The 72,089-nt window shown below is 42.4% G+C and overlaps 1 protein-coding gene across 2 annotated transcripts; it reads right to left on the bottom strand.

Annotated features, from left to right (window-relative positions):
* Nucleotides 1-9,460: 9,460 nt before the first annotated feature.
* Nucleotides 9,461-45,374, bottom strand: ECHDC1 (ethylmalonyl-CoA decarboxylase 1). Of its 2 annotated transcripts, none has more exons than XM_073337247.1 (6): nucleotides 45,293-45,374; nucleotides 36,345-36,566; nucleotides 30,100-30,242; nucleotides 25,910-25,962; nucleotides 20,888-20,968; nucleotides 9,461-10,578 (listed from the first exon to the last, which is right to left on the bottom strand). In XM_073337247.1, the coding sequence occupies exons 2-6, from the start codon at nucleotides 36,562-36,564 to the stop codon at nucleotides 10,173-10,175; spliced, it is 903 nt and encodes a 300-aa protein (XP_073193348.1). In that variant the 5' UTR covers nucleotides 36,565-36,566; nucleotides 45,293-45,374; the 3' UTR covers nucleotides 9,461-10,172. The 2 variants fall into 2 exon arrangements, with proteins under 2 accessions (XP_073193348.1, XP_073193349.1); XM_073337248.1 differs by lacking the exon at nucleotides 45,293-45,374 and adding an exon at nucleotides 44,995-45,286.
* Nucleotides 45,375-72,089: the final 26,715 nt, after the last annotated feature.

Raw genomic sequence — 72,089 nt, forward strand, 5'->3', positions numbered from 1 at the left:
CAGAAGCCATGCGTTCTGATTTCAAGTCTGCTCAGTTCATTTTGCTGTTGTGGTGGGGAAATAAAGTATTGCAGGAGAAAACTGCAGGTGATCTATACCTGTTACATCCAGTAGCGGAGTAAGTATGTTTATCTGTCAAACTGGACAGTCTCTACGTAAAAGAATAAATGGACACAAATCAGATATCAAGAATTATAACGTTCATAAACCAGTCGGAGAACACTTCAATCTCTCTGGTCACGCGATTAAAGACATGAAAGTTGCAATATTACAACAAAAAAACTTCAAATCCAGACTCCAGCGAGAAACTGTTGAATTGGAATTCATTTGCAAATTGGATACAATTAACTTAGGCTTGAAGAGAGACTGGGAGTGGCTAAGTTATTATGCAAGGTAGCCTATTTCCCCTTGTTTTTTCCTACACCCCCCCTGCCCCCCCCACGTTCTTGTTAAACCCTGGATTTGTGCTGGAAATGGCCCATCTTGATTATCATACACATTGTAAGGAGAGTGATCACTTTAGATAAGCTGTTACCAGCAGGAGAGTGGGGTTGGGGGAGGTATTTTTTCATGCTTTGTGTGTATAAAAAGATCTTCCACACTTTCCACAGTATGCATCCGATGAAGTGAGCTGTAGCTCACGAAAGCTTATGCTCAAATAAATTGGTTAGTCTCTAAGGTGCCACAACTACTCCTTTTCTTTTTATGTTTATCTGGATGTATTTCATCTTAGACAAGCAGCTAGTTTAAATGTTTGGCTCTGGTTATGGGAAAGTTAAGGTTTGCAAATATTATGGAATACATTTCCACTTGTTTATATACCATTAGAAATCTAATTTCATGCTCTCAAAGGGTGGGACATGCTTCTCCTGAGGTTGTCGTAGGTCTGGTCTACACTACAGAGTTAGGTCGACGCAAGGCAGCTGACATCAACCTAACTATGGATGTATTTACACTTAAATTTCGCTTCCGCTGACATAACTGCCCCTTACGTCAACTTAATAACTCCTCCTCCACAAGCAGCTTGGAGTCAAGGTCAATGTAGTTGTGTTGACACAGTGTCAGTGTAGAAACTGTGTTGCTTATGTTGACTGTTACTGTCTTTCAGGAGCTGTCCCGCAGTGCCCCACACTGATAGTACAATCCATACAAGCACTCCTAGGGAGGACATGCACCGCTGACACAAGGAGCAAAGTGTAGACACATACATGCGATGTACTGTAACTACTCTGGCGGCTTTACACCAGTGTAAGTTAGGTTGACATAATTTTGTAGTGTAGACATGGCCTTAGTGGGAGATGTGGCTCTACTGCTGGCCTCAGTGTCAAAAGACAGGATAAGCCTTTCCCCCCCATGGCTTCAGAAAAGCTTACAATAATTTGAGCTGACTTGAGGTCATAAATACTGCATTTGCTTTTAATTTTCCAAATTCATTAAGAAACCACTTCAGTTAATTCGGTCCAGATTTTGGTCAGAGGGAAAGGATGTGGCCATATTTGCAATAAAAATGTACAGACTAAGACATTACAAGAAAGCATCTATTCACATGTGTCAGCTTCTTAATGTAAGTCATTGGAAAACAAACCGCACACTTCACAAACAGTTATGATAGAAATGATACCTGAATTGTACAGAAATTGGATACAATACTCAAATCCTCAGTTAAAAGGTGTTGTTTTTTTTCTCTAGGACTTCAGTTCTTTGAATGTAATGAGGTCCATTCTGATTTAGAATTGTTCTGTAAGATTGAAGCCCACATACTCAAATCCTCCTGTTTTTCTGTAAGCCATAATTGAAGTGCACACTTGTGAGGAAAAGAGCTCCAAAGACCATGCAGGTCTCTGTTGCATTGTCTGGCTTCTGTTTAGGAAACAGGGAGAACATGAAACAAAGGAGAATTTGACCTCCCATAGAAACTAATTTGCCTTCCATTTTTCTCCATACCAAAAATTGATGGATATGATTAAAATTACTATCTGAGCACACCAGTGAGTTGTTTCCAGAGACTGACAGAAGAGGAAGGAATTGCAAAAGGACACCTTTTGGCAGAGTGGACTGGGGAAGATGTGTATTTCCCCGCCCCCTAATTTGGGCCCCACAAAACAAGGTTCCTTGATTCTATTCTTTTAAGGGATATAGACTCCAAAGTTTCATCAGAGGAGACAGTAGGGAGGTTTCATTTTTTCGCTGGCTTATCAACTGATCCATTTTCAATTAAGGTTGATGAAGAGGGTGCTCTGTGACTCTTGGGCCAACTTCCAATCCCTTGTCCAATCATGCCTCCAGGCAGAGTCCCTCTGGATAGTGTCCATTGACACCTTAGACACCTTTGAGGAGTGATAGGCACTATCCAGAATGTTCTCTGCTCAGTGTCCCCTTCTGGATCCCTGATTTTTAACTGGTGACTCCTGTTTTCTGTTTACTTACTTGTCCCAAGAACTCATTTGTGATCTGGGCTCAGTGGGTCCTCCCCTGCAGTTGAGGGGGTGGATTTCCCGGCTACCACAACAAGTACACCTTTTGGGAAGGCTATTTTTCCTGCCAATTTTTGCTAAGCTGCAGCCACAATGCATCACTCTTTTCTCTAGCTGAGTGAATTAAGAGATTTTCACCTTGTAAGAAAAGATTGGAAAGATGCACATATGGCAATTTAGAGAAAAAGGGACTACAACTTATGTATGACATTGCTACCCTTAAATTTTATGTGGCAAAGTAAATCAGAAGGGAAGCTTGGGCTATGGGAAAGACTTGTGATACCTAAGATGATGGCTGTTACAATTCAGGACACCTGCACCTGTATTTCCTCTCAGTGGTCCCTTGGGGGCACGCACTCTAGGTTCCGGGCTCCCATCACCTCTCTTGGGCAGAGACCTGTGTCTCTCCCTTCTGACCAGGAATTGTCCAGGCTGCATAGTTCTTAGCCTATATTGTGATATTCCCAGCAAGCCACACAGCCTAATGAGACCACCAGCTGCACTTTGCTTTCTCGCCAGAGGCTATGAACAGCATACTGACCCACAGTTGTAAGTTATCACATAGCTCTTTATAAGAAAGCACATTTATTCTTAAGGTGAAAGCATTCTAGAAACATTAAAAAACCATAAAAGAACCCACATGCATGCTAAAAAGCTTACCAGAGGCCACCCCAACTTCACTCTCGGACTCTGATATGCGTCAGTCCTTCAAAACCCACAATCGTGTTTCCAGTGTGGTTACAAATTCATAACAATCTCAGGTTCAGAACCACCTGACGGCAGTAATCACTTTTGCAAGCCTACCCAGTGAAGCATCAAGCACTTAATTGCCCGTTTCTGCTGGCTGGTTATATACATCCCAATGGAAGAGGGGGAGGAATACCAAAATATAGATTGACAAAGGGCCTTAGGTGTTTCAATGTCTGATTGCTAGGTCACCAGTGCATCCTCGGGGATCCAGGCTCCTCATACTGTGCATGGGGAGAGTTAGGTGTCCAAGGAAGGGCTCCTCAGAAGCCGAGTGGGGCACTTCCTAAGCGAGTCAGGTATGAAATACAGAGCAAAGAGCTCTTAGGGCCAAGAATCTCAAAGGTATATAGGCACCGGACTGACAGGCCAGAGATAGGACCCTTCAGCTCCCTGGGATTCTCAGCAAGAACCTGCTCCTAGAGTTAGGCACTTAAGCCAGGTCAGCGACTTAGATAGCCTGTGCCTTTTCTTAGGAAAAACAAAAGAGAGCCCTCCTACACCCTATTAATAGGGTACTACACACCTGGCAGGGGAACAACCTGGCTTCAAATCACTGCTCTATCTGGAGGGGAACACAAGTCTCCCAAATCCCTGCAGCGTGCCCTCACCACCAAGCTATTGGCTAGGTTAGAGTTGGGCTTTCTCAAGCTTATCTGTTAGTGCTAGTCCATTGTTTATAAATAACTATTAATTGGCGCAAGGATGTGCACCTGAGTACCCTAACCAGTAGGCTAGAAAGGCTCTCTCTGGCTTTAGTGTAACAATTTCAACAGGAAAGCATGAAAGGGACCCATCCCCACCCCGTGATTAGGGCATTCACTGCTGAGAGGGGAGACCTGTGTTCAAGTCACTGTTTCAAAACAGGGGAGAACTCAAACCTGAGTCTCTAACCAGTGGGTAGTGTGGGACACAGCCACCGACCCCAGGGCACCCTTTGTGTGAGGTCCCATAGGTGCACTGTGAGACCTCGTTCAGGGACAGGCAGGGAAAGCCCTAGCCTGAGAAACTTGCTAGGGATCGGAGTAGCTGGTTAGGAGTGGGGCAGCAACAGCCCTTGAGTGGCTTTGTGCCTGTGTACTGGCAGAAAGGTAGGCCCCTGTTGGGTTAGACAGCAGCTGAACAGCGGCTTTGAAAATGTCAGTGGCACCTAAATGTTGGGCCTTAGGCATCTAAGTAGCTTTGTGAATCAACTCAAAGTGAATTTTACAGTCTGCCATAAGTACAAGGAACATGAAGGTGCCTATTGGCGCTTTTCATATAGCAAAGCAATACAGCTTCCCATGAGTAAGGCCCAGAGACACAAAGCGACTTAGGTTTGACACTCAGCATTGCAATGCCTGACATTTAGGCACTTAGCAAAAAAAAAATCACTGGACTCCACAAAGCCTTAGTAGGTGCCCAGGCTTCTGAGACAATGAATGGGGAGAGATATGTGAGCCACAAAAATCACTTTCCTACCTAAACTAGCCAAGAACTGATAATGATACCAGAGGTATTTCCTAAGCACCACTCCCATCTGGATGATAGAGAGAAGGGATTTGAAAAGGCATCTCCCACCTCCCAGAAGAGCGTGCTAACCCAGTGAGCTATGGGATAGTCTGATTGGGGTGAGCCTCTCTTGATATGTCCTCTTGACAATGTTCTACTTTGAATAAATGATTCATCATTGGAGCAGGGGCCTGGACCCTCAGTCTTCCATCTCCCTAACCACAAGGTTATAGAGGCATTCTCACTCTTCTCTGGCCTCTCTCTCAATGACCCTTTTATTTATCCTAAGTGTATCAGCTTCAACAGTAGACCTTGCGGCAGCACACCGCCCTCCCCCCATCAGACTGTCCCATAGCCCCCTGGTTATGGCAATCCCCTGAAATGTAAGATTTGAACAGGGTGTGATACTTTCTCAGGGTGCATAGGACTGTTTCATCTTGTTACCCCCCGCTGCAACAGGGAGTCTGCTGTAGCTAGATGAAAGCTCCCTGACACTAACAGACATTCAGCCACTCAGACACTCTCTTCTGAGTATATGCCAGTCCTAAAATTGCCTAGCAGGTTAACACTAGGTGATCCCTGTCCTTGAGCTCCACTGAAGCCTACCCCACTGCTGCAACATCCAGCTTTTAAGCACCGGGCAGTTACCATGTTTGCTGTACCTAAGGGAACAGTATACACATAGCTAGCTAGGGTTGCCAACCCTCCCAGATTGGCCAGGAGTTTCCCTGAATTGATCTTGATCTCCTGGAGGCTACTGAAGCCAATCCGAGAGATTTTAGGCCACTAAAAGTCCAGTGGCGCAGCAGAGCTAAGGCAGGCTCCCTACCTGCCCTAACTCTGCGCAGCTCCCAGAAGCGGCCAGCATGTCTGGCAGTGGCTTCTAGGCACAGGGGCATCCAGGGAGTCTTGGTGCACTGCTCCCACCCCAAGCGCCGACTCCGCAGCTCCCATTGGCTGGGATCTGCGGCCAATGGAAGCTGCGGGGGTGGTGCTTGCAGTCAGGGACAATGAGTGGAGCCACCTGGACACCCTTGAGTTTAGGAGCCAGACCTGCTGGCTGCTTCCTTGGAGCCACCCAAGGTAAGCACCATGGGCCCAGCCAGAGCCCGCACCTCTCACCCCCTCCTGCACACACCCCAACACCCTGCCCCCCCCCACACTCCAAACCCCCATCCCAAGACTGAGGCCCCCCGCAACCAAACTCCCTCCCAGAGCCTGCACCCTCTCCTGCTCCCCAACCTCCTGCCCCAGCACTGAGCCCCCCTGAACCCAAATTCCCTCCCAGAGCCCACATCCCAACCCCCTGCTCCAGCCTGGAGCCCCTTCCCACACTCTGAACCCCTCAACCCCACCTCCGAGCCCAGCTCAACCCACTGCTGCAGCCCAGTGAAAGTGAATGAGGGTGGGCGAAAGCGAGCAATGGAGGAAGGAGGGATGGAGCGAGTGGGGAGGGGCCTCATAAAATATCAGGGTTGGAAGGGACCTCAGGAGGTCATCTAGTCCAACCCCCTGCTCAAAGCAGGACCTAATCCCTAGCTAAATCATCCCAGCCAGGGCTTTGTCAAGCCTGACCTTAGAAACCTCTAAGGAAGGAGATTCCACCACCTTCCTAGGTAACCCATTCCAGTGCTTCACCACCCTCCTAGTGAAAAAGTTTTTCCTAATATCCAACCTAAACCTCCCCCACTGCAACTTGAGACCATTACTCCTTGTTCTGTCATCTGCTAAAACTGAGAACAGTCTAGATCCATCCTCTTTGGAACCCCCTTTCAGGTTAAAAGCTGAAAGCAGCTATCAAATCCCTCCTCATTCTTCTCTTTCGCAGACTAAATAATCCCAGTTCCCTCAGCCTCTCCTCATAAATCATGTGCTCCAGCCCCCTAATAATTTTTGTTGCTCTCTGTTGGACTCTTTCCAATTTTTCCACATCCTTCTTGTAGTGTGGGGCCCAAAACCCGACACAGTATTCCAGATGAGGCCTCAGCAATGCTGAATAGAGGGGAATGATCACATCCCTCAATCTGCTGGCAATGCTCCTACTTATACAGCCCAAAATGCCGTTAGCCTTCTTGACCACAAGGACTGAGAGGTCAGCTGTGGAGTGATCGTTCTGTGATAAGTTTTCACCCATGGGTGATATGGTGTTTTTGTCTGTTGTCATTTTACTGTGTGAGTTCATTCGAGAGCTTAGTGATTGTCTAATTTCACCCACATAGTTATTGAGGCATTCAGTGCAGTGGGTGTAGTGCACCACATGTTGTGATAAGCATATCTAGGATATATGGATCTGGTTGGGAGATATTGATTGCCATAGCAGTGGCGATATGTCTACAGATTTTGCATCAGTTGTTATGGCAGGGTCTGGTGCCACTTTGAGTTGGTGTGTCCTGGTCTCTGGGGAGTTTGCTGTAGCTGATGAGCTTGATGAGGTGAGGGAGTTGTTTGAAGGCCAGAAGAAAGAGTTTGGGAAAGATTTCTTTCAGAATGTGGTCCGCATTGAGTTTGGGTTGTAGTTCTTTAATAATATGCCCTGCAGGTTCCAGCGTGGGGTGGCAGGTGACAATTTGGGGTGTGTGGTCAGAAGTTTCCTTCCCCTCACATTGAAGCAGGTTCTTTTACGATATTTGGGTGTCTCATTCCATGATAAGATCTACTTCTCTGGTGATGTGTCCTTGTTCAGCGAAGGTGGTTTTTAAGTATGTGTATCCTGGACTTTCTCCTTGGAGCATATTCTGTAGTACCTGAGTATCTGGCTGTAGACCACAGATTTCTTGGTTTGTTTGGGGTGGTTACGGGCTCTGTGGTGATCTCTGGGTTTCTTGTATATAGTTTTCTGCAGGGATCTATTGTTGCTAATAAAATATGGGATCCTGGGATTCCATGTTTGTTTTTCAATTGCATCTGTATCTTATTTGCATCACTTCCGCATGAACTGTAACTGGTGGCCCTGCAACAACCTGAAAGTCAACAAGTCTGAAAATCAAAATAATTCTTTTTTTTTTTTTGTAAACCTAAATCAAAGAATGCCTGTCTGAAGGTCTAGGCAGTTTCACATTTATTTACTAATGCAAACCGCACATCAAAAATAAATCTAGTTGTCAGTCCTCACAGTAACAAGAATGAATTAACCATCCAACTATAAACAGAAAAGACTGAAAATACCCCAACCATCTGACATCCCATTGTTTCAAAAGCTTTAGTAGGGAGCAGGAAGAGATGTGATTTTCCAGCACGCTCTGCAGGTCAACACATTCATGCTATTTTCTATACCAATACACAGTGAATTACCCAACAGCCCCTCATGGATAATGCCATGCCAACAGTCACATCACACTTAAAATGAAGTGGGGCTTCAGCATCTGTGCTGATCCCTCTCCTCACCTTTTCACTTCTGTCTAGTTTAGGTGGCTCCCTGCTCAGCTTACTGGCTTTTGTGAATTCCTTTCTTAGACTGCTAACTCCCCCAGTACAATGCATGAGGAGCCTGGGCTCCTAACTTGGGGTGGGAGTTCCACTGGGCAGCAGGCCACCGAAAGTTAGGCACTGCAATACTCAGCACGGCAGTGCCTAAATTCCTCTGAGGATCTAGCTCATTGGGTCTTCAGGTCTTTCATCCTCACCATTACGCAAAAGCACCAATTTGGAGTAACCCAGTCTTGCAAACTGGGAAAAAGATATAATGTGGAAGAACTGTCTGAACAAGGGCATCATTTCCCACTTTGTCAAGGATGTGGGCTTTGCCTCTTTTCTAACACTAAAGCAAAGCTATAACCTGACACCCTCAGCAGAGCGGCAGTATTTACAACAAAAACACTTGCTAACTACAGATTGGTCCAGATGCCCTAGGACTGTCAGAAGAATTGGGAATCTTGGAAATGTTTCATAAACTCCCCAGGCCCATGTCCACTATGTCTACTTTACTAATTAAGAGGAACTCGACTGGTTTGGGGTTATTTGTGAAAGAGTGAGAAGGTGGTTATCACAGGCCTTAAAATGATCCTAGTGGCAAGGCATATTACAGAATGTTTGCAAGATGCGGGCCTTGTCCTCTGATGTTGTTAGTGCTGTAAATAAGGAGAAAGGAACCTTGGTGCACATGCTATGGGACTGTCCAATAATCAGGGAAAAGAGGTGGACACAAGAGTGACAACAGTGCTTGGCTTCAGCAACCAAACCTCAGCTGAAAGTTATATCCTAGGTTATGTACCTGCTGTGCTGGGTTGAACTCCACCACAAACACTTTGGTTCTTGAGGACCGCAATGATTACGAAGCAGATGGTTTTATAAATATGTAGTAGGCTTATACCCAGATTAGAGCAGTGGTATTTTGACCTGGCTGAGTAGTGAAAGAAAGACTATAGGTGTATAAGAATAAGAAAGCTTACAGATGTAGAGAGTAATTATGTGAATTTGAAATTTGTCCCCCATTTCTAGATACATTTGGATAAAGAATACCGAGATAGCTCAAATAATATCAGACTTCCTTTCCACCTGACATCTCCACTGTTCCCCTCCCATTTCCCACCTCCCCATTCCTCCCTATTTATGTACATCTTTTATTATTATTATTATAACCTCCACCATAACATCTTACATCTGTGTAACATTGTCTGATTTTGTATTGCAGCTTTGACAAGTTGTGAAGTTGTGTAACTGCATAATTCTATTGGCAATCCCATGAAATGTGCAGTATTGGGTGATATAAATAAACTGTAAGTCATTTACTATTCTGTATTTTTTATTATTTGTTTCTTTACGAAAATTAATGAAAAATTAATCACAAAAAAGTTACGTACAGGGGCAAGTTAACAAACAATTTCCAAAAGCAAATGCTAGAATTCCAAAGAAAGGCAACAGAAAGCAAAAATTGCTGTCTTATTTGAAGTTATTTGTGCTAGTGGAGTCCTTCATCTCTAAAAACCATCACTACAATTAGCGTCCTGGTTTGCGTTCTCAGCAGAGAGGCCAAGAATTGATTGAAGACGGAAAACAAACTACCCTGTCACCTTAGTGGTTGTCCCACCAAAACTGATTTGAGGCACATTGGCAGCAAGTTCTGGGGAAGTGTACTTTCCTGCCTGGGATGCACTTGTTCAGTTGATGAATAGGCTTTATTTCTAGTACAGTCAACCCAGCACCTTCACAAACGAATAATTCAAAATACAGCAAGAATATAGACTTCCACTTCATTCCGAGAGGGTAACAGTTCAATTCCCAGCACAGAATTTACCTTTAATTTCACTAATCTCCATTCTACCTGTGATTGGAACAGCAAAGGATCCACTGGGGATTTCTCTCTGTGGTAGTACACCAAATATGGTTCCATGATATGCAAGCTAGGAATGTGAGTGCAAGTTTAAATGAACAAATTCTTAAATGGTTCAAATAAACACCTGCTTTAGTGGAGGCTTTGTTTGCAAAAGATCAAAAACATTTTCCTTATGCATTGACAGTTAATCATTTGCGTTTTGTGCTTTGAGCCAAGGCCTGCAAATTGGCAGGCCCACCCCAAACGGTTCCAAAAATGTCCTTCTCCGCCCACAAGGCAGCTTCTAGTTGTAGCTCTCTTCCTGCTGTGACCACCTTTTTCACAGCCTGAATCACTTCGGCCGGAGCCTTTGTATATTGATTTAGCCATGCTTGGGCTTCTTCTAAAGATCTGGTTTCATCTGAAGAAGGCAAAGTTTCCTCAGCCAGCCCGAGATGCACTGCTCTCTCAGGATCCACTTTGAGAGCGCCACTTAGCAGCTTCAGGGCAACGCCACTGCCAACGATTTGTACTAGCCTGGCCGCTCCACCCCAGCCTGGTACTAAACCCATTTGCTTGTGGACAAATCTAATCTCGCTTCCTGGAGTCATTAACCTATCAATGAGAAAAAAATATTCAGTATTAACCTCTACACGTGATGTATATGACCCACATTAGAGTTGAGCAATGTTTACTATTTTTTACCCCAAAAGTAAAGTGCAACTGGATAGTGTGCTTATCACATATATTGTCCAGCTGCTTAAGCATCTTGTACCTGGAATCTCCTAATGCCAGACAGGAACCTATCTAAGCACCATGGGCTTGAGCTCCCACTGACTTCAGCTCGAGTTGTGAGGGCTCAGTAGGGCTGTCCTTAGACATACACGGCTGCGTAGGGCACCCGAAAATTTGGGGTGCACCTGGATCTTAGTGTCCACCCTCCTGCCTCTTCCTATCCCTGTTCTGACCCTTCCTGCAGGCTCCCACCACAGCTGGCTGCTGCAGCCTGGTAAGTCTTCCTCTGGAGGGGATCTAGTAACTTAAAAGTAAAAATGATTACTTTATGAAGGCTTAAGAGTACATTTAAAATATAAAAATCAGCTTAGAAATACTGATTAAGAAAATGTAAAACAAAGAAGAGCTGCATGATGTATTCTATAATATGTAATTGCTGACTTGCCCTTACTACAAAGTTTTTGCAAATAAATCTCTGACAAACTTCAGGATATATCAAAAAACCTGTGACTGACATTTTTTATTCCCAAATTTAGTGCTTTTAATTAGATACTTTCTGCATGTCCAGTCTTCACCATCTGGCATGCAATAGAAAGCATGCTCCATTTTCTTTACAAAGAAATTGCAGAAAAGCGTTTTTTTCAAATGTCATTTGCTTCATTTGGGTTCAGGGATTTGGCTGGAAGGGGAATGATCAGGGAGGGGGAGGGAAGAGAGGAGGGAGACAGTGGGGAGAGGGCAGGGCCAGAGTATGGGTGGGGCCACAGGCAGAAGAGGTGGGTTGGGGAGATAGCCTCCCCAAGCGGCAGCTTCACCCACCGCCCATGAGAGCAGGTAAGAGTGGGTCGGTTCCCACACACCCAGCATGCACTGAAATCTCCTTAGGCAGGGGCCGTATTCACAGATCCAAATGTGCTGGCGCAGTGCATTCTGTGTGAGGGAGAGGGTATGTGGGGAACTGTGACTCTCTGCCGCCATGAAACGGGCCAGATGGCTTGGTATCCTTTGCTGCCTCGTCCCTTCCCCTCCCCCTGGCTGTGAGCCCGGGCTGCCGTCAGTCATAGGGGCACCATTTTAATAATACTGCGTAGGGCCCCATAAATCCTAAGGACGGAACTGGCGCTCAGCACCTCTGAAAGTTGGAAATCAGACCCTATATCCTTCGGCTGCTATCACACAGCCCTGGTAAAACTCCCTTTGCTGGATACTAGCAAGACTATTGTGTTCCGGTCCCCACCATACTCGGCCCGTGTGCCCTTATGCTTCCCATGATCTGACTAGGCTGCACGACTGTCTCTTTTCTTGGCCTCTATGGCACACTTCCTAGTTACAGGCTCACTGTTACCCTTTCATAGAAATGGGACCACATGGCCCAATTACCCAAGGCCAGTGCTGATTCCCCAGACTCCCCAGTAGCTTGAGTTCGCCCTTTCCCAGAGCTCCAACCTCATGGGCACTCTGGGTTTATAGGTCACCTCTTCAGGGACACATGATAGCATTCTTCAGACTTAGTTGAGGGTCCTCAAAGGAGCAGCATCCCCACTCCTGTTCAAAGCTTCTCCTCTCTTCCCCTGCTCTGCAACCTGTTCCCTTCCTCCTCCGCTGGCCCCAGAGATAAAAAGACCGCATGCTGCTCTCTTCCTCTGTCCTGCCCAAGTGTCTGTGAGCCCCTCTGAGAATCTCAGGGCACGTCTATACTACAAATTTACATCAGCACAGATGCACTCGTACAGCTGTGCCGCGTCTGATGAAGCCACTCTAAACAGATGGGAGACAGCTCTCCCACAGAGGCACCGACTTTCTAATGTGCCAGGGGGTGCTCCCCTGGCTCCGCCCCAGGCTCTGCCTCAGTTCTGTGGCTTTTAAGAACCAGGGTTAACACCTGAATTCTTTGTTCTCTCATTTAGGGATTTCCCCCTTTCCAAATTTCAGCTTTGTGTAGAAACCTGGTTGGTCTAGTTTCCCTATGCTTCAGTCATCCCATTGTCCCAAGGTGCTTTCACTTGAATTGGAGCCATTGTTCCTGGTCTGGGAGATACCTGAGACAACCCTGACAGCAGGTCATAACCACAAAGGTTAATCCAATTTGGAAGTGGATTAAGCTAAAGCAAAAAGTTGCTTAATGATGAGGAATAAATGTGGCTACATGGAAAGCTCGTGTGGAATAGCTATTTCACTACAATTCCCTGTGAGGTTATGCCCTTATTGGAGTCAACATATCTTCCTTGCTGCAGGGGCACATGTCACACGTACAGGAGGGAAGAGGGCTGGAGTTGAAAACTTTCATACAAAGTCAGCCCTTTCCTCTACAGCGATGGCATTCCTCTTGCTGCTCTGAGCATTGGCCAATTGGATTGGGATTATTCAAGAGCTGTATGAGGTGTTTCTTTTGCCACAGACTGAGTATTTTTTCTGGAGTATTCCCAGCCCCTGCCCATCCAAAATGGGAGTAGTCCAGCTAAGGACTAAATCTGACTCCCCTGCGTCACAGCAAGATACTCTGAGGGCTGGTAATGCTTCCCTTGTCATATAGCTGGCCCAGGGAATGCTATACTCAGATTACTGGGGCCGTTTACTTACAAAAACAATTTAAAAACCCTCTGTGGTTACATTACCTAGAATGTTTTATATGAGATTTTACCTCAGGACAAGAAATTTATAATGCAGTGATTTTTGGAGTCTTTGATCAATTTTGACGTAGCGGTGTGCAGCGGGAAGCATGTCATACAGTAGAAATATGAAGTACTACACTAAAATAATTCATCTAGTCAGCAAAGCATTTGATCAGCAGCTTGCAACCCTCACTTTGATTTTAATGACAGAGGTCGAGATGCTGTTAGAATTCAATCCTCCAGGGTAAGAGTCTCCTCTAAAAAGCAAATTGGGACAAATTATCCTTTTACACCTGCATGTTGTTGTATTCCTTCAGTCTCTGTCTGCCCTACCTACACTTTCAATTCATTATCCTGGTATTCTGTAAAGAGATTATCCAATCATCCACAGATTTTTCTGAAATTTGACCATATAACCCTACACTCAATCTATCAAAATTGACCCTTCTTCTCACAACAGATAACCGCATGAGATTCATCCTAAAGAAAGTGAGTCACAATTTCACCTGCTTTTCAGTTTTAACTGAATAATTAGTTAGGTTTCTAAAGGGATACAGAAACCTTGATTATACATTCAAATTATACATTATACATTCAAATCAATCAACAGCTTCCAGTTATTAACATTTAGCAGGTTTTCAAACTATAGCAATACTATGGATGTCTGACAGACATGACTTCCCTGCTCTTTCCCACAAATGCTCAACTATATGAGTAAACCCCCTCCCTTTTCTGGACAGCCCTTTGTGTTTTTGCTCTGTGCAGAGAAGAAATAAGAAAATTATGCATTACAACTACTGCTGCTTCACCATTGGGGACGACAGGAAGCAAAGCAGGTCCATTTTACTTGTAACACCAAGTGAGAATTCTACTGTGAAAATATTGTAATGTTGATATACAAAAGGTTTCTCCTACAGAGTTTTGCTGATTATCTAAGGGGAAGGCTGGTATTATTAAACAAACAAAGCAAAACCAGTTTTGCTCTTCTTGAAAATCTTCTGGTCACAAATATTCATTTGGCTGAAAATGATAATGGTAACCACTCAAAATCAAACTATGCCAAAAGTTTAATTTACAGAGATATATATTTTTAAACGCTTTCAGCAAACCTCCCCCTCACGGAGGGATATTTTTAGCTGCAAGTTCCTCAAGCAGTTCTACAATCCCAAATTCTGGATCAATGAACAGAAGGTTCTGCAAAGTCAGGTTCTCTCCTGCTTGCAATACACAACTCACAAAGGTGAGCAGCTGAAATCTAGAGTCTTGAAAGAAAGGGACAGGTCTCAGCTACTATTTTAATAAACCAACAGGACAGTGCAGTCCTCATAAATTCTTTCAAGTGATTAAAATAATAGCCTCATTAGCAAGAGTTAAATAAGTTAAAATGATATCCAAGAACCCCCTCTCCCCCCAAAAAAAATGAAAAAAAGAAAAAAAAAAGAAAAAGAAAAAAGTTCTACCTGACAGTCCCTAGTACAGAATGTTTTGGGCACTTCTTCTAAACATCTGGGTCAAAGTAATAGGCTTACTGCCAATATGAGAAATCACATTCATGTTACACTTTAAGTTAAGTGTTCTTACAACTCCTTTCCCATGACCCTACAATGTTTCCAGTTGTTGAATTAATCCATAATATATTTTCTTTAAAGTCCCAAACAACATTTCAAGTTTAAAGTTTAACTTGAAATAATTTATATGAAATAAGCAATGGACTTGTTTCTCTCCCCGATCCCCCAGTAGGATCCTAATATGGAATGTGCAGATTAATAAGAATCAGGGACAAAATTTCCAGTGGCTCTTATTTAATGCCAAACTTAACAAAAGATGCCCAGTTTTCAGAGGTGAGCAAACAGAGTCCAAGTCCATGATGAGGCAGTTACAGACAAGATCATAGCTTAACAATAAGGATTATTTAGAAGATGATTCTCATAGAAGTTGATTGTATTTGGGGTGATGTGGTCACATTTCTTTGAACACGTGAGAAGGCAGTCAGCTGCATTCAGCACCTTCTGATGTCTGGAGAATTGGGGTTTGTGGGACAATAGAGAAGGGAGTTGCAGTAGCTGAAGTAGGAAGAGCTGAAGGCCTGGATGGAGGATTTCAGCGAAAGTGGAACTGAGGCAATGGTGTACACAACCAATATGGCAACTGCACTCATAGGCAGATTTTCAGACAAAGAAGATTATAGGAGGAGTCGGAGTTATGGATTTGTAGTCATTACAGCTGATTCATGCTGCCAAGTAGATCTCATTAGCTCCAACCTTGACTCTCTTTCTGAGGGAAAAGGAACTAGTACTAAGGTAAAGTCCTAGGAACAACCAAGCTTGGAAAGAAAATTTAGAATGAAGTTTATGTTTTGCTGTTATTTAAATCTTGATTAAAACCAAACTCTGAGAACTGAATATATTGGAATTCTAGACAATGTGTGTATAAATTGTTCCAAGCAAAATGGGCATTTAACCTGTTTACAACAAAATTAAATGAATACTGGTAGTTCAGGGAGAAAAAAATCCCATCCTTAACACTGCTGTGATTATTTAAGCAGCAGTCAAATGTACCAGACCAAGGAAAATAACAACATTTTCAGGGAAATGCTTCCTGGAACTCCGAAGAATCTGAAACTTCTAAAGCTATAAACTGGCTCTTTGATAATTTGTCAGAAAATTGTACTAAGAAACCTCCCAGGGTTTTTAACAAATGTGCTGTGATGCATGGATGTTCAGTGAAATTTTAAAATTGTGCACTGACTTTTTAGGAATATGTACATGGTTAAAATAAATCAGCTGACCTATGGAATATTAAACAAACAGCTAAAGTTACCAGAACCCATGCCTAGATTTAACCAACATTCCTTTTCCTGAAAACGTCCACTTTCGTGACTTTTTGGATATTTTTGGCCCCCAACCCTCCCCCAGGAAACGTACTGCATCTGGTTAAAAGTACTTTATCAGATTGGACTTCCAAAGAAGAGCTCATGAATATGCGAATGCCCTTTGTTAAATTCATGTCATGTTCTGCCTTGTGAAAAGAGCTACTATTTCAAATAAAAAGCATCTTGTTTACCTAAACACTGATTCTGATAGAAATACAAGCTGAAATCCTTACACAAAGCAAAAAGTTTTCAAAGAAGCTAATTTAGTGTGTTCTAACATTATGAAACCTACTCTTGGAAAAGCTTGCTTCAGAATACTAATGTCTTTATAGCTTTCTTGGGAGCAAAGAATTATGTTTTATGATTCACATTTTATACCATAAACAATAATACATTAAGCTACATATTTCACAAGAAATACAGAAATAAAAAACACCATATACATGGAACTTGGCTGATTTAACATTGTTAATAAGATATTAGCATTATATGTTTCCTGCTATGGGACAGATTCTACCACTATCTCTCTCACAGAAGAGAAGGATCACTCAGCAAGTAAGTCCCTCTTTAAATCAATGGTAACATTTATGAGGCAAGGTACTGCTCACCCAAAGTAATGATACGACAACTGGGTTCCTTGTAATTTTAATTGTGCAATATGAATGTTACATTTAACAATTGTTTTAATTGTTTAATTTCCTTTATTTCTTTTATAAAATGAATAGAATTGAGTGGTGCTTAGTTGATCCCAATTAGATTTTTACACCAAATTCAGGTCAATGTTATGAGGACGGGCAATTTCCCTCCTTTACTGTTGCTGTCATCTGGCTGAAGACAGTTTCTCTGAGGCTGGATTAACAGGGCACTGGCACATCTATCCACATTGTGACTGTATGATCTTTGGGGGCGTGTGTGTTAGGGAAGGAGATAAGACAGAGGGCAAAATTTTCAAAAATGCCTAAGCCCTGGTCTACACTGGAGGTGGAGGGGTCGACCTAAGATACGCAACTTCAGCTATGCAAATAGCGTAGCTGAAGTCGGCGTAGCTTAGGTTGACTTACCTGGCCGTGAGGACGGCGGCAAGTCGACCGCTGCCACTCCCCCGTCAACTCCGCTTCCGCCTCTCGCGAGCTGGAGTTCAGGAGTCGACGGGGAGCGCATTCGGGAATCAATTTATCGCGTCTAGTTGAGACGCGATAAATCGATCCCCGATAGATCGACCACTACCCGCCGATCCAGCGGGTAGTGAAGACCTGCTCTAAGTGACATAGGAACCCATTTTCAAAAGTGATTTAGGGCTAGATTTCCAAAGGTGTCTGGGTGCCTAAGGATGCAGATAGGTGGCAACTGGGATTTCCAAAAGTTCTTCAGCAGGTTAGACTCCTAACTCCCATTGAAGTCAATGAAAGACAGGCACTATGGTGCTTACAAATTGCTACTCGCTGTTGCTGCCTAAGGCAGCAGTTATGTTCCTTGAGACTACAAATTTGTGCAAATCATCATGTCTTTACTATTAGTTGTCCCTCACCTACCTCCATTTTGTCTGTTTATTCATCTGATGCATCGTGTCAATCATAGATCGTTAGCTTTCAAGGGCCCCAATCTTGTAAAGATTTATGTTGTGATTTACTTTATGAATAGGGCTTAAAAGAAGCATGTGCTTAAGTCTCTGCAGTCCTGGGGCAGGGAATTGTCTTCATTTTGCATATTTTTTGTAAAATGCATTGATCGGGGCTTTTAGGTGATTCGACAATAGATAATCATTCATGTTTTTCAATGAGTGCTACAATCTCATGTAAAATTGCAAATGCACAGTGACTCACGCAGGGTTTGGGAACAGCAACTTCCAGACCTGTCAAGTTGGCTGGGGAAAATGTGCAATAATGTCACAAAAAGTCAAGCTTCATTAGACTAAACTAAAAATCTTTGATGCCCAATGAGCACATGCATGCGCACACACACACATACACATATATATTTGAGGTAATTCAGTTTAAAACAGTAGTGAGGGGACACTAGAATTTTGTTTCTTATTACAGAGATAAAAGTATTTATTTTCCTCAGTTTCCATCACATAAAAAAGATGAAGGGATTTTGTTCAAACTTCAGAAACCAACTTCAAGCCTGGTCTACAAACTATTTTTATTTGAATTAACTATGTTGGTTAGGGGTATGATTTTTTTTTTTTAATTGAAACAGTTTTACCTGTACCAGCCCTAGTGTGGACATTGTTATACCACCATAATGGTGCCTTATACTGGCATAGCTTCTTCCTCTTCTCTGCTGGAATAGGATATAGCAGTGTAAGCACCTTTATAATGCTATAACTGCATCCACACTCGGGGGTTGTCCCACATTAACTATACGGGTATACTTAAAGTGGTACAACTTGTGTGTGTACACAAGGCCTCTGGATAGATAACATACAGAGAAAAATTTAGTTGAGTAGTGAATATTTCAGTAATTTTGAAAATGGAAACAGTTTTGCAACTTCCAATTTTAGCTTGTACAATTGCCAAGATCTATAACTTAAAAAAAAAAAAAGGAAGGAACAGATAGTTTACTTGAGAAAACGAATAAACCTCTTTGTTTTCAATGTCCTTAACCTCCTCTTTGACCCAGGTGTTGCCACGGACTTCAGTGAAGCCATTATTTCACCCCCAATATCACAGAATCATGGAAACATAGAAAAATACGGCTGGAAGGGACCTGAGAAGTCATCTGCAGTAGATTCTGTTTCTCTCTCGAACCCCCTATCCCAATCAAGATCTTGCCTTTGTTATTCATTAAAATCCCACCTAGTGCTTCTGCATAGCTGTTATTTAGTTGTACTGGATTGGGGTGTTGGAAAGTGATGGAAGATGGATCCACAGCTACAGCTATTAGGAAAATTATGGCAGAATATGAAAGGAATTCCAGCTGCCCACTTCCTACAAACTACTTGACAGTGATTATAATTGTACAGTGTATCAAAACTGCATTGCTGCAGTAAGACTAGAGAATATTAAATTGTTTTTAGAAAGCCAAAAGATGCATTCTGTACTACCAGATGGGACTTACTTATATTACATATTGTTCAGAGTGTCAAATTAAGGTTAAGGATATTTAAAGCAGGTACATTTATAGATCCATTGATATAAGGAAAAAACTTATCTTAGGTCCTCTTAAGTGTATGCTCCTGTCAATGCTTTATATGTCAAATATTTAGAACTGGGGTCTCATTTTTCTAAGAGCTCTATAGATACTTATAAAGACATGGTTTAGTCTAGTTTCAAGTGGCTTAAGTGAAATGGCTTCCACCTTTTCCTCTGGGAGGCTATTCTAAATTCTCATAGAACTGATTGCCAGGAGGTACTTTCTGATATCCAGCATATATTTTCCTTTGCTCATTTTTATACCATTACCTTTGCTTATAAGTGCCTCTCTGGACTGTCCTAAGCCCCTCCATTTAGGCATTTATGTTTTTCCTCCTTTAGATGCACATGGATAATTCCCACTGATTTCAGAGGGAGCCACCTGTGTTATCCCTTTGCTCCTTGTGCCAGCAAACTGTTTTCACATCCCTGTTAAACATCATTTAACTTAATGACAAATATACAGTTATTTTAGTCTCTTGGTCCCTACTCTGCCTTCAGCCTCTTAATAATTAAAGCCCTGTTCCTTCAGACCGCTTCATGCTGACAAACCCCTGCGCAGCTTGCAGGACTGGAGCCTCGTTTGCTATCCCCTGAATTCCAACTATTGGCATCTTTCCAATATTGATGCACCAAAAACTGTACGCAGTTCCCCAGTACTACAGTCCAGGAAACAAGTGCTTAAAAAACGATCCTTGATGTAACCTTTCATATAACGTTAAAAAGAAATGGGGACTTAGCAAATTTTTTTTACTTATGGCAACGGATTCCTCAGCTTGGGTACATTTTAAGGGTACAAAAATTCAGCTGCTAGGTAGGGACGTAAGGTGATATGCAATGTATCATACTTACATATCAGAGAGGGGAAGTTTGAACTAACCCTTCTGTAATGTAGAGAATTAATAGTTAAAGTCACTGCAGAGGCGTATCTGAGGGTATTCACTGAGTAACAGACATAAACCAGAGCCCAGAGTGCAGATGAGAGAGGTCACGTGGCAGAAGAAGCACTAAAGGCTGAGCTCTTTTTACCCTAAAATGAAGACCTGTTTAGTTTATTTGTGTTGTAGTCTGAATAACACTGAGGTAGCATCCTGTTCACAGATATCTGATCCCATCAAGTGAATGAAGAGGTGCTCCCTTGTTTGCCCAGTGTGGGGTGCTTGGCTTGGCTTCACTGGTGGTTATGTTCTTTCCCCCCCATCAGGAGCTGCAGTCTGGAACTACTAGGTAAAGTATCTCTCCTGTTTCTAATGTCAGGAAACCCAAACCTCTCTTCCACACATGGTATAGTTACACAGCAAGTGCGCAAAATTACAAATGTCCTGGGGTTCACGGATATGAGTCCTGGTGCATTCTAGGAATCCATATGCAGATGTCATGGATTTATTAATTCCTCAGATTTCTACAATAACTGGTGGTTTTAGCGTATTAGTAGAAAGCCATTTCCCTACAGGTTGTAAGACAGTGATCAGCAGTGGAATAGAATACCTTAAACATGACATGTCCCACAGAGACAACCATTCAGTCATTGTCACCTGTCTGGAGTCTATTCAACAAGATTTTAATCCTACCTGAAATCACATGCTGTGGTAAATTCTGCTCCACCTCCCAGAGCTTTTCCTTGAACTACTGCAACACTAATCAGAGGCAGCCTACACAAGAGAGAAAGACAGAGAGGATTTTTGTACCCAGAGTGTATATTTTTAATACCAATGTACAAATAATGAATGGACTCAAGCATTAAATTTCTGCAGTAAATGCTCAGTAAACAGAAGTCATATCATTCAAATGCCTTCGATCTCTTAATCTGTGCATGTAAACAGAACAAAACTGATCCCTGCAATATTTATACCATTCTGGAACACCAAGAGAACAAAGCATCTAACGGAATAACTGATTTTTTAGACAAAAGAAATGCAGTAGATCTAATCTACCTGGATTTCAGTAAGGCATTTGATACAGTGCCACATGGGAAATTATTAGTGTATTATTGGAGATGATGATGATTAATATGAGAACTGAAAGGTGGATAAGGAACTGGTTAAAGGGGAGACTACAACGGGTCATACTGAAAGGTGAACTGTCAAGCTGGAGGGAGTTTACTGGAGTGGAGTTCCTCCAGGATTGGTCTTGGGACCAATCTTATTTAACATTTTCACTCACCACCTTGGTGCAAAAAGTAGGAGTGTGCTGATAAAATCTACGGATGACACAACGTTGGGAGGTATTGCCAATAGTGAGGAGGACTGGAATATCATACAAGAAGAACTGGATGACCTTGTAAACTGGAGTAATAGAAATGGGATGATATTTAATATTTTATGCATTTAGGAACTAACAACAAGAATTTTTACTATAACCTGGGATGTATCAGTTGGAAGTGATAGAGGAGGAAAAAGACCTGCATGTATTGGTCGATCACAGGATGACTATGAGCTTGCAATGCAATGTGGACATGAAAAAGGATAAAGCAATCCTAGGATGCATCAGGTGAGGTATTTCCAGTAGAGACAGGAAAGTGTTAGTAGCATTATACAAGGCACTGGTAATACCTCAGCTGGAATACAGTGTGCAATTCTGGTCTCCTGTGTTTAAGAAAGTTGAATTCAAACTGGAACATCTGCAGAGAAAGGCTACAAGGGTGATCAGAAGAATGAAAAACCTATCTTACAAGAGGAGACTCAAGGAGCTTGGCTTGTTTACCATACCCAAAAGAAGGCTTAGGGAAGATATGACTGAACTATATAAATACATCAGAGGGATAAATACCAGGGAGGGAGAGAAGTTATTTAAATTAAGCGCCAGTGTTGACACAAGAACATATGGATATAAATTGGCCATCAACAAGTTTAGGCTTGAAATTAGATGAAGATTTCTAACCATCAGAGGGGTGAAGTTCTGGAACAGCCTTCCAAGGGAAGCAGTGCGGACAAAAAACCCAACTTGTTTTACAACTGAGCTTGGTAAGTTTATGGAGGGGATGGTATGATGAGATTTGCCTTCAGTGGCACAGGGCCTTCTACAACTGCTAGTAGCAAATATCCCCAGTGGCTGGTGATAGGACACTAGATAGGGAGGGCTCTGAGTTACTACAGAGAATACTTTCCCAGGTGTCTGGTTGGTGTGTCTTGCTGACATGCTCAGGGTCCAACTGATAGTCATATTTGGGGTTGGGAAGGAATTTTCCCTCAGGTCAGATTGGCAGAGATCTTGGGGGGATTTCGCCTTCCTCTGCAGCCTGGGGCATGGGTCATTTGCTGGCTTAAACTAAATACTCTGGAATCTGAAGTCTTTAAATCATGATTTGAGGACTTCAGTAACTCAGCCATAGGTTGTGGGTCTATTACAGGAGTGGGTGGGTGAGGTTCTGTGGCTTAGAATGTGCAGGAGGTCAAACTAGATGTTCATGACGGTCCCTTCTGGCTTTAAAGTCTATGAGTGTCACCTTCACTAGTGAAACAATCCACTGTGCTACTGTGAAACGTATCTGCTAATGAATGATACAAAATATTGTTAATTATTTATCTAGCCACGTAAGTGCGTATAGTGCCCTAGAGACAAATAAAAGACCTTCCAGTACCCCAATGCGCGTAAGTGGGGACCTAACATGCTCACAGATAGTTACAAGCATTGGAAGTGGTGGTAAGAGAAACAGAGGACGTGGGTTACAACAGAAAGGTCATTTTGGTTTTGTTGGAAAATAACACGCGCATCTGTCAAGGCTGATGCCCCACTCTGGCACTTCGAATGCAGAAGGTGGGGGCCCGCAAGGACTCTAAAAATTAATACTGGCCACTCCAGGCTTGTATTAAACTTCCAAGGTTACAGCTTTTCTTTGACCTTGAATTGGTAAATGCTGCCACGACCCAAGTGCAAAACCCCTTTGAGAACCTAGGAAGGCACACTTGGGAATTCCTTCCTGTGGGGTACCCTCAAGCCCTTTCCTGCCCCCCCTCCAGGGAAAAGCTGAGAAGAAAAACAAAGGAAATCAGCTGTTGCCACCAGCTAATAAAACAACATGTGCATAAACCTCTTAGGACACAAAAATCCAATTCTGTTCTTAAAAAAGGTAAACTTTATTAATAAAAAAAGAAGAAAATACATCTCGGACTTAGGCTTTTGCTAGATTAAAAAAAAACTAGAATAATTAAGCATCAAGAATATCTCTCTTGAGGTCCAGCTTAAAGGTTACAAGCAAAACAAAAGCACTTGGGGTTAGCACAGAGGAATCCACAAGCCATAAAGAAATAAAAGGGATAAACTTAATCGTGTCTTCCTAGACATTTCCTGATCTACTTACATATCTGGGGTTTCAGATGAGTAGTTTCTAGGTATGATACTAATAATTTTTCATACCTGGCCCAAGCTTTTCACAGCATAACTGCTCCCTGTCTGCCTCTCCCCAAGAACAACGACAGACAGACAAAAGGGGAGTCTTGTTTCAATTTTAAAAAGTTCTAGCCTTCCCACTGGCTCTTTTGGCCAGGTGCCCACTCGCTTCCTTTTATTTATGCATAGCAGTGAGACTTTTTAACCCTTTACAGGTAGAGCACTTAGAGAATAGCTACTAAGAGGGATTTTATAGCTACTAGCTGGCTGGGTGTTCATAAAAGGGAACTACCCCTCCCCCCCTTTCATTTATCACAACATCTTGAGGATTTCGGTTGAGAGTGCTTTACATGAAGGCTGGGATGACTTTTTTAAAATACTGAATTTGATGCACTTCCCTTTTCCACCTGAAGAAGCCTGGTCTATGGGGCCTCTGTGGCAAAAAGTCTGCCATTAAGAAATGGTGGTGGGGTCAGCAACAGTAGATTACTGGATGACTTCAGATCAGAGTATAGAAAGTGGGCAGGGCTGGATGAGGTGGAGTGTGGCTAGGAACCTAAAGAATGCTGTGATTCAGAATGGTTTCTAGGCAGCCTCTGCCTGCACGTCTCCTATAGAGTCTCATTTATAAATGAAACTGCCCTTCACTGGCAGAACTCCTGAAGGGCAGAAGCAGTTTGCAGCCTTTGTGACTGCTGTATCTGCCTGTACCCGCTGGGGGGAGTCTCGTCCCACTGTTACTTCAAGGTCAGTAATACTTTCATTAATCACACTAACCAACTTGAGGTCTACCAGGAAATTGAAGCAATTGGTCAATGCCAGTTTACATTTCTACACAGTAGGTTGTCTCTAATTGCCAGACTAAACGTAATTCAGTGAGTTAATGGACAGTTTATTGTGAGGTTAAACAAGAAACCTAGATGCAAAAATAAACTTCAGAATTCTCCATCATGGGTAGACAGGGAATAAAACCACAGGAGCAGGAACAATTTTCAGCCCCCAACTGTGCCTAAGAAACATCCCTTAGAGAAGCATTAATGCCTGTATGTCTCGTATTCACAGAGACGAGGCACCAGGAGCTTATTGGAGAAGAAGGATGGTCTTGTAGTTAATGCACTCAGATGGAAATCAGAAAATATGGGGTCAATTCCTAGGTCTACCACAAACTTCCTGTGAGATTTTAGGTAAATCACTTAATCTCTCTGTGCTTCAGTTAAATAATATCTTTATGCCACCATTTGTCTGTCCTGTCTATTCTGATGGTATTAGAATATGCAACATGCATAGAATCATAGAATATCAGGGTTGGAAGGGACCTCAGGAGGTCATCTAGTCCAACCCCCTGCTCAAAGCAGGGCCGATCCCCAATTAAATCATCCCAGCCAGGGCTTTGTTAAGCCTGACCTTAAAAACGTCTAAGGAAGGAGATTCCACCACCTCCCTAGGTAACGCATTCCAGTGTTTCACCACCCTCCTAGTGAAAAAGTTTTTCCTTATGGAGTCCCAGTTCTGCCTGAGACCTCTAAGCAGTGCTGTGATACAAATAACAGGTCTACGATCTCCTGGGGAAGGTTAGCGAAAGATGGGGAGCATGGCCGTTAACCCATCTCAATGCTCTCTCATATATCGTCTGGAAATATAGAACCCTTTTATCTTCCAAGTGCCCCCAACAGACATCTTGAAAAATGTGAATGACAAATAAAGGACAGAAACAATCCACAGCACAGACTCATTAGAAATACTATTTCTTGATTTCTAAAGGTATGCTACAAACAAAAGAGAACAAAAACCAAGTATGAAAAACTATCAGTGGTAAAAGTGAACTACTATACCCCTCATCTGCACGTGTTCCTTCCATAAAGTGGCTGACCTAAAAAAATAAAATAATGCACCTATATAGGCTGTGTAAGTTTTGCCTTCCCACTTTTGAAAGCTCACCAGCCTCCACTGAGTTAACTATAGAAAATGTGAAGACCCAGATTTTCAAAGTGACTTCAGCCTGCTCTCCGAATATAGGTCTGCAATTTTATCTGTGCAAATTTTTGCAAAACCTAAAACTCAGAGTTGTACGTGCAAATCAGATGTAGAGACACACATGTCACTACCCAATTTGTACACACAAATATGAGATTTTAGGCTCCAAAAGCTTGCACTATTATAAACTGTATATGTAAATTTAGAGACCACTTCTGAAAATGTAGCCAGAAATTCATTGCAGTCCTTGCATGATTTCTTCATGGAGAAGAAGAAAGAGAAAATATTACCTCTTGAGTCTGGTTAAGGTGCTTTGCATAAACATGCACATGTTCATTCCATCCTATAAAGAATTAAAAAAAAAAAAAAAAAGATTAAAACCACCCTAAAATACAGTAAAGGTATAGAAAATTCTTTTGCTCTCTTAAGGCCCTGATTCTGATCTCAAACTCGTTTATTCTTGTGTAACTCCACTGATATCAATGGAGTTGCTATTGATTTATATTGATGTGAGATTAAAATTAAGACCAGTGTTGAGAAGAGACTGCCAAAGTTAGTAGACTCAAAATATTTATCACAGTTGTAACAAAATATTTGTTAGTAGTTAGCTGACAAAATATTTGTCAAAGATAGTAGACTCAAAATATTTAGAGCTAGTCAAACAATGCCAAATTATCCTTCACAGGACATTTTTGATTTTATTTATTTTATGAAAAAAACAAAACAAACCCCAAGAAATTTTCAATTTTCAATTCAATGTTGAGTGTAAATTTTCAGTTCTCAGTATAAATTTTTGCTTTTCAAAAAACCAGAAAATTTAGACCAAGATGAAAATTTTCCATTGAAAATTTTATTTTTGTCAAAAAATGTTTCAATTAAAAAATTCTGACAACATCTACTAGTCTCCCCTTTTATTTCAGCTTGCAAAGTCTATTCACTGAATTGCACATATGTATTTCTAGAACAAATGTTTCAATTCTGCTTAAGAGAGAGTGAGCATGCTAGTTATTCCTGTAGCTGTGTGGATGAGACAGAACAAATCTGTGGATAAGGGAAACAGATTTTTGCTTCAGTCTTCCAAGTAAAACAAATTTTAATGTGATGAATAAACAACTCCATTTCACTTACATATGTATTTTTTGCAGACTAAGTTTTAGTGCTAGTTAAAGGTGCTGTGTTGACTGAAGTTTTCTACTCAGAGCAAGTATAGCACACGCAGGTCAAGCTTATTTCATACTGCCCTGCCAACATGTCTTAAGTAGTTACTAGAATGACCACCTGCTAGGTGCGAGAACATTTCAGCTACTCTGCCATTTATTTCTGGGCTTCTGAGAGCACAACATGACACCATTGCTCTGTATGAACTGCACGTGAATTAAACAACTGGCAGTTTAATATATGAGAGCAGATCTTTAGCTAGTGTAAACTGTCATGGCTCCATTTAAGTCCATTTAGTGTAAACTGTCATGGCTCCATTTAAGTCCATTTATGTGGCTCTGTCCCATAACAACTCAAAGGTTGCTTGGAAATGGCATTTCACAGTACATATGACTGTATTTTAAAATATCAGATTTTTATCCATTATTACAGGTCTGATCTCACACCTATTGAAGTCAATAGCAGCTCTCCCATTCCCATCTGGTGCAGGAGTAAGCCCCTATTTGATCATGTCTAGTATTATTGTGCAAGAAGAAAAAATTCAATATGATTGCAGATATTGATGTTACGACAATGTTCAGGCTCAGACCAGAGTGCTGCATTTTATATGCTATAATCAACAGGATGCAGCCAAACAAATTGTCCCTGACGAATTTGTTTATACTTTATCACACCACAGTGGAGTCCTTGCATTCAAACTGGCACTTTTGTACACTTTTAATTTCATGCTGAAAGTCAAAACGGAAACTAAAGATTAATCGGGTAGAACATTTTGATAAGCATGTCTGTTATTCAGTAGACAAAAACAAATCTCTTCCTACTAGAGCTTTTCAGAATAACTATCAGGCGGTAGAAAGATTTGTCCATTTCACATGGAAAGACTATGAGAAGAACTCTCAGAAACCTTAACTCAGCTCTGACCAATTATATTTACAGACTTTTCTGATAAGACAGAAAGAAAAGAAGAAGTAGGTTACCAGACACAGAACTTGATCAGAATAAGAAACATGTTCTTTGGAGACTACTGGAACAATCACACTTTTAGCTAAAAGAAAGGGAGTACTTGTGGCACCTTAGAGACTAACCAATTTATTTGAGCATAAGCTTTTGTGAGCTACAGCTCACTACTATCCTCAGAGTAAGAAGAAAACGAATCAAAGTGAACAAAGTAAATAAAAATATAGGAATGAACTATCTGTTGGTACAAAGACAAGTAAGTTTGTTGGGGGAAGGAAAACCCCATTCACAGAGAAAATAGAATATGAAACCATATTGATGGTCTTAGAACATCACTGCTCCTGTAAGAGTCAAATAGCCTAGGTTACGCTCTCAGCTAAAGCAAGCTCCCCACAGACCACTGGTAGTCTACAAATCGCAGCTCAGGAATCACTGCCTTACAGCTTCTAGAGAGGGATCAAGAAAAGGTGCGAGTTTCCTCTATTCCTCTCACCTGTCCCCTCTAGACCAGTGGTTCCCAAACTTGTTCCGCTGCTTGTGCGGAGAAAGCCCCTGGAGGGCCGCGCCAGTTTGTTTATCTGCCATGTCCGCAGGTTCAGCTGATTGTGGCTCCCAGTGGCCGCAATTCGCTGCTCCAGGCCAATGGGAGCTGCTGGAAGCGGTGGCCAGTACATCCCTCAGCCTGCGCCACTTCCAGCAGCTCCCATTGGCCTGGAGCAGCGAACCGCGGCCACTGGGAGGCGCAATCGGCCAAACCTGCAGACGCGGCAGGTAAACAAAGCGGCCCGGCCTGCCAGGGGCTTTCCCTGCACAAGCGGCGGAACAAGTTTGGGAACCACTGTACTACAGCTTCCCCTCTGTTTCAGTTAGCTGTATCTCTGTGGTTTTCTGCAGAGTAAGGGTATTGCTGTTCTTAAGCTAGGGTCTGCTCCTGCAGGCAAAGTCACAGAAAAACAAGGTTTTTTTAAACGTGCCATTCCTGCTCATTTGTTTTCTGTAATTTGGTCAACAAGCCAATGACACCCATGCAGAAAGCACTTTGTCCCAGGAAAGAACAAGGGCTGCCTCCTAGCCAGCGTTACCTCTGTGCTATCATTTTTTATGTTCAGATTAGAAGAGATTAAATAGGCAGGGAGGAGGAGCCACTAGAGGGCATGAAAATCCTTCAATTTTCTGGGCCATCTTTCTGCCTCTGTACCAGAGGAAAAATGCAAGATTTGTGCTGGATCTACAAAAATCACAGAAAACAAATCAGAAAATTACTCAAATAAAAAATTGTTTTTCAATAATTGCATTAAAAAAAAAAGAAATGCCATGGAGAAAAGCCACCTTGCAAAAATGCAATGAAAAAAGTACTGGACCAGACACAAAAGCTATTCCCCCATCTTCACCATGCGGATGATCAAAAACCTAATGTTCCACCCTTCATTAATGAGTAGAGTTCTGCAAGATTGGATTAAAAGCAAATGTTATTCCTCATGCTATACAGTTTTAGCGTTTTCAGAGATATTCAATCCCAGTGGATGGATGTTTCAGGGATCGGCAATTTTAAACAATCTCTCACATCTGAAAAATTGGTTTGAATACAGCCATGGTCATTAAGCCAAAAGTGTATTTGAAGTGTTCTCAGGCCAGTTCTTGTGGCTTTTGTGGTTTTATTTTAGTTCTTGTATGTGATTTGGCTTCTTGGAGAGAAAGTACTTTCTTTGAACAAGATCGTATCAATACCTATCCATTCCATTCCTCTCAGTAAGTCTACTGAGGACCATTTTACATCAGCCTTCCCTCCTGTTGCAGTGGATCCAGTTTGTATAAACAGAATGCTGAATGTCAAAGAAACTTTATATGGAAATAGACACTTCAAGAATTATTAAATATGGAATGAAAGAGAAAGCTTAATCTGCAAACTACAAGAACAAGTTGGCACACATTTGGTTTGCAAAGACCTTTCAGCTACTTTTTACTTATTATAACAACCCTCGTGTGACATAAATGGAGATTTCTATGTATAATCGCAGTACGAGCACTGTGGAACATCCTTGCTTGAAAAAAAGAGTTCCTCAGAACATCAAAGATTGCACCTTCTACCAAAAATAAAATGTATATTAATCACTTGGCCACTAATGTGCTGATACTACCGCTGATCACGCTAATATTTTATCATTGTTTCTTTGCTTACCCACTTGTCTGTATCCATCTGTTGTGTCATCATATACTTAAATTATAAGCTCTTTGTGCCAGGGACCATTTTGTTGTTCTGTGTTTGTACAGTGCCTAGAACAATGAGGTGCTCTTCTATGAAAGAGGCTCCCACGTGCTATGGTAACACAAAGAAAATAATAGTAATACATAATAATAAACTTGCCTCTGAGCTGGACATTGCTCTGACAGCATTCAAATCAGATCCTGAGCAAAAGGTATTTTCTGCACCATGGATGATAAGACCTTTCCCATCCTTCCAATTTTCGAGTTCAGTTACCCTCTCCTGGAGTTCTAGCATCATAGTGCCTGTCATTAGGGGAGAAAAGCACAACTGTGTCAATAGGGACACAATCAGAGTGTAATCTTACTGTACTGCTTGATATTTCAATTGTGCACCACCAAGAATACCTTATACCAACAGAGAATTAGTAAATGATTGCTGGAAACATTTAAAGTAAAACAACACCTTGAGATATTGGGTCAACGTCTGGCATAGAACGTCAGAGACCTTAAGCACATGCTTAACTTTGAGTGGTGACTTGTAAGGCACTTCTATGAGATTAATATTAAGCATATGTTATAAATGACATCAAAGTACTACTCACTTCCCTAGAGAAGTAATGATATGCATAGCATTTTTGGTGGACAATTCAGTTTCTGACGTCCTGAGGAATTTTTAGTGAAGAAAGGATATTCCACAATGCTCATGCTGCATTTATAGAAAGAATAACTTGACTTCAGTGGAACTACTCAGGCTTAAAGTTAAGCTTTTAAGTGCTTTCCTGGACCAGAACCATAGTCAACAGATGAAAGAAGAAACACACAGTCAAAGTCAAGGAGATCATCAGGAAGGAAGCTAGTGATGGTGAACATGGACCCTCTCCTCCTCCCTAAAGAAATTAAAATGGGGGTACAAAAAGATCAGCACATATACACAACAAATATATGTTAACTGGTAAACGAACATCCAGAGGCCAGGTATAAGCAGAATTCATTGTTAATAACTCAAGTCTTGCCTTGGTGAACAGTTAGTGTGCAGTAAGTTGAGGTGTAAATCTACAGAGCACTAGCGTGTTGCACACTAACTGTGCATCTGGTCCCTGCTACTGTGCACTAAAGTCACCTGGTGAACACTGGCTTACTCCTGTTTTGCAGCAGAGTAGATCAATGTGCTAACTTTAAAAAAAAATTCAAATATGATACCATTTTTGGAGTCTAGACAGTTAAAAACTATCTCACTACCCTTACAGCTTGGCTCCTTTCCCTTTCAAATTTGGTCAAATTAGAATTCAACAAGATGTCTGGGCTGCTGAAATTGGTTTCATTAGGCTTAAGCTGATATTATGAACATTTGTTTCCAAAGACCATTTCAAACAGGAGGCTATCAGAATCTAACTAGAAAAAAAAATAGCAAGACTATATCCATATTGCCCATCAGCTATTTGCCAACATATTCTTGCTCAGCTTTCTGTTCCATGAGTTGTTCAAGCACAGAATAAACATTGTTCCTAAGAGACAAAACTTGCTGTATAAAGTAAATGTTTGGCAAACAGTTTTTATGCTACAGTTTGTTAGTGATATTTTTAAGCTTTCTAACAAAAGTATGCATTTTATATATATTACATACACACGTATGACTATTTAGAGAAGCCAGGTATCCAAGGATAGGCTCTTTCCGACAAGACCTTTCTGGGGCAAGGACTATAATTTACTATGTTTGTAGGCTGCTTAGCACAATGAGCACTGGTTTCTTGATGACTCTGCACTACCATAATATAAATAATTACAGACACACAAGAAAGGAATGAAATTTGGAAAAAATATGTGAGCATGTAATCAAAGACTGTATCATAATCCATACACAGAAGGGGGCCAAATTAAGGTTGCATAGACAAGCATAATTCTGGCATTTCCTAACTTTTCAGTGCTTGATTTCGCAACCTTAACAACATAGATGTGTACGTGTAATTTCCTAAGGTTTTAAAAAAGCAAACTGAAAAAAAAAACCCAGAAATTGTATCATGCTGGCATCATATTACCATTGATGTCAGTTATCAGTGGGGTTGGAACCTTTAGATCCATGACAGAGCTTCTGCTCTGTCCTCTCTAAGCAGCTCCTGTTCCAGCCTTCTCTCTTCTCCATCTCGGACTCCTCACTCTGGTCCGATTCTCCTCACCTAGGTAGGCCCATTTCCATTTGTCAGGCTTCTATTCCCAGTCCATTTGTCCAGCCATTCCCAATTCCCTCCACCATCCAGCCCGTCCCAGTCTCCCCCCAGCTCCTCAACTGATTTCAGTCTCCCCTCCCACATCTATCAGCTCCCAAACCCTATTTCCCTCCCTGGCTCCCAAGTCCTAGTCTCCTAGCCCAGCCAGTCCAAGCCTCCCACAACACCAACTCCAAGTCCTAGTTTTCCACACCCTTTCTCACCCCCAGCATCCAGTTCCAGTTTCCCTCCACAGCTCCTGTTCTTTGTCCCCGATTCCAAATCATGCAGCTTCTTCCCCCAAGCTGCCAAGGCAGAGCAGGGTCTCACAGAGTACCTGAGAGAAAGGCTCCCTTGCCCTCAGTTCAGATGCCCAGACCTGGCATGGCCTGCTACCCAGAGCTGAAATTGCATGGAAACTTCTGCTCATCTCAAGGCTGAAGCATGCCAAGAGTAGACAGAATCCTTGGGGAATTTAGCTGCTAAAATCAAAGAAATCCCTACTGAGCATGTGCAAACTGCATTTTTTTTTTTAAGGCTTATAACTCAGCCATATTTGGGTGGATTTTAATGTGGACACCAAAAGGCATATCCTGACACAAAGGCCGTCCTCCTCTATATTTCAAGTCCCTATTCAAAAGCATGGGGGCACGAGAGCTTTTCAAATAAAAAGTAAAAAAATTTTAATGTGCACAAAACAATATTTTTCCCTAGCTTCATTCTCTGAAACGGATGAATTGTTTTGACTGAAATTTTCAAAAATAAAATAAATAATAATAATAATTCAGCCTGAGGCTGACAAGCAAAATTACAAGCAACCAAAAACAGTCTAATAATGTGGAGTGTTGGACCAACTTAATAATAGTTAGAACAACCAGTCCTGCCTATTGTAATACATTGTAGTGATCAGCAAATAGCTAGTGAATTAAAGAGCTGCAATAACATATTCCACTCAGCTGAAGGCGAAGGACTGAATTAACACAGAGAATGAATTAACTGTCATCTCATCTCCTAGAGGGTCTTCCTTGAGGTGAGGATTTGGAGGCACACTGGTGGGGAAGCTTTCTAGCTGTGCCTGTTTCATGGATGAATACAAATTTCCAAGGCTGTCAGTCTAGAACCTTTCATGCATATTAAATTGGCTAAAAATAAACATAATGTGCCTACATTGATATATTACATAAAAAAATTAAGAGAACCAAACGTTAGGAAATGCCAGATTTGCGGGTATCCATACAACCTTAATTCAGCCCCCTTGTACGTCCTGGATGTACTGAATGAGGCAGGGATCCTGTGAAAAACACAGCATATGATTGTGTAATTAAAGTCTGTACTGTGATGTATATGCATAAGGGGGCTGAACTGTAAGGCTTAGCAAGTCTCAAAGCTAGGGCAACAGAGCTGTCGGCAGCAAACACCTCCACACTGCCACCCAGCAGCAGCAGTCACTGCTCGCTGCACTATCTATGACTATCTACATACACAAACCACAGGAAGTCCTGCCTCAAGGGGTCCGACAGGCAGTAGCTTCATGTCTCCGGATTGACTCCCCGCCTTATATAAACCCAGATGGTGTTCCAGGAAGTGTCCAGGCAACAGGGCAGATCTTCTGTAGCTGCCATGACCTTAACTTCTGCTTTCTGCTCTTAACTCCTGGTTTTGACCTTGGCTTAATTTGGACTTCACTTCCTGACCTAGACCCTGACACCTGACTTGGACTCTAACCTTTGATATCAACCTCGGCCTGGGACTTGACTTCTAACTCCTTCACCACTCTCAGGCTCGGGTTTGACACTGCTCTGACCATTAGCCCTGAAAGCCTTTGTCAGGATCCTGACATGAATTAAGGTTGCACAGACAACCTTAAAACTGGCATTTCATAACTTTCTCCTAATTTTCTAGTTCTATCACCTACTCCTGCTACTAGGGATCCTTCAGCAGCTCCCAGGCATTCCCAGGATTATGGCTGTTGTTACTGCTTCTGCAGTGATGTGGGCTGCCTTTAGAACGTTCATGTGATCATTATTATTTTTTTGGCATATTTTCCCCGGGGAATGCAAATGAGAGAAGAGATATGGTAAGTCTGTAAGGATTTATATCCTCATTTTAAAATGGGGAATTCAGACACAGAGGGTTAATGACGTGCCCATTGGACACACAGCAAGTCCATGACAGGGATTACAATAAAGTCCACAAGTCTTTAACCCAGTTCCCTGTATCATCCACTAGAGCAGCATCACTAGAATGTCCTGTTCTTAAATACGCTTAAATTGACACAGTAAATAGACATACAGCCCTGTTCATATGATGTCAGACATACTATGGGTATAATACCGTATATGTTGTAGGTACTGACTGATGTAGGCTGGAGATACTGAGAACCATAGGCTTTAGTCTGAAAACTCCCTTTATTAACTAATCTAAGAATAAAGAATATAATCTGCAATTAATTTGCCCAACTGGAAAGTTCCTCATGGGAGAATCCAGAATTCTACGATAAGAGTAGGGGCAGACAGACCATAAGGATATATGAAAACAACTCTTAGGATGTTTCTAACTGGGCTGAGAATGTTCATCCTTTAGTAAATAAGTTGGTATGTTACGTGTAAAACTGATGGAAGAAGAAAGGGTGGACAGGTTGGTATATGAGGTTGGAAAAGGCCAAACTATAAAGTGCTGGGTGATGGAGAGTAGAAAGCAAGTTGGAGAAACTACGTTCAAGTCCTCCTTGCACCTCAATTTCCCAATCTACAAAATGGGCATCATGATATCTGCCAACATTTGTCAAGTGTTTTGAGTTGAAAGACATAATTATTTTTATTTGCTTCTGTCAAGGTTCCTCCCCCACTCTGAACTCTAGGGTACAGATGTGGGGACCTGCATGAAAAACCTCCGAAGCTTATCTTTACCAGCTTAGGTCAAAACTTCCCCAAGGTACAAAATATTCCACCCTTTGTCCTTGGATTGGCCGCTACCACCACTAAACTAACACTGGTTACTGGGGAAGAGCTGTTTGGACACGTCTTTCCCCCCAAAATACTTCCCAAAACCTTGCACCCCACTTCCTGGACAAGGTTTGGTAAAAAGCCTCACCAATTTGCCTAGGTGACTACAGACCCAGACCCTTGGATCTTAAGAACAATGAACAATCCTCCCAACACTTGCACCCCCCCTTTCCTGGGAAATGTTGGATAAAAAGCCTCACCAATTTGCATAGGTGACCACAGACCCAAACCCTTGGATCTGAGAACAATGAAAAAGCATTCAGTTTTCTTACAAGAAGACTTTTAATAAAAATAGAAGTAAATAGAAATAAAGAAATCCCCCCTGTAAAATCAGGATGGTAGATACCTTACAGGGTAATTAGATTCAAAACATAGAGAACCCCTCTAGGCAAAACCTTAAGTTACAAAAAAGATACACAGACAGAAATAGTTATTCTATTCAGCACAGTTCTTTTCTCAGCCATTTAAAGAAATCATAATCTAACACATACCTAGCTAGATTACTTACTAAAAGTTCTAAGACTTCAATACTGGTCTATCCCCGCAAAGACAGAATATAGACAGACACACAGACCCTTTGTTTCTCTCCCTCCTCCCAGCTTTTGAAAGTATCTTGTCTCCTCATTGGTCATTTTGGTCAGGTGCCAGCGAGGTTACCTTTAGCTTCTTAACCCTTTACAGGTGAGAGGAGCTTTCCCCTGGCCAGGAGGGATTTCAAAGGGGTTTACCCTTCCCTTTATATTTATGACAGCTTCTAGAACAGCTGGGATGGATGGAAGGAACAAAATATAAAGAGAAAGAGCAGGAAGGAAGGATTGAGCTGACTGAAAAAAGGGCAAGCATGTTCTGACAGATGGCTTTGTCCAGTATCTAAAGTTTCTTGTGTTTTTATGTTTATTACGGAGTTATCATGCAGAACAGTAATCAGTTAATGCATCTCTTATCAAAAGACATGACCTCTTATTTCTAACTGTGACATAGTTATGGGCATAATTTTTCAGAGTCATATAGTTAAAGACCCAAAGGGACCACTAGACCATTTAGTCTGACCTCCTGTATATCACAAGCTACCAAGTCCCCCCAGCACCTGCATACTAAATCCAACAACAGAAACGAGATCAAAGTAAATGAGACAAGCAAAACTCTAGGGTAACTGTAAACAAAAACAAAAAAAAATCCTCATACATTGTCAGTACCTGTGAATGCATTCATTTGCTTTGGGTTGTTCAAGGTCAGGACTCTAATGCCATGGTCTTCCTTAGAAAGGTTGATGGATCCACCACCAAACTGCTGAAGTTTTTTCTTTATCGCTTCTTCTTCAAAGCCATGGACACCATTATAAAGTGACACACCTCTTTGCAGGAACAGTCTACTCTTTGTAGTTTGGAGTAAACTTTTCCAAAGAGAGACTGCCATTTCTGGAAGGAAACACACAGCAGAAAATGATCACACCTCAGCTATTTTCTCCCTTTCAGATCCAATCCAGTTCTTCAATAGAGAAATGGGATCTTGTAAGATTAACCTTTCAAGTCAAACAGTCACAGAAAAGCCACAGACCTGAAGCTGGATACTTAGGAGATTTGCAAAAGCACTCAGGTTTCATCTAATTCAGCTCCCACTGACTCAATGGGTTTTACCACAGATTTCAATGGGAGAAAAGTTAGGCCTACGCTGAGCATGTTTGGAAATTCCACCCTTAAAGTAATTTAAGAACCCTTAGATGAGACTGGAATGACCTGCTCAATAAACATAGTTAATTATTGAGGTTTTCTAGCTGTTTATTCTACACCAGTCTGAGGAAAAGGACTTCTCTTTCAGAACAACTAATAACCATATATACGTAATTATAGTGGCCGATATAATTATAGTGGCATACAAAAGTATCAGTATTGTTATGGATATATCAGGTCTTTCTATGATGAACCCTTCGTTTTACAGGTTTCCTATTGGTTGCAAGAGTCTTCTCCAGTTAATCTTGGTATACAGATTTTAGAGTGGTAGCCGTGTTAGCCTGTATCAGCAAAAAGAACGAGGAGTACTTGTGGCACCTTAGAGACTAACAAATTTATTTGAGCATAAGCTTCCGTGGGCTAAAGCCCACTTCATCAGATGCATGCAGTGAAAAATACAGTAGGAAGATAGATAGATATATACACACACACACACACACACACACACAGAGAACATGAAAAAATGAGAGGTGCCATACCAACTCTAACGAGACTAATCGATTAATGTGGGCTATTATCAGCAGGAGGAAAAAAAAACTTTTGTAGTGATAATCAGGATGGCCCATTTCAAACAGTTGACAAGAAGCTGTGAGTAACAGTAGAGGGGAAATTAGCATGGGGAAATAGTTTTTAGTTTGTTTCAGAGTAGCAGCTGTGTTAGTCTGTATCTGCAAAAAGAAAAGGAGTACTTGTGGCACCTTAGAGACGAACAAATTTATTTGAGCATAAGGTTTTGTGAGCTACAGCTCACTTCATCGGATGCATGATGAAGTGAGCTGTAGCTCATGAAAGCTTGTGCTCAAATAAATTCGTTAGTCTCTAAGGTGCCATAAAGACTCCTTTTCTTTTTAGTTTGTGTAACGACTCATCCATCGTTTGTGTAAACGACTCATCTTTATTCAAGCCTAATTTAATGGTGGCCAGTTTGCAAATTAATTCCAGTTCTGCAGTTTTTCATTGGAGTCTGTTTTTGAAGTTTTTTTGTTGAAGGATTGTGACTTTTAGGTCTGTAACTGAGTGTCCAAGGAGGTTGAAGTGTTCTCCGACTGGTTTTTGAGTGTTATAATTCTTGACATCTGATTTGTGTCCATTTATTCTTTTGTGTAGAGACTGTCCAGTTTGGCCAATGTACATGGCAGAGGGGCATTGCTGTCACATGATGGCATATATCACATTGGTAGATGTGCAGGTGAACAAGCCTCTGATAGTGTGGCTTTTGTGATTATGATGGTGTCCCTTGAATAGACATGTGAACAGAGTTGGCAATGGGCTTTGTTGCAAGGATAGGTTCCTGGGTCAGTGTTTTTGTTGTGTGGTTGCTGGTGAGTATTTGCTTCAGTTTGGGGGGGCTGTCTGTAAGCGAGGACTGGCTTCCTATCGTATTTTCCACTGCATGCATTTGATGAAGAGGGCTTTGGCCCACGAAAGATTATGCTCAAATAAATGTGTGAGTCTCTAAGGTGCAACAAGTATTCCTCGTTCTTTTGGTACATAGAGTGTCTCTTCCTGGGAGCTATACTTTGTTGTGTTCGTGTATGTGAAAAACAACCAGATAGTTACAACTGTAACTTTACAGCAACCCTGTATTTTTACTGACCAAGATCTAAATCTAAAAATTACAGAAAGTTCCTCCCCATGGAAAGAAGTTTCTAACAGGGTGTAATTGTCCACAAATGATTTCACAAGGACCTGGGGGGAAAGATCTGTGTTAGCTGGAGGCAGCTAACCTGAGGAAAAAGTCTGTTGGATACTGTCGAATGAGGTCAAGAAAACTGTTCCCAGGAGATCTATGGAAAGGGTTTGAGTATGATTATTGCTTTATAACTTCCTAGCTCAGTCCTGCCTTTGCCCAAGAAAACTCTGGAGTGTCCCGTTGCCACACAGAAGACATAACACATGTTTATACCATTTTCCTGCAAGTGCTTTTAAAACCACAGATGCCTGTTAGACAAGAACCAGTATAAAGGGAACAAGGAGAGGACCATAAGAGACTAAGGCTATGGCTACACTAGAGAGCTTACAGCAGCATAGGTGCACCAGTGCAGCTGCGCTGCTGTAATCTCTCACGTAGCTGCTTTAATGTGACGGGAGAGAGCTCTCCTCTTGACTTAATTAATCCAACCGCAACAGCAGTAGCTATGTGGGCGGGAGAAGCTCCCGCCGAGATAACGCTGTCCACATCGGCACTTAGGTTGATGTAACTTATGTCGCTCAGAGGGGTGGCTTCTTCACAGCCCTGAGCGACATAAGTGCTAGTGTAGACATAGCCTAAGAAAGACCATTGAGAGACGTGCTGCAATGTTTCTGTTCTCAGAATAGGACAAAAAGCCAAAGGAACTTTTTGTCAATCCTAAGGGTTCTTTCTGGGAAAGCAGCTCTGATCTGAACCCAAACCAAAGTTTATTCATAATAAAGAGAATTTTTAATAGCTGGCTTTTAAGTCGTGTATAGAGTGAATGGACATGTGTTTGTTAAAAATACAGCAAATTAATAATTATATATGCACATACTTTTCAGAACCTAAATAAAAAGAGTGAAGGGTGAACAATGCTGCTACTGACATGTTTGTCTTTCATAGCTTCACAGCTTCCAATGTCAGAAGTGACCATTGAGATCTCAACCAGTGGCTCTCAACCTTTTTGGGCTCATCTGTAAATGTTTATGACCTGTTGTGACCCAGTAAATAGTCTGGGGGAGGAGGCCCTGGGGCAGTTTCAGTCAGGTCCAGCATCTGGGGGGCGGGGTCCTGCCCAGCACTCACCCCACAGTGATGGTTCCTACAGCACCTGTGCTGTGCGTATGGCTGGGCTTGGCTCTCCATTCAAGGCATTGCAACCTCCAGGGTTGCAGCGCCACTCAGGTTTGGCCCCACTCTCCCTCACGGGACTAAATTTGTGAGAGTGGAATTGTGACCTGGCTAATGGGGTTGCACTGCCCCTCACTCAAATTTGGCCTATCCGGACTCCCGTCATCATGATGGCTGGGCCAGGCCTGAGTAGCAGTGGGACCACAGAGATTGCAGTGCCTGGAGTAGGGAGGCGAGCCCAGCCCGCCCTGTAGGGCAGGAGGCACGAGAGCTGCTACGCAGTGCTGTAACTAGGCATTTTAGTGCCCACGGTGAGCAAGCATATTTGTGCCCCCTACTAGCACCCTGCAAGGGACTATTTTTTTAATCCTGCTCCATCCCCACAGTACTCACTCCCACCTGCACCCTCGTTGTTTGTTGAATTTTTATCTCGCTCCCGCTATTATGACAGTGGGATAAAAATTCAACAAACAATGCAGGAGCGGGTGGGCATTGCATGGGTGGGGCAGGAGTGGGATTAAAACATTAGTCCACCTGCGCCACAAACAACATGAACGCCCCAGCCAGCAGCCACCTCGCTCCGGCCACCCAGCTGTGAAGGCAACACTACCACTGCCAGCAGTAGTGCAGAAGTACGGGTGGCAATATCATACCCGCTGCAGGGCTCTACCCCCATTGCATTTTTTTTTTGGCATTCCTTCTCACTCCCTCAGCTTTGCGCCCTGGGTGGCTGCCCCACTTGCCCTACCCTGCTGTCATGCGACCCTTTGAAACATTTTGGCGGCCCAATTTTGGGTCCCGACACGTGGGTTGAGAAACCCTGATCTAGTCTAACCTCCTGTATAACACGGGTCATAGAACGTCCCCAAAATCATTCCTAGAGCAGATCTTTTAGAAAAACATCCCATCTTGATTTAAAAATTGCCATTGATGGAGAATCCATCACCACCGTTGGTAAATTGTTCCAATGATTAATTGGAATCACCATTATAAATTTACACTTTGTTTCCTGTCTGAATTTGTGTAGCTTCAACTTCCAGCCACTGGATTGTATTATACCTTTCTCTGCTAGAGTGAAGAGTTCATTATTATATATTTGTTCCCCATGTAGATATTTATAGACTGTAATCAAGTCACCCCTTAACGGTCTCTTTTTTAAGCTAGATTGATCTTCTTAAGTTTATCAATATAAGGCATTTTTAAAAATCCTTTAATCATTCTTGTGCCTCTTCCCTGAACCCTCTCCAGTAGATCAACATCCTTTTTGAATTGGGAACACCAGAACTGTACACTGTATTTCAGCAGATGTCATACCAATGCCAAATGCATAGGCAAAATAACCTCTCTACCCCTACTCGAGAATATCCTGTTTCCTGCATCCCAGGATCGCATTAGCTCTTTTAGCAACAAGGTCACATTGGGATCTTCTGTTCAGCTGATTATCCATCATGACCCCCAAATTTTTTCCAGAGTCACTGCTTCCCAGGACAGAGCCCCCAATCCTGTAAATATGGCCTGCATTCTTTGTTCCTAGATATGTACATCTACACATAGCTGTTTTAAAAAGCATATTGTTTGCCTGGGACCAGTTTACTAAGAAATCCAGATTGCCCTGTATCAGTGACCTATCCACTTCATCATTTACCACTCCCCCAATTTGTGTGTCATCTGCAATCTATATCAATGAAGATTTTACGTTTTACAGCCAGCAATGTCACCCTTTACTGAGTGGCCAACACCAGTTCACCTGTGAGCTCTCGGTCCATTTCTGACTTTTCATGGTATATTGAAAATAGCTTTGTTGTAAGACTTCTGAGGCCATAAACCTTGTGTTTGCTTCTTCTACCCTAAATAAATAAAAAAAGGTTTGTGTGTGTGTGTGTGTACGCATGTATATATATTCTACAATGACACACACACAGCAGCAGGGAAAGGGTTCATTTTACAGGGATAGCTATGGAAAACTTCTCCTAAAATACCTCCAGAGACAGAATTACTTGCTAAGTATAAGGTGTTATCTTCATCCATGACAGACTATTTCCATCTCACATTAGAATATAACAGAGAGAGACGGTTTAAAAAAAAAAAAAGCTACCCAGTTGGTGATGAGTTAATTTGTACTTCTTGTTCTGAGATCAATCTTTTATACTGTTCATAACTCCAACTCTATTTAAATCACACACCTCCTTCTGTCCATGACATTTCAATAATCACATTTTAGAATTGGTTCAATTGTTTTTGTGCTCCAAGTATAGACTTAACAAATTTCCAAAGCTGTTTTTTTTTTTTTTTAATTAAGTTGCTTTTCTGTCTGCTCTTTTTGATAGATCTTCTGATTTCTGTTTGCACAGCACCTAGCATAACAGGCCTTTCAGGACTACCATAAGACAAAGAAGAAGAAGAATACATAACACAAACGTATGTAACAAAAAGAAAAGGAGTACTTGTGGCACCTTAGAGACTAACCAATTTATTTGAGCATGAGCTTTCGTGAGCTACAGCTCACTTCATCGGATGCATACCGTGGAAACTGCAGAAGACATTATATACACACAGAGACCATGAAACAATACCTCCTCCCACCCCACTGTCCTGCTGGTAATAGCTTATCTAAAGTGATCATCAAGTTGGGCAATTTCCAGCACAAATCCAGGTTTTCTCACCCTCCACCCCCCCACACACAAACTCACTCTCCTGCTGGTAATAGCCCATCCAAAGTGACCACTCTCTTCACAATGTGTATGATAATCGAGGTGGGCCATTTCCTGCACAAATCCAGGTTCTCTCACCCCCTCACCGCACTCCAAAAACCACACACACAAACTCACTCTCCTGCTGGTAATAGCTTATCCAAAGTGACCACTATCCAAGTTTAACTAGAACGTCGGGGGGGGGGGGGGTAGGAAAAAACAAGGGGAAATAGGCTACCTTGCATAATGACTTAGCCACTCCCAGTCTCTATTTAAGCCTAAATTAATAGTATCCAATTTGCAAATGAATTCCAATTCAGCAGTTTCTCGCTGGAGTCTGGATTTGAAGTTTTTTTGTTGTAAGATAGCAACCTTCATGTCTGTGATTGCGTGACCAGAGAGATTGAAGTGTTCTCCGATTGGTTTATGAATGTTATAATTCTTGACATCTGATTTGTGTCCATTTATTCTTTTACGTAGAGACTGTCCAGTTTGGACCAATGTAAATGGCAGAGGGGCATTGCTGGCACATGATGGCATATATCACATTGGTGGATGTGCAGGTGAACGAGCCTCTGATAGTGTGGCTGATGTTATTAAGCCCTTTGATGGTGTCCCCTGAATAGATATGTGGGCACAGTTGGCAACGGGCTTTGTTGCAAGGATAGGTTCCTGGGTTAGTGGTTCTGTTGTGTGGCATGTGGTTGTTGGTATTTGCTTCAGGTTGCGGGACTGTCTGTAGGCAAGGACTGGCCTGTCTCCCAAGATTTGTGAGAGTGTTGGGTCATCCTTCAGGATAGGTTGTAGATCCTTAATAATGCGTTGGAGGGGTTTTACTTGGGGGCTGAAGGTGACGGCTAGTGGCGTTCTGTTATTTAATTTGTTAGGCCTGTCCTGTAGTAGGTGACTTCTGGGAACTCTTCTGGCTCTATCAATCTGTTTCTTCACTTCCGCAGGTGGGTATTGTAGTTGTAAGAAAGCTTGACAGAGATCTTGTAGGTGTTTGTCTCTGTCTGAGGGGTTGGAGCAAATGCGGTTGTATCGCAGAGCTTGGCTGTAGACGATGGATCGTGTGGTGTGGTCAGGGTGAAAGCTGGAGGCATGCAGGTAGGAATAGCGGTCAGTAGGTTTCCGGTATAGGGTGGTGTTTATGTGACCATTGTTTATTAGCACTGTAGTGTCCAGGAAGTGGATCTCTTGTGTGGACTGGACCAGGCTGAGGTTGATGGTGGGATGGAAATTGTTGAAATCATGATGGAATTCCTCAAGGGCTTCTTTTCCATGGGTCCAGATGATGAAGATGTCATCAATGCAGCGCAAGTAGAGTAGGGGCTTTAGGGGAAGAGAGCTGAGGAAGCGTTGTTCTAAGTCAGCCATAAAAATGTTGGCATACTGTGGGGCCATGCGGGTACCCATAGCAGTGCCCCTGATCTGAAGGTATACATTGTCCCCAAATGTAAAATAGTTAAGGGTAAGGACAAAGTCAAAGATACACTAGATACACTTGTATTATACCCAGTTCATGTACCCCAGAGCTCCTCACCTTCTAATTGGATTTGAAATGTCTACAGCCTGCAAACACCTTAAAATCATTATCAAACCCTCCTTCTTCAAAAGATCTCTGTTTTGCAATTTAATGTGTATGTGAAGTAGCAATTCAGCAGGTGTTACAGGTATTATATTGTGGCAAGACCTCCTAACAGGGTGTTAATAATCAGCAAAGCTTAGTATTAAAAAGGAACAGTGTCTGAACACTATTAAGTAACATGCAGACAGAAAACAAGCAGCCTCATGAGGCTACAGACAGCTTCATACCAGAGAATCTCCTGGGGCAGGGAGAGCCAAGGAAAGGTCACCAGCATTTCAAAACTCACAACATTTGACCCACTCCAACAACTAAGATTAAAACCCCATCCTAACGCTAGGAAAATTTAAGATTGTCAAGGTGACTCTGACTGTGCCTTTGCATATATTTCTAGTGTTTGATTAGCAGTTTAACCTTAGCTTTGCATTTATTCAGGTAATATTCACTTTCTGTGAAAATTAGAGCTTCTCTTAAGGATTTTTCTCTCTTAAGTAACAAAGATATTTACTACCCTAGCTTCATTTTAACTGTCAGTTTGTAAAGATGCCAGAAGAGAAACAGAGAGATCTGTGGCAAGTCTTAGAATAATCACAGATTTATTTGAACCAAAATAATGGTTTGCTTTTAAATGGTGCCTGAAAGTGCCTAATTTTCTGTGAATATTGCACATTGCCATGTCACTATCAAATCACATGTCAGATTTCTATAAACTTTTACAACAGTCTTCCAAACAGCTTGTCAAAATAAACATTCAAAAAAACACCACCAAACCAACCAACCCACCCACGCTCACATTTTGTATCATCCTTTAGAGTTGCCTTTTTAATTATCAAAGGCAGGAAAAACAAACTGAAGCACTTTCGAAAACTCCACGGGGAAATATATATAAATATAGCCAAGGAGGGGAAAGAGAAAGCAAACTGACCAGCATTATCTGGTTGGGAGTTAAATATCAATTTGGGGGGACAGTATGATAATATGGGGGAGGAGGGGTTGGGGGGGAGGAGATGAGAACCAAACAAGTACTAACGTTACCTTGGCGCAAGGGGGAGCGAGACAGAGAGGAGACCCCGAATCCCAGGGGTTCACACTGGGGGAGGAGAAGAGACGCCAACCTGGAGGGGATTAATATCAGGGATAGGGTGGGACAGATGAGAACCTACACTCCCAGGGTTAATTAATGATCCTGGGGCAGAGGAGAGAGATTGCAAGAGCCAGGGGTTAATTTGGGGGAAGCACGGAGAGGAGCCACCCCAGAGGAGAGGGCAAGCTGAGATTCCCCGCTCCGGGGTTAGCAGGGAGTTCATTAGCCCCCGCCCAGCGAGTCACTGACCTGCTCCGGCTTCAGGACAAGCAGCACCGCACAGGGTGCTGCGGGGAAAGAGGCCCGCCCAGGAAACTAGCACTGTGTGTAAAAGGGCCCGGGCAAGGCAGGAGAGAGGAGCTGGGACTCTGCGGATGTTGTGTGTGGCACCGTGACTAGGGCTGGGGCTCAGGGGAAGGCAAGCAGGCAGGCAGGCAGTGCCGCAGAGGCGGGAGGCTGTGACCCACTCATGATCTAGAGTGGAGAGGTGTTAAAATGCTGCCACCCAACTACAGGCAGCCTTGGGCTGATCACCTTGTCTCTGCTTGAGTGTCCCTCTCCTCCTCCTCCTTGCATGCTGCTAAACCATCCCTGCCAGAGAGAGTTTATCTCTGGGGCTCATCACACTACTTCTGGAGAGCAATAATTTTGCCTTTGGGATAGACCAGACTTATTTTCAAAGCCCTAATTGCTTAGTGAGAATATGCCTGGGGACACCCACTCCCCATCAGTGATGTCACCCCCGCTGTGTGTGGGGTACTCTCAATATGCTTGCAGTATTTTGTCAGGACCAAAGGTAAGTTTGTCAAAGTATGAAAATTCATGGCAAAATACGGCTTAGTAGAAATGACTCCCTCCTTAGTTTTGGTTATTCATTCATTCTGTTATTTAGTCCTTCAAATATATAACACTATCTGTAAGTAGTTTTGCTTAAATACATTTGCACATGTTTGTTGTGCACATATGTGACAGGGATATCAGTTTTCTTTGTGTTACCATCTTTCCCCCCTCCCCACCAGGATTTTGCTATATGTATTCACATCCCTGCTTGGGATTGAGGTTTGAGGGGCACTGAGGGGCATTTTGCTACATTTTTTACAGCGTCTTGCTAGGGAAAAGGAAATTTTTCTGTGTCTGATTTAATTGGACACTTACAGTCTCACACATCATTTTATTTTTAAATCTCCTTGCTCAATTATCTCTCACAGTGTGAGACTGTACCCTGAGGAGTCATAGCAACTAACATGATGCTAAATGTAATTTGTCACTCGGTATAAAGAGGAACTCCTGTGCTCACCATTATATCAAGGTTGTGGTTCAAGGTGGGAATACAATGTTAAACATGACAGTCCTTGTTTACACAGAGACCGTGTCTACATAAGGAGGTTACATTGGATAGCTCTAAAGTGCAATTTAACTTTATAGAGCTGAATAATACCTAGCTCTTGGATAGCACTTTTCCTCAGTAGATCTCAAAGTGCTTTACAAAAGAGATCACTATAATTAACCCCATTTTACAGATAGAGAACCTCATTTTACAGATGAGGTAGACGGGAGAAGTGATTTACCCAAGGCCATCTAAGGGTATGTCGACACAGAAATTAAATACCTGTGGCACCTGACTCGAACTTGCGAGGCTGGAGGGCCCTAGAGCCCGGGCTTCAGTAAAAGCCCAAATGTCTGTACCACAATTAAACAGCCGGAGCCAGCTGACATGGACCAGTCGCGAGTGTTTAATTCCTGCGTAGACCCACTCTAACAGGCCAGTGACAGACCAAGGATAGAACCCTTGCAGAACTCTATCCACTAGGCTATGCTGCTATTATACCAGTTTAAAATACTGTACTTTCCTTGTTAATCATCGCATCCACACAGCTCTGCTTTTTAAAATTAACCACTCAGCATCCTGGACAGATATCCCCTGGTGCAATTGTAACCCACTTGTGAATGTGTGCTACAGGGCCTCCTCTGTGCCAATCTGCAAAGAATGTGCATTGTTATAGAGATTTGACTCTTTAGTTCAAGCTTTAGCAGTTTATGCATTTATCTCTCAAGGTCACTGGTTGAATTTACGGTGTCACTTCGCTCTATGCTCTGTGATTTTTCATGTAGTGGATTTTCAGAATGCCTACTGGGAATTACAGGAATTCTGCAACTAGGGAACAGACTAACAAACTCCCATGATTCCTCTCCTGGCAGCTATTAATTTTGCCATTACCATTTTCAAACTGCTTTCAGCACTGGATCCTCCATGCTGCCTGAGCGCTCTGATCATGACAGTCATTAATACAAACAGGATGATGCACACACATTTCCAGTCAGACTGATGGATGGATGCAGCTTAGTGGTTTCATAGGGCTGTTGGTGCTATGGGTGTGGCTAATAGAGGAGGAGGAGGAAATTGTGCAGTCAGTTCTGCAGGCTATTTATCTGGAACATCTTTACTTAGCAGAGCACGGCTTCTGGGTTCAATCAACTAGAAGTGACTGGTGTGACAGTGTAGTGATTCAAAACTGTACTGACTAGCAGTTGTATCAGCACTTCAGGATGACAAAGGACACTTTCCTGGAAACCTGCACAGAGCTCTCCCTGGAGCTTCAGCACCAGAACACCAACATGAGAGCTCCTTTCAGCATGGAGCAGCATGTTGCCATCCCCAGGCGGAAGTTACCAGTCAGTAGCTAACCAATTTGGTGGTAGAAGATGAACTGTCGGGGCTGTCGTCATGGAGGATTGTAATGCTATGAGGAGAGTGCCATCGTGTCAAAAAGTGCAGTGATGCACAGGAGGTTACCAATGGCTTGCCAAGGATGCGATTCCCAAACTGCATAGCGACTAATGACAGAGGATGCATGCCTATTTTCTGCCCCCCACACCAGGCCAAAGACTTTATCAACAGGAAGATGCATTTCCCATTAGTGTCGCAAGGTTGATCACTGTGGAAGATTAATCTTGATGAATGTACAGTGGTCTGGAAAGGTCCATAATGTCATGTAGGGTTGCCAGGTGTCTGGTTTTCGACCAAAATGCACGCTCAAAAGGGACCCTGGCGGATCCGGTCAGCACCACTGACTGGGCTGTTAAAAGTCCGATCGGCGGTGCAGCAGGACCAGGCAGACTCCCTTCCTGCAGTGGCTTTGCGCGGCTCCCGGAAGCAACAGCATGTCCCCCCTCCAGCTCCTATGTGTAGGGGCAGCCAGGGGGCTCTGCACGCTGTCCCCGCTGCAAGAGCCGGCTCTGCAGCTCCCATTGGCCGGGAACCACAGCCAATGGGAGTTACGGGGGCGGCACCTGAGGATGGGGCAACACGCAGAGCTGCCTGGCCAAGCCTCCATGTAGGAACCGGAGAGGGGACATGCCGCTGCTTCTGGGAGCTGCTTGAGATAACTGCCACCTGCAGCCTGAACCCCTGACTCCCTCCCGCGTCTCAACCCCCTGCCCCAACCCTGATCCCCCTCCAGCACTCCGAAGCCCTCAGTCCCAGCCCAGAGCACCCTCCTGCACCCCAAACCCCTCATCCCCAGCCCCACCCCAGAGTCTGCACCCCCAGCCAGAACCCTCACATCCCCCCTCACCCCTGCCCCAGCCCAGAGCCCCCTCCTGCACTCCGAACCCCTCAGCCCTAGCTTGGAGCCCTCTCCTGTACCCCAAATCCCTCATCCCTGGCTCCACTCCCTAGCCTGCACCCCCAGCCAGAGCCCTCACCACCACCCCCACCCCAGCCTGGTGAAAATGAGCAACTGAGTGAGGGTTGGGAGAGCGAGCAACAGAGGGAAGGGGGATGGAGTTAGCGGGGGTGGGGCTTCAGAGGAGGGGTGGGGCCTCAGAGGAGGGGCAGGGCAAGGGTGTTCGGTTTTGTGTGAGTAGAAAGTTGGCAATCCTAATGTGAGGATATTTAGAAATTCACACCTGTTTGCTTGATGAGCAAGGGAGTGTGTGCTCCCCAGACTTCTATGGCTGTTAATGGAGTTATGATTCCTCGTTAGTCTGGGAGACCCCGCTTACTTTCTGCTTCCCTGATTTATGAAGCCTTTCACTGGCTGCTTGTACAAGAGAAAGGAGCAGTTACCTTTTTCCTGAGTTGTTGCAGAATGTTAGGGGAATCTTTTGGCAGACCTAAGGGAAGCTGGTGGCAGAGACCATGGAGAATGGATGGGAGCAGATGGTGAAGTAGAGAGACTTCTTGAACATTATGGACACCCAGAGATGGTGCCTCTGGAAAATGTCTCAAGTAGTCAAAGAAACAGGGTCAGGGATGTATTGTGCTGGAACCAGGGGGGTAGTTATGGAAATAAATTTTCCATACTGTACTGTAATCAAGGAAATGTGTTGGTTTGATTTTTATGGGGAATTGCGGGGGGGAGAGGGAGGGAGAAAGGAATTTGTTGTCATTTATGGTATTTCAGGGTATGAATACACTGCAGTTAGACACTCACAACTGGCCTGTGCCAGCTGACTTGGGCTCACGGGGCTTGGGCTAAGGGACTGTTTAATTGCAATGTAGGCTTCCAGGCTTGGGTTGGAGTACCCTGCAAATACTGGGGTCTAGTACCCTGCAAGGTGGGAGGGTCCCAGAGCTCAGACTGCAGCCCACTGCAATTGCGTCTACACTGCAATGAAACAGCCGCACATCCAGACTTGAGTCAACTGGCATGATCTGGCCACAGGTTTTTATTTGCAGTGTAGACATATCCTGGATGACATATTTCAATAGAGTTGTACCAGAATGAATGTACTGAGTTAACAAAAAACATAGGTAACGCATTTTTTCTTGGATAAAAACAAAAGTAATTTAAATAAGAATGTGGAGCACACATAAGACCAATGGAACTCCAGCATACCCATCTTAAGGAGTGCTCACAAACTCCTGCAGGTGATACAGTTGAAAGGGTTCTCCTTCCTCTCCTGGAGGGCTGATTGTTGTGGGAAGGGCTTGTAATTAGAGTCACTGAAACGGTAGTCGGTGTGGTGTTTTCTCTACAATTTGCAGAATATCAGGAGGCGTGCCCTTTGTAACACAACGTGCTCTATCACAGCTGTTTGCTTCTGAGTTGTCTGCATTGTGTTCCTTTCCAGAGCCAGGCACTCCATTTCAGTCTTTTGAGACTGCTCCAGGAAACCATCCCTCCACACTTCTGCCTTAATGGCTGTCTTTTGGGATGAGTTCACTAGCTCCTGGAACATATCCTCTCTTGCCTTTTGATTGTTTAATCGGAGAGCTTTCAGCCTTTTCTTTGCTCAGGGGGTAAGGCGTTACAATTGCTAAGAGAAATCAAAAAAAGCACAAATACTTATTGTCCCAAAACCAGTCTCCATGCCAAGAATATGTTTCTTTTCCCACCGTTTTGGCGTACCATTCCCATCTTCTCTTCCCACTCTGGGACTCCTGTTGCAATGGTAAGATGTTTTCCAAAATAGTTCCCCTTTGCATAGGGTCCCTGCAGCAAAGGATGGGTGTTTGGGTAGCTATGCTGGTTGCAGATGGATGAGGGCTGAGAGTGGGTGGACATTTGGGTGGCTGTCTTGGTTTTAGGTGGGTGGGGGGCAGCTGTCTGCAGGGTAGTAATTGCATGTGGCCCCCTGCAATCTGCCTTTTCATTGGATGGTGTTACCCAAAGGCAAGTCCCCTGGAGCAGAGGGGTCTTGTTTAAAAAGGCAATGGGCAAGCCAGCAAGATATGCAGTGCTGCTGGGTGGTGCAGGAGTGAAAGGGAATCACTAGCTATATGGGCAGTCCCAAGACAGTCTCTTTATCTTCCAGTGCATGTGCCAAAAAGACACCACTATCTTTGCTTTAAATTCCCTTTTATGCTGTAGATCAATATAAAGTTCACTGGAAAATTAATACAATTCTGCAGTAACTGCTCTAAACCCAAATAGCTTAAGATCTCTATGCATCTTGAAATGTCTCTGTAGCCTCATTTGGGCCATTTGCCTAATGAAATTTCAACTGTACTAAAAGCTGAGTGCCTTAATGAAACCATTAGACAAGGTAACTTTTCTATTACCTATTGCGTTTTCTCTTTCTGTATCTGCTGCTACGCATTTGCCGAGCAGCACATTTGACTTTTTAATCCCCATGGTGCTGACATCTGGAGTGAGGTGGGGGAAGGCCATGGAAGAGGAAGAGGAGGGGGAGAGAGTGAGCAGGCAGCAGTTTGGGCTGGGGAAGAATGGAGGTGGCAAGTGTACCCAGTGACTGTATATGACATTCCAGGGTGCAATCCAGACCAATGAGGGACTCTGTCACGACCTGCCCTGCAACCTGAGGTGCCTCGCAATTCTCTGCTGCCATGGCCTCCAATGTGGGCCCTTCACAAACAACCAAATGGCATGCTTGTCACACTAAGACTGTCTGTATAGCCACAGCCCTGGTCCAGCACTTCTGATGCCAGCAACCCGTTAGCAAACAGTCCAGTAGCTAGTGGCCACACTCCAGTGGCTTCCAGTAGCCTTGGTTACCACATGCAGGGTGACCACAACACACTCCCAGTCCCAAAGTTTTCTCTCCCCCAACTCCCCAATACATATGTTCTGCACTGTCCAGCACTCTCCTAGGTCTGTTGCCCCTCTAAGGGGATTAAGATACAACAGTTTGCCACCACAGATGGAGTGACCCACAAAGTCCAACACCAGATTGATTAAAGAATAAAACATTTATTTAACTATAAAGGGATGGGTTTTAAGTGAGTGCAAGTATAAGGCATTAAAGTCATAAATAGTTACAGGAAAAATAAAGATAAAACACTTTCTAAACTTAACCAGTTAGACTTGGTTCAAGGTGAAGTCTCTTGCCACATGTTCAAGTAACATTGCTGACAAAACTCTCAGGCCAGGATGTGCTCCCAAGGTCCAATAGCTGCATCTTTTGGCCACTTACGTGAAAAAGAGATATGGATAGAGAACTTGGGGTGTTTTTGCCCATCATTTTTATGGTCTGGCCCGCCTTTAAAATGCATTTTCCTGAGAGTGACCCCTAGATAAAGTTCTTTCCAGCTGAGAGCAAAGAAACAGGGAATCTGGTGGAGGAAATTCCATGCTGTTTCTTTTCACCTTTGCATGCAGAAATGCCGACCTCCCTTGTCGCTTGCCTTACCGCCTGTCCAGGCCAAAGAATGTCCACTTGATAGGTGACGTCATCAAAGTTGATAGGTCATCCGATGAAGTGAGCTGTAGCTCACGAAAGCTTATGCTCAAATAAATTTGTTAGTCTCTAAGGTGCCACAAGTACTCCTTTTCTTTTTGCAGATATAGACTAACACGGCTGCTACTCTGAAACAAACTAAAAACTATTTCCCCATGCTAATTTCCCCTCTACTGTTACTCACAGCTTCTTGTCAACTGTTTGAAATGGGCCATCCTGATTATCACTACACACAATGTAGTTTCCCAGTATAAATAAGCCTTCTGCCTTGTTAATGCTACCTCCCTCTCCCCTATCTTCTCACTGACTTGTGCACATCTGATTTGACATAATGCTTTCTTAAATAACTTTTGGGGTGAAATCCTGTCTGCTTTGAAGTTAATAGCAAATCTAATAGTTTAATTGTTCCGTTTCTCAGTTCATGTTTGCTGGGGAGAGACTAAAAGTATTTTTTTCAGTAAAAATACTTCTAACCCCCCCCCCTACGTTTTCAAAGTGCAATACAGAAGTATACACACGTACAAGACAAACAGATGGCAAGAACATCAACAAGAGAAATTGATATTGCTCAGGCTATGTAATCCCAATAATGGTATCTGCATACAGATACCCACAGGCATTATAAAATCAGCCTAGAATAAAACATTTCAGCAAGAGCAGACATTTATCAGATCCCAGATTGATAAGAATTTAGATTGGACATACTTTTTGCAGCTCTAGCAATCTGGGTTACTAAATATAGCCATATTTCACTACAAAGTCAATTAATTAAAGGGGTTAATCTCTCTTTCATTCTACAACAATAGTGCAACTAGTTCAGAATATGATGCTTAGTTCAGCCTAGAGAACACAGCCCAGAAGTGGAACAACTGTTCATTAGTCACTACAATATTGTTCCATTGGGATGTTAGGGTTTCATTCTCATTCTGATGTTTATACCCGTGTTGCTCCATTCACTTCAATTCACATGATTTACACATAGTGTGAAGAGACAATCTAGTTGTTTTGTATTCAGATATGTGTGTGTTGGAGACGAAAATACATATACTTAGTTCTTACATAGTACTTTACATTTTCAAAGTGTTGAGCAAACATGAACTAATTCTCCCAACGGCGCTTTATATCCATGCTAGTACACACTACCAATAGTTCCCTGCCGTTCTCCTTATAATTTTAATGTGTTTGTTGTAGTGGAGGGATTGCATCTACTTTATCTTTACATTTTTTAACACTGTTTTTCAGTCGAGGTGTCAAATACAAATGTTTCCTGACATTGGTCTTGTTGATTAAATATGATGATTTAAAACAAATATGTAGGAGATATTTTGGCATTGTGTATTACCTAAATGTTGATTTTAGGTGTATAAAGTTTGAATGGATGTTGCAGAGAAGAGACACAAAATAGCCAAATCATAAGGGACTTCAGTGAAAATGTGCATTTTGAATTCATTTTGGGTAGAATTTTTTCTCATCTGAATAGATACCCCCAAATCTTTTGTATTGTTAAAAAAATCACTGGTTAGGTTTGGTGAGAACACTATCGAATTCCCTTAGGAAATTTTAAAGAGAACACTACTATAGAATCATGGAATCAATAGCCTAGTCTCAAGTTGTAATAGCCTCCACAACCAAAGGGTTAATTCCTATTAATTCTGGTAGTAGAAAGGGAAAAACTGCAGTGATGGGCCTATGACCCCTTCTTTGTTTTAAGGGAGTGTTTCCCCTTCTATTCTGAGGGTATTTCCCCCCGTTAATAGATACTTGGCTATAGCATTTAGTTCTATATCTCTTTCTGTAAAACAGTGAACCTAATTTAGAAATCTCCTGAGTGGGATGTGGCTTTCTGTAGGTCCTGCTAAGAGAAACAAATCCCTCCTTGGGAAAGGGAATAAATAAATAGGACAGGATCTATGGCAAAGTGACAGCTACGCCTTAAACTGCAAATCTCATGGTTTTCTAGGTAGCATATTGCCACCTAGCAGCAGTTAGGGTAAGTAGCACAAACCTGACCATTGCTTCATAAACAATACTCTGTGGTAGTCTGGTAGGTCCTGGTATTGTTTTGTCACATACAGAACTATGTGGCAGATAATGGACTTAGGAATAGAGGAACATGTGTAGAGATTAATGGCACTCCTGTTTTTGGAATTTAAGATATTGATGTACTTCAGGTTTAGAGTCTCTTGAACAGGTTTTGAATCTATTTTCTGTACATTGCATTATGACAAGAGAAAGACTCAAACAATAAAATCATCAGATAGGTTAGTAAAGGATGTGGGTCTGATCCAGCAAACCTTAGTGTGTGTAGCTCTTCACTCATGCAAGTAGTCCCATTAATTTCAATACTCCCATCTTCTCCTTTTCAAACTGCAAAACCAATATAATTATGGGAGTGAGGTCATCCTCTCAATTAACTGAATTCCAACTGCAGGGCCAAATTCACCATCACTTACACCTGAGCATCGCCATTATTACTGCTGATGTCATACCAGCCAGAAAGAACAAAGCTCGACTTTCAGATCCCAGGTGAAGTTTGCAAGGCTGCCAGTTAGAAACATTATTGAAATACAAAACACATGGAACTTTGTAATGCTATTCTTTGTAGTCACTTTTCAGAATAGAACACTATTGTACGTAGCAAGACAGTGGTAGATTCGGGTTTAGCTTCATAGATTCCAAGGCCAGAAGGGACCATTTAGTCTGTGATCATTTAGTCTGACTTATACTAAGTCTAGTATAACACAGGCCATGGAATTCCTCCAAATCATTCCTAGAGCAGATCTTTTAGACATCCAATCTTGATTTAAAAATTGTCAGTGATGGAGAATCCACCACAGTCCTTGGTAAATTGTTTCAATGGTTAATTACTCTCACTGTCAAAAATGGATGCTTTATTTCCAGTCTGAATTTGTCTAGATTCAACTTCCAGTCATTGGATCATGTTTCACCTTTCTTTGCTTGATTGAAGAGCCCAATATTAAATATTTGTTCCTCATGTAGATACCGATAGACTAATCAGGTCCGTAACCTTCTCTTTATTAATCTAAATAGACTGAGTTCTTTGAGTTTATCACTATTTGCATGTTTTCTAACCCTTTCATCATTCTCGTGCCTCTTCTCTGAATCCTGTCCAATTTATCAACACCCTTCTTGAATTGTAGGCACTGGTACTGGATACAGTATTCCAGCAGTGGCTGCACAAGTGCCAAATACAGAGGTAAAATAACCTCTCTACTCCTACTTGTGATTCCCGTTTATACATCTCAGGATCCCATTTGCCCTTTTGACCACAGTGTCATATTTGGAGCTCATGTTCAGCTGATTATCCACCACAATTCTCAAATCTTTTTCAGAGTCACTGCTTCCCAGGATAGAGTCCCCCATGCTGTAAGTATGGCCTACATTCTTTGTTCCTAGATGTACACATTTACATTTAGCCATATTAAAATACATATTGTTTGCTTGTGCCCAGTTTACCAAGCAATCCAGATTGCTCTCAGTGACCTGTCCTCCTTGTTATTTTCCACTCCTCCAATTTCTGTGTCATCTGCAAACTTTCAGTGATGATCTCATATTTTCCAACTCATAATGTTCAATAGTGTAGGACAAAGAACCAATCCCTGCAGGAGCCCACTGTAAATACACCCACTCGATGAGGATTCACCATTTAGAATGACATTTTAAGACATATTAGATCTCAAGAATTTCTGGGTTCCAGTCACATTACCATATTTGGTTCACTAGGGAGGCTACTGACTGTCATCAACTCTGTATGGAAATATATTGAGCACATTAAAATACATACAGACATACACACCAAGTTTGTGTCTCTTGCATCTCACTCCTCCTTCCTCACTTCTCCTTCTATGTTCTACAAAACTTTCAGAAAAAAAGTGCACCCCACCTTTTTCTTCAAGAGCATTAGAACCACACAGAAATAGGCCAAGTGATAATCATGCATCACTTTGCTCCATTGCATAAATGTCACTTTTTAATCAAAAGCATTCCCTGAAAATAGGCCATTAATTAGGGCAAGTACAGATTCTCTTTATGCATTCTGGCAAACCAGTAAATAAGATTATAACTGCAGACATTCCTGCATTAATAACAGGGTGTTGATTCATTTGCTATTTTTGATTTGTCTGGTTTTTTTTCCCCAAATTGCACATAAAAAACACAATTGAAAAAAGCTAACACATTTTGTAACTCACCAAAGACATTGTTCTGTCATTTAATGGTAAAAGGTATTTAAAATAAATAAGTTACCATGGAAATATAAAAAACATAATTACAATAGAGAACGCTTTAATATCAGATCCAGATGTTTATAGAAATTATATAACCTTCATAAAAATAAACAAACACGACATGTTACAAAATACAGCCCTGATCCAGCAAACACTTAATGAAGTGTGTAACTTTACATACAAGTAGCTCCACTCAAGATAATAGGACTATTTTTGTGAGTAATATAGCCCATAGACTTAAGGGACAAAGAGTACAAAATGCTCTCCCTTCGAAATCTTCATGAGCCTCAATTAATTATTAAGGGATGCACATGCATTGACAGAAGATCCAGATGTTGCAGACTATGGTTATATAATGCTCCTACCACCTACCCATCCTAACTTGCTCTCTTTGATCCTGATTCAGCAAAGCACTTAAGCACATAAATAGTCTCATTGATTCTGGTGGAATTTAAGCATATGCTTAAGTGCTTTTAGAATCAGGACCCTTCTTCCTGCTAAACTACCTTCCTTCATTCCTCATTCTATTCCTGGTAGTTTATTAAATATTTTTAAAGAGCAGTTATTACAGTTATCTGTATGTTAAGTTTTAGGTCCCAATCCTCAATGGGGTCCATCTGGGGTAGGTGGGGCTTTAGTGATCTGGATCTCTACAAAACACCACCAGTGCTATAGCATTACATGAGCAATATTAAAACACATGAACAAAAACAAAGTGTATTTTACAATAAGAGCTCTTAGCATATGGATCTCATCTACTACGACTAATTCTGAGCGAACCCTTAAAAAGTTTTGTATCAGCTGTTGCAGAGAAGAACATCTCGGACATTCTCATGTCAACACCTTCAAAAGACGACCACGGGAGTTTAAATTCATAACTTTGTTAGATACAAAAAATCATGGGCTTAATAAAGACATTGGATTTATATTTTATTACAACAATCTGTAATCCTCTAGTCCTCATTTTTTGTGTGATGACTGCAGACGTGTGAATGGGCACTTCACCTTGAATGGTCTCTTATAATATGTTAAGTACTTATGCTAAACCAGTGGTTCTCAAACTTTTGTACTGGTGACCCCTTTCACATAGCAAGCCTCTGAGTGCCTCATAAATTAAAAGCACTTTTTTATATATTTAACACTACTATAAATGCTGGAGGCAAAGCGGGGCTTGGGGTAGAGGCTGACAGCTTGCGACCCCCCCATGTAATAACCTCACAACCCCCTGAGGGGTCCCGACCCCCAGTTTGAGAACCCCTGTGCTAAACAATCTGTTCCACCTTGTAGGTAGCTGTGACTCTCTGAGTGCCTTTCCCTGACCTGAAGAAGAGCTCTGTGTAGTTCAAGAAGCTTCTCTCGCTCACCAGGGGAAGTTGGTCCAATAAAAGGTATTACCTCATCCACCTTGTCACTCTAATATCTGGGGACCCATATGGCTACAACATGTCTAATGTAGGCGTTTTTAATAAATGATATGCTGTAACTTCTAGAAAGGTCACTAGATGGCAGATGACTGAATGAAATGAAAGTACTAGTTGCTTTGGGTGCAGCAGGAAAGTGTTTACATTAATACTAAGAACTGAGGCATTTTCATACAGCTTTATTGTGCTAGCCTACTCCCCTGCCGTGTTCAGAGATTCCAGGTGAAATGGTAAAAGAAAAAATTCTGTGATACTGAGATGGTCACTGACAGTGACAAAACTGAAAAATCCCTTAACATATCCCCTTCTTTTTCTACTCTTTGTTGTTCTATGTTCCTTCCTTTTCTGCTCACTGTTATTTTGTTTCTATTATCTCCATAGTTCAAATTTTATAAAAAGGAAACAATCTCAACAGGCAGTTATGAACCAAGTAACAACGTTAGCTTCATCGCTCTTCTTTTTGGACCCAGCAATTGAACAAGGTGTTTTCATGGTATACAGACATGCCAACTCTCATGAATTAATCACGAGAGATGCGATTTCTAAGATCAATGAAGCTTGACTCATGGTCGCACGACAGAACTCTCACATGTCAGGATTTTTTTTTTTCAGATGCACCTGACTCTGGGGCTGACAGCGGGAGCCACAGCTACCTGGGGCTGACCTTGGAGCCCCTCCTTGTGTGGTGGGCTGACAGTGGGAGCCCTGGTGCAATGAATAGACTCCCACTGTCAGCCAGTCCCAATTGGCTGGAATTCCCGCTGTCAGCCCCAGCTCCGGGGCAGCCAGAGCTCTTGCTGTCAGCCTGGGAAGTGGGAGAGAGGACCCCATTGCAGTCCCTCCAGGCCTGCAGAGGGTGAAGAACCCTCAGAAGCAGAGGTGAGGCTGGGAGGGCTGAACTATGGTCTGGGAGCTGCAGTGGGGGCTGACGTGAGTATGGTGGGAGCTGATGGGGTTTGGGGGGCTGTATTGATGGTGGGTTCTGAGCAGATGGGGTTAGTGCTGGGAGGGTGAAGTTAAGGCAGTGGGGGTTGATGGAATAGGGGGGCTGAACTGATGGGGTGGTGATGTTGGGGGCTGGGGGACTGAACTGATGGGAGGCTGAATTGAGGGGAGTTGGGTGGGGACAGAAATGATGGGGAGCCTGGGGACAGGATTCATTGCTGGGCAGGAGACGGGCAGATGTGGGGGTGAGAGCTCCTGCAGCAGGGGTCAAAATCACCTTACCTAGTACATGTGGGAGAGTGGGTAGGGGGAGTTCAGCAATCAAGAGACTGACCTAAAAAACACAATATCATCCTTTTAAAAAAATCTCATGATCTTTGATCTCCTGAAGTTGGCAATAAGGTATATATAATTTAATATACACGTAACTTCAATTTTTAAAAAGAAGCAGGCCTCGATCCTCATCTGGTGTAAATCGGCATTGCTCCATGGACTGGTGTAGCCCTCTCTTTGTGACCTCAATGGAGTGACATCAGTTTACACCAGCTGAGGATCTGGCTCCAAGCTTATCATGCAGTAGTTTTGATGTAGAAGCCCAGTGTTTGGAAATGTTGTAATATTAAAAGGAGCATGCTGTTAATAGTAATAGGTTTAACTGTCCCTATGGTATAGAGCAGGGGTCTCAAACACGCGGCCCGCAGGCCGCATGTGGCCCGCGGAGCTATTTGCTGTGGCCCGCCAAGCTCCCTGCACCCCCCCACAGTTATTTCCTGCAGCCGCCAAGCTCCCTTCCCCCGCCGCCCCCCAGTGCACCTCGTCCCCGCTTCTCTACCTATATCCAGGCGCTTCCCGCCACCAAACAGCTGTTTGGCGGTACTTAGCGGTTTCCAGGAGGGAGGGGGAAGGAGCGGGGAGCCACATGCTCAGGGGAGGAGGCGGAGAAGAGGCGGGGCAGGGGCGGGGATTTGGGGAAGGGGTTGGAAGGGGGCAGGGAAGGGGTGGGAAGAGGCGGGGCCTCATGGAAGGGGTGGAGTGGGGTGGCAGTGTCAGTGATGCGGCCCTCGGGCCAATGTATTAGTCTTCGTGAGGCCCTCGTAATTTGAGTTTGAGATCCCTGGTATAGAGTTAAAAAATGTTTTAAATACTATTAAAGAATTGCTGACATTCCAGGAAATACATTCTAAAAGGTTTTATTTAGAGACAAATCAGTGTAGGCAGATTTTCTGTATTTTCCTACCCTGTTGTTGGTTTTACATGAGCAAACAAATTGTTTATTAATTATCCTGGTTATTCAGATTAAAACTCAATAACATTTACATTAAAATATTTTTGGTTAGAACTTAATCTGCTCCTGCAATTTGTTCCTCAAGTGAAATTATAATCCTATAGGTCTGTGACTTCCAAACTGGTTACTATGACTATGGTGTCACAATTTTCGGTGTCTGTAGCTGTGAAATAAAACCAAGAGCAGAAGGTCTTTGTAGCTGGAACAAACCTGTTTTCCTGTAAGTGCCATTCATATATAAGTTGATTATACTTTTATTTCTTTTGCTGTCCTGTGTCTTATTGTTGTGTGAAGGATAACAAATGGATGACTGATCTACAAAAATCAAATGGAACTTTTGGAGGTAGATGTTCCAAGATGAAATAGTAGGTAAACAAGATTAGAAGTAGATCCTATACCTGTGGGATTTTTCTGGGCATTCTGATTCTGTTTGATAACAACAGTCCAAGCATATTTAATCTAATTGTGGTATATGTAACTGGTTGGTCCTCCCTATCACTGCCACAAAATCACTGCTGTGTCAACTAAATAATACACGCTGTGGGCCAAAGTCAGCCCTAGCATAAGCAGGTGCCACACAGAGGGTTGCTCTTACTTATGTCAAGGATGATTTTGGCTCTACAATTGAATGGCCTTTTCCAGGACTTCATTGTGGACTCTATCTGAAAACACTACTGGCCTAGAGAGAGCAGCTGTCAGCACAGCAGACAGATATAGCATAAAAATATTTGTGCAGATTACCATGTTGCTGTAACACATCTAGCCATAAGTTCTCAAAACATACATAAACAAAATAAAATTTAACAGGGTCATTTAAGATATGCATCCGGACTCACTGTGCAACATCTCTCTGACTCTAAGGTAACACTTATTTCACGTTATCAAACTGAGAAAGCAATTTTCACAAGCTTCTTACAACTCTGCAGAGGTGAACAAATAATTCACACTGAATAATGCATCCAATTAATTTAACTTATTTTTGTATTCATGGAAAATCTGTGAGCAGATTGCAATTTCCATTAATTTATTCATCATTTTAGAGTACTTGATGGAAGGGGTTTGGGCAAAGTTTTCTCTACAAGTATTTCTTTTTTATCCAACTTGTGTTGGTTCATTGTGGTTGGTCAGATAAATTATAGTGTTGTTGCCGCTGCTTGATTGCATGAGCACACTAGGGATTCTGACATGAGTGCTTATGATCGCAAATTCAAAGTTTGCGGGGCAGATCCTTGTTTGGTGTAAATCCACATGAAGCCAGTGGGGCTATGCCAGTTTACACCAGCTGAGGATCTGGTCCTGAGCTTCTGATAACGTTTACACCAATAAAAGTAGAATACACAAATGTTCACAGAGAATGAATAGAAGGGTTCTTCCCAAGGGGAGAGCACAGCTAAATCAAATGCATTTAAAATGTGTTTTATTTTCTCCTGTAATATGGTGATAATGCTACTGACCTCCTTTGTAAAGTGCTTTGAAGTATACTGAGGAAAAGTACCATATAAGAGCTAGGTATTGTTATAACTAAAATCAGAGTAGATATTCATGGAATATATTTGCATTGCTACAGCTCTGTTAGGCATGCCACGCTGTGCTGAACTCATTCTTTTCTTGTTCAAGCAGGAATAGATAGGTGGGAGCTTAATCAAATTTTCCATAAGAAAACTGCAAATTAAAACAAGCTTAAATGCATCTTAATCCAAACCATGTGCAGATACACAGCTTGGGTTACACTGATGGAAGCTAGGCTGTGGCCCCCTAGGGGTAGAAATCTGCCCAGAATCTGGAACACCAACAGCCTGAACATCCTGCTTGGCCAAGAACTTCAAAGGAGCCTACAAAGTGGCAGAGACTGAATGGGACACTTGGGAGGCAATATGAATCAGCCTATTTCACATCAGCATCCACTAGCAGGGCTCCTATCCATGAGCACGAGGTAGCTGCATGACTGGAAGCCGGTGGACAGTTTAGCTGCATGACTGGAAGCCGGTGGACAGTTTCACCAGCCAGGGATTGGAAATAAAGCTCCAAGCCTCAGTACTTTTAAGGCCCTTTCCCCAGGGCTTGTTTAGTATCTACCAAACAACTACAAAAAACAAAACCAAATCAACTGAAAAACCACCAGGCAATGCTTCGCCACAGGCTTTCCTTGCTCCAACCACTCCTTAGCCTCTCTTTGAGCCAGCTTCCCCTTCCTTTTATACTCTGCCTCCAAGCAGCCCTGAGACCAGTTGGGGCCTGTTAACCCTTTATAGGCTGCAGTGCCTTTATCTTGTCACACTGGCCTTGAAGGGAGATTAGAATGGTGATTAATAACGTTCCCATTCACACTGAACTGTAATGTTTAATTGAGGCTTTATAGCGGACTAGGCGAGAAAAAGGTTTTGTAACCCTGGCTGGCACAACAGTTCAGAAATCAGGGGGTAGGCCCCCAGATCAGGAGATTAACTTAAAAATCATGAAATTATGTTAGCATAATAAATCTTGAGTGTTTGTTTTTTATTTCTCGTCTGGTTTTTGAGCCCATAGGTCATACTCAGGTCATTTTCAAGCCTTTCTCTGCAACCATGAGGGTTAGAAACTTATTTTTTAAAATGAAAGCTGAGATTTTCACATGACAATTAGATGGCAGAAGCTGGGGCTTTCAGGCAAAGCAAAAGTAAATATTAGGAGCCATGTGACAAATTTGCAAAAAGTGTCAACTCTGCATGGTAGTAAACCTGTAAGAAATACACTTATAAGTTCAAGAGAGGGTGCAAAAGGGAGGTTTCACTAAGCCTCGCTGAAGTAGAAGCTGGCGTTCCTGCTCACTTCTGCCTGGAACAACTATTATTACTATTTTTTACACTAGCTCCTCCATCAGACAGCTTATTCCATTGCTTATGGAGTTTACAGGTGTTCTCCATACAGGTATATGGCCAGCCAGGGTTACAAACAAAATCTTCTTCTTTCCTGGTCTGTTAAAGAAACATAGCAGTTTAAAAACAACAGCATTTTAAGAACTATTACTGAGAAAACATATTAAAGGGGGAAACCTAAACTAACACAAAGCCAATCTCTTTCACATATTAAGGGACAGTTTCTGCCCCATGAGTTCCCTGGTGTGGCAATGTGTTCTGGAGGGGCTCGTTCACATCCCCGGGCACTTTGGGATTCATTTCCACATCCAATCTTTGTGGCTTAGAGACATCTGTAGCTTACAGCTGTTTGTGTCCGGAGCTTTTGCAAGACTTTTTGCTACAAAGCCATTTCTATACTGTACTGTGACTCGTACCATTTCTGGAATAAGCAGCTCCTTTTAGCATTGATCCACCACACAGAAGACCAGCATACAGTTGTTGCATAGCCGTTGCCTGTGAGCAGAATGTGCTGGCGGGGGAGTTTTATTGTTGTAACGTCAGGCATTTGTCCAAGATAGTCAGAACCGTCTCTCTGAACTTCTGCCACACTTTAGCAGCTTTTATGGATCACATGAGATGCCTACACTTGAGCTCTCTTTTTGACCCTCTCAGCCACTCGATGGCTGCCTGGGAAGTACAGATGCACTGTTCGGGCTCCAACATGGAAGCAGTGAGTTTTTCATCCCTGAACAGTAATAACATTTATTTTTTTTCCAAGGGGCTCTTTCTTTGTTCTTTCCATATATAGTAAAGCCAAGGAAGAATGGGAGCAAGAAACATTAATAATAATGGCAAGTTTATGTAGTGAAGGCAGAAGGTAAGTGTCAGAAGAGTAAAAAAAAAAGAAGGAGAAGAAGGGAGGGAGGGGGAGGGGGAATCGGATTGCTGTGGTGTGCAGACAGCGCTTGTTTCAGCCTGGCAAAATGAGAGATTCCAATCCATTTGCCAGTTGTTTATGATAAATCATCAGTTTGGATCCATGGCAATAAAAGGAATCCTAAGGTTTGCAGCGGCTGAATCTGTGTGCCTAAGAAAACGTTTACAGCTTAATAATATCATCATCATCTATCAATGCCAATTTCGACATGGGGATGGCTATTTGAATTAGGTCAGAAATTAAGAAGATGGTTAAGTAAGAAAACCAAAATGAACCTACCTAGCATGTCACGTTTCTTCTCAAAATGGTGACCTGCCTAGAGGGCACAGTAGGATGTGATCACTGATAAAAATATAACAGAAATATGGACCAGCTGCTCCTTTGTATGTTTCTTTCTGAGAGTGAGACATTTTGATAGTGGTGAGTCCCCTGTTCCATTTAGCCCAGCCCCAGGATAGAACTGAAAGTCAGACTTACACTGTTCAAGAATCATCTTAGATTTAGTTATAGATATACTTAAAAAGCAGCCACTTAGTTAATGTTACTGATTATGTCCTTTATGTGCCATCCTGCAGTGCTAAGGAAAATGAGTTGAGAAGGCTCAGTTTAGTGCCAGAGCCTCTCAGAGCATATAAACAAGATGATTCATTGCTAAATGCACCAGGTAGTCTGGTCTTAGACACAGCCTAAATCTGATCTGGCATGGAGATTGAATTACCCCTCAGCTTCACAGAGAGACATCTCTACAGCGGTTGTCGACAGTGTGGGAAAGCTACCAGTGCAACTGCCCGCACTTTAGCTAGGCAAGAAACAGAGAGAACCTCAGATTCCACTAGTTTCAGTAGTTGAACCATTGTGATAATAAATATTTGGTTACTTTTTTAAAAAATGGAGGAATGGCCTGGCGGCTCAATATTTCTTGCGGAACAATAATAATGATTAGTAAATAATAATAAATGTTAATGTATGGCACCTGAAAGTCTCTGATCAACGCCTTAACAAATCATAACGGAAACATAAATTACATATAGCAACAAGCCCAAACATATGTCCAAAGGGGAAATAAAGAAACCGGAAAACCAAGTATCCATACAACAATAAATGTACTAAGTAAAATATTACATTAGGCCATACCCTCAGATGGTGTATATTGATATAACTGAAGCCCATGGAGTTATGCTGATATACACCAGAATCTAGGCCAGCACACACAAAACAGACACACTGTAAGAGGGAAACAACAAAGTCTTACATGGAAAGAAGCCACAGGTTTACTTCAGGCTATACACTTCAAGAGACACAGGCCCTTGATGGAAAAGGCTCTGCCCCCCCATCCTCTTCTCTCCAGATTATACTGTGGGATTCCACTGAGTTCAGTTGTCAGGACAGTTAGGGTAACAGGAATTTCCTCAGAGAGACTAGTTCTATGCTACTTAAGGCTTAAATACTAGTTAAAAAGCCTTATTGAAAACATATGCAGCCAGGTTGTGAAGCTTGGGCAGCGCTGACTCTTGTGGGTGAAATCCCTTGAAAAGTTGCACTGTTGTGGTCGGCACTAGTCACAATCTACAAGTGACTTGACTTGATTATGGGGTATCAGTATCTTCATGGGGAGAAAATATTGGGGCAATAAAAGGTTCTTCAGTCTACCAGAGAAAGTCAGAACAAGAACCTATGGCTGAAAGCTGAAGCCAGACAAAAATCAATTTAGAAATAAGGCATATATTTTTAACAGTGAGAGTGATTAACCATTGGAACAAACTCCCAAGGAAGTAGTGGATTCTCCATCTCTTGATGTCTTCAGGGCAAGGCTGGATACGTTTCTGGAAGATATGCTTTAGCCAAACACAAGTTATTGGGCTCAATACAGTGCTGGCTAGATGAAATTCTGTGGTAATATGCAGGAGCTCAGACAAGATGATTTAATGGTCTCTTCTGGCCTTAAAATCTATAAATGTAAGAGTGCTTTCCGAGCGCAATCCCAAATAGAGCACATTACAGTAGTCCAGTCTAGAGGCCAAAAAGCACATATCACTGTAACAAATTCTGAGTCTAGGAGAAAAAAGCAGGTACTTCTGAACATTTTGGTGCGTGTGTGTGTGCGTGCGTAAGCACGTGTGAATAGAGTTACTTTTAATGAAACCTAAATCAGTCAGCATTGTCCCAAGTTGGCCAGGGCAAATCCCATCAACAGATAAAGCAGCCACCAAACAAGTGAGAATCTTCAGATATTTCTCCACAGTCAACAGTAGCACAGAATAGTATCTCTGACCCGTCCAATCTGAATTTTAGTTAGCTGTTCCTGATTCACTTCTGCATTCGTAGTCAGGCAGTTGGACAGCAAAGCATTATATCAGCATAATTGGATTGGGCTGGGTATAATCATCAGACTGGTGATAGCTCAGTCCATACTCAGAGTGATCTCAGATGCCATCCAACAGAAGATCCATTAAATGTCCTTTATTTCTGTTTTGGGAGAATGTTTCTTGTCTATTATTCCAACAGTGCCCAAAAAATTAGTTCGTGGCCAGTTATTTCCAGTATGCACTATGCTGGAAAGGGGATCAACCCATTAAATAACCTGGGGGTACAAAGGTGCTGTAGACTTACATAATATAGCAACGGCTACTTTGAGTCTCCAGGTGAAGGGGAGTCATAGAGACAATTCAAAAAGTATCTGATAGTTTTAAGATGAGTTTGCTCTAAGATTAGCCTTTCCCCAGCACACTTCTTGTGCAGGTGTTTTGGAATACCTTGTGGGAGGGGAGATAAATAGGAAGCTAATATGTCTGTAAAGCTCACAATGCCAAACTATAATATGTACTAAGTGCTTATAACAGTGCTTTACTTTTCCAAAGTACTGTTCGTGGGAGGTAAATGAAAGATATTTGGACAGGAGGAGGAGTATAAATTTGAAGTTAACAACCACAATAGTATTTTCTTGATGCACCGTTACTTTGGACATATAGTTAACTCCGAGTTTGATTTGTCTTGCATTTGGTGTTGAGTAGGATGATATTATGCAGCAATACCTGTGACAGGGCTAAGCAACAAAGTTCAGGTCCAGATACAAACACTGCTAAAATTCAGGGGTGTTCAGAGGGTTGTGCACAGACCCATATCGACAAATAGCTTCTGAATTGGAGCCCTGCTGTGCACATGATGGAACGTTTGTATTTTCCTTTCTGGTGTTCTGTAAAACCAATATGGAATCTATATTAACAACTGTTGTGGTACTCATGATGCCTGCAGTTACACAAAGCAGATTGTCTCTGTCCATCGTACTATTGTGTATTGTGGTCACTTTAGATAAGCTATTATCAGCAGGAGAGTGGGTTTGTGTGTGGTGGGGGGGTGAGAAAACCTGGATTTGTGCTGGAAATGGCCCAACTTGATTGTCATACACATTGTAAGGAGAGTGATCACTTTACATAAGCTATTACCAGCAGGAGAGTGGGGTGGGAGGAGGTATTGTTTCATGCTTTGTGTGTATATAAAAAGATCTTCTAAACGTTCCACAGTATGCATCTGATGAAGCGAACTGTAGCTCATGAAAGCTTATGCTCAGATAAATTGGTTAGTCTCTAAGGTGCCACAAGTCCTCCTTTTCTTTTTGCAAATACAGACTAACACGGCTGTTACTCTGAAACCTGTAACAATAATCTTTTCCTTCTCAGCACTGGTAACCCCAAACGTCCATAGCTCATGACTGAGGCCTCAAAAATCATGAGATTGGCTTAAAAATAATAAATGCCAGGTTCTTTGTGTTTGCCTTCTGGTTCTTGAGCCTTTAGAGTTCATGTTTTCAAGCTTTTGTCTGCAACCCTACGGGCTAGAAAATTATTTTAAAAAAATCTGAGCTTCTGACTTTAATCACATGAGTGCAGGAGCTGGGGTTTTATGGAAAACACCAAATATCACAAGCCAGGATAAAATTGCAACAGTTGGCAATGTGGCCTTCTTGGAAGACAAGAAAGGGAAAAAAGCTACAAATCAGCACAAGCCCATTAGATGCTGTTTAGATGTTTACTGTTAGAATGAGAACTGGAATTCAGGGAAACCACCACTCTTTATTGAAATAAAATAATGAACGTAACAGACACAGGTAAGGGACAGAAAGAAGGTGTACGGTTCTTTCCATGATTGGAATTATCAACCCCTTAATGTCTCAGAATTTGCTTAATAATTTACTTGTATAATATTTACTTTATCTTGATTAACCTCCATGCCCAGAAGTTACACATACATGACATTTTGACACAATATGATACCCAGGTAACTTATAGGCAAAGCGCTATAAATCAATTCTGAAGAACTTGGCAATCAATTCAAGGAGGCCAAATCAAGCATTCTTTGAGCATCCAAATCTTGCAAAGAAGTCAGTGGGAATTTTGGGTACATAAGGATTGGGCCCAAGATGGGCAATGTCCAGCATTCCAATGCTGATATATTCATGTTCGCAAACAGACTGAAGGCTTTTTACCTGCCAAGATCTGAGTTCAAGGTTCTGTTGATTATTTCACTCATAACCTAAAACTGTGTAAGAAGGTGGGATCACTGTAACTGCTTCAGATGCTATGTGCTATTATGGCTGGAGAAACACAGATCTCTGAATTCTGGTCTTTTGGCTGGAAAATGAATGAAAATCTTAATTTCAAACATTAAAAATCTATTTATTTGTAATTTTAGGCTGAGAATCATCCAAGATGTCTAATGCAGTGCCCCCCGCCCCTACCAGTAATTGAATCTATCCGTGCTCTGCAGGGAGTTGAGGGCCGAGCAGCGTCCACAGCCAGGAGCCAAGCCGTGGTCAATACCCGGGGCTGGGAAAGGAGCTGCGGTCAGGGCCGGGAGCTGGGGGCCCAGACTGGGGCAGCAGCTGAGCTGGGGGCAGAGTGGGGCTGAGTGGTGCTGAATGTTCCTCTATGCCCCAGGGCATCCAAACCCAAGCGTCAAAGTCTACAGGTATATTCCGTTTGGGACTTGATCCTTCAGCAATGCAAAGCTGCTGTAAACTAAGCCTAGGGTTTATAGCTGCTGTGTGTGTGTGGTGCAGTGCCAAGTGACTGCAAGCATGCTGGTGAATCTGAACAAAGAATTAATCAAATATTCTAGGGGAATCTGAGGAAAGAGTGAAAAAAGTCCCACTGTGGGAAAGGATCTGTGGGAGAGCTTCAGTGGCAGAGATTGCAGGGAGTTTGCTCAGCATAAAGTCAGCTGTTGCTATTATCACTGTACCTATATAGGGGAATATTTATTCCCTCCCATACAGTCAATGTGAAAATCAAATGTGAAGCTGCTACCCTTCTCCCTTTGAAGGCCCAGAGTGAAAAACAAAGGTGCTGGTTTGGTGCAGTAGAGTCAGCTTGCATGGAGGCTCGGGGGCCAGCCTATGGAACAGACTGCAAAGAGCTGTTGAAGCCCTTTTCTTATTATTAGGAGCAGACTTGATTCTGGGGCCTTATTCCTTAAAACGGGAGGAAATGAGGTGGGACGTACATGGCCTGGGGACCTGTTCCCTGCCATGCTAACAATATGGAGTAAAAGCTGCATAGTGGGCAGACACCAGCTCATCAGAGCATCACTCTGGCTACGTAAAGGTGTCACAAAGACATTAAAGAGAGGATGAGTGCTTTTCTTTTCAGTGCAAAGTGTTAAATAACTGGTATGTCTATTGTGTACCACCTCTGATGGCTATTATGCCACCATGACAGCTGCACGCTGATATGACAAGATCACCGAAGTGTCACTGAATACCACTCATGGGGCTTGGAGAAGTGCTGGGCGTGAAATAAGAACCAGAACTGCCAAACAGAACCGCTGCAACATGATACAAGAACATTCCCTCCCCGGTCCGGGAAGTCTGTTTCCATTTTGATCAGCGACCCAAAAAAGCTCAAACAAATATAGAAAGGGTATGATGTGAGACTCTGATATTAAACAGTGATGATAAATACAGAGAAATAAAATTGTGTGTGGTACCGATTTATTATGTCAGGCCACCACAGGGAAAAAAAGGTGGCAAGAAAAACCTTTTTCAGAATTGTGTTTGGGTAACCACATAAAATGAACTACACCAAATTGCAAACTGAAAGCACTTGCCGAGCCTCTGAAATCACAATCTCCCTAATCTTTCCAGGCTCTCTGTAATGACCCATGAATAACGCAGCCATTGTCACTACAGGCGCAAGTTAGAAGGATGAACAAACTCCCGCCAGGCATTCTATCTTCATTTCATTGACAGCATATCAAATGTCAGAGCCCCAACTGAGCCACACTGAAGCCACTTAAATGAATGACATGGGAACTGGGTATAACAGGATGTTAAAAAGAGTGCATCTACCCTAAGGGACAAATTGCAGCAGTTATTTGCTACGCTCACTGGGGGCTGAGTGAAACTAAATGGCCTCTGTGGGAGCACGAGGAGGCGAGGTGTCTCAGAAAACCAAAATGGTCGCTGGGAACCCTGTAACAGGTAAGGGGGAGACCCTGCTGCACCACCACTTTGGAGCCACAAGTCCTAGGGCTTGCTAGTACACATTGGGGTTTTGGCCATTGGCATAGCTACACCATGGAGCTTCATTTTACAGGCTTCACCAGGGCGCCCCCCCCATTGTAGATGCTCTGCCGTGGGTGTAAAAAAATGATTTGCACCATTTTCAAACTCCAGTGTAGCTACGCTGATATAAACCCACCCTCAGGGTATACAAGCAGCCCACTATGATAGCATGTCATTCCAGAAAGGAGGACTACACAAAAATGAGGAAGTTAGTTAAACAGAAATTAAAAGGTACAGAGTCAAAAGTGAAATCCCTGCAAGCTACACATAAACTTTTTAAAGATACCATAAAAGAGGCTCAACTTAAATGTATACCCAAATTAAAAAACACAGTAAGAGAACCAAAAAAGTGCCACTGTGACTAAACAACAAAGTAAAAGAAGCTGTGAGTGGCAAAAAGGCATCCTTTAAAAAGTGGAAGTTAAATCCTAGTGAAGAAAATAGAAAGGCACATGAACTCTGGCAAATGAAGTGTAAAAACATAATTAGGAAGGCCAAAAAAATTTTTTTTTAAGAACAGCTAGCCAAAGACTCAAAAAGTAATAGCAATTTTTTTTTAAGTACATCAGAAGCAAGAAGCCTGCTAAACAACCAGTGGAGCCACTGGCTGATCGAGATGCTACAGGAGCGTTCAAGGACGATAAGGCCATTGCGGAGAAACTAAATGAATTCTTTGCATCAGTCTTCATGGTTGAGGATGTGAGGGAGATTCCCAAACCTGAGCCGTTCTTTTTAGGTGACAAATCTGAGGAACTGTCCCAGATTGAGGTGTGTTTAGAGGAAATTTTGGAACAAATTAATAAACTAAACAGTAACATGTCACCGGGACCAGATGGCATTTACCCAAGAGTTCTGAAGGAACTCAAATGTGAAATTGCAGAACTACTAATTGCGGTATGTAACCTATCATTTAAATCAGCTTCTGTACCAGCTGACTGGAGGATAGCTAATGTGACGCCACATTTTAAAAAAGGCTCCAGAGGTGATCCTGGCAATTACAGGCCGGTTAGCTTAACTTCAGTAAAGGGCAAACTGATTGAAATTATAGTAGAGAACAGAATTATCAGACACATGGACCAACATGATTTGTTGGAGAAAAGTCAACATGGTTTTTGTGAAGGGAAATTGTGCCTCACCAATCTACTAGAATTCTTTGAGGGGGTCAACAAGCATGTGGAAAAGGGTGATCCAGTCGATGTAGTGTACTTGGATTTTCAGAAAGCCTTTGACAACATATTCATAAATGATCTGGAAAAAGGGGGAAACAGTGAGGTGGCAAAATTTGCAGATGATACAAAACTACACAAGACAGTTAAGTTCAAAGCAAATTATGAAGAGTAACAAAGGGATAAAACTGAGTGACTGGGCAACAAATTGGTAGATGAAATTCAATGTTGATAAATGCAAAGTAATGCACATTGGAAAACATAATCCCAACTATACATATAAAATGATGGGGTCTAAATTAGCTGTTACCACTCAAGAAAGATCTTGAACTCATTGTGAATAGTTCTCTGAAAACATCCACTCAGTGTGCAGCAACAGTCAAAAAAGCGAACAGAATGTTGGGGATCATTAAGAAAGGGATAGATAATAAAACAGAAAATATCATATTGCCTCTATATAAATCAATGGTACACCCACATCTTGAATACTTCATGTAGATGTGGTC

This window comes from Lepidochelys kempii, chromosome 3, assembly GCF_965140265.1.
Source record: "Lepidochelys kempii isolate rLepKem1 chromosome 3, rLepKem1.hap2, whole genome shotgun sequence".
In the NCBI taxonomy this organism is placed as follows: Eukaryota; Metazoa; Chordata; order Testudines; family Cheloniidae; genus Lepidochelys; species Lepidochelys kempii.

Excerpts from the sequence above, each read along its gene's own strand:
- ECHDC1 (XM_073337247.1), bottom strand. The coding sequence starts at position 36,564 with ATGGCAGTCTCTCTTTGGAAAAGTTTACTCCAAACTACAAAGAGTAGA. Across the intron at positions 30,243-36,344 it reads GCAAATGAATGCATTCACAG|GCACTATGATGCTAGAACTC; the intron begins GTACTGACAATG and ends CCCTAATGACAG. Across the intron at positions 25,963-30,099 it reads GAGCAATGTCCAGCTCAGAG|GATGGAATGAACATGTGCAT; the intron begins GCAAGTTTATTA and ends AATTCTTTATAG.